This window comes from Lucilia sericata, unplaced genomic scaffold (assembly GCF_015586225.1).
Source record: "Lucilia sericata isolate MDLA Ls3-8-SP2 unplaced genomic scaffold, ASM1558622v1 Contig000540F_arrow, whole genome shotgun sequence".
NCBI classification, from domain to species: Eukaryota; Metazoa; Arthropoda; class Insecta; order Diptera; family Calliphoridae; genus Lucilia; species Lucilia sericata.
Genome location: NW_023994550.1, coordinates 256,434 through 322,046, shown reverse-complemented (window position 1 = coordinate 322,046; position 65,613 = coordinate 256,434). Strand labels below are relative to the sequence as shown.

Sequence of the window (65,613 nt, the reverse complement as noted above, 5' to 3'; positions counted from 1 at the left end):
TAGTTAGTTAGTTAGTTAGTTAGTTAGTTAGTTAGTTAGTTAGTAGTTAGTTAGTTAGTTAGTTAGTTAGTTAGTTAGTTAGTTAGTTAGTTAGTTAGTTAGTTAGTTAGTAGTTAGTTAGTTAGTTAGTTAGTTAGTTAGTTAGTTAGTTAGTTAGTTAGGTTAGTTAGTTAGTTAGTTAGTTAGTTAGTTAGTTAGTTAGTTAGTTAGTTAGTTAGTTAGTTAGTTAGTTAGTTAGTTAGTTAGTTAGTAGTTAGTTAGTTAGTAGTTAGTTAGTTAGTTAGTTAGTTAGTTAGTTAGTTAGTTAGTTAGTTAGTTAGTTAGTAGTTAGTTAGTTAGTTAGTTAGTTAGTTAGTTAGTTAGTTAGTTAGTTAGTTAGTTAGTTAGTTAGTTAGTAGTTAGTTAGTTAGTTAGTTAGTTAGTTAGTTAGTTAGTTAGTTAGTTAGTTAGTTAGTTAGTTAGTTAGTTAGTTAGTTAGTTAGTTAGTTAGTTAGTTAGTTAGTTAGTTAGTTAGTTAGTTAGTTAGTTAGTAGTTAGTTAGTTAGTTAGTTAGTTAGTTAGTTAGTTAGTTAGTTAGTTAGTTAGTAGTTAGTTAGTTAGTTAGTTAGTTAGTTAGTTAGTTAGTTAGTTCGTAGTTAGTTAGTTAGTTAGTTAGTTAGTTAGTTAGTTAGTTAGTTAGTTAGTTAGTTAGTTAGTAGTTAGTTAGTTAGTTAGTTAGTTTAGTTAGTTAGTTAGTTAGTTAGTTAGTTAGTTAGTTAGTTAGTTAGTTAGTAGTTAGTTAGTTAGTTAGTTAGTTAGTTAGTTAGTTAGTTAGTTGTTAGTTAGTTAGTTAGTTAGTTAGTTAGTTAGTTAGTTAGTTAGTTAGTTAGTTAGTTAGTTAGTTAGTAGTTAGTTAGTTAGTAGTTAGTTAGTTAGTTAGTTAGTTAGTTAGTTAGTTAGTTAGTTAGTTAGTTAGTTAGTTAGTTAGTTAGTTAGTTAGTTAGTTAGTTAGTTAGTTAGTTAGTAGTAGTTAGTTAGTTAGTTAGTTAGTTAGTTAGTTAGTTAGTTAGTTAGTTAGTTAGTTAGTTAGTTAGTTAGTTAGTTAGTTAGTTAGTTAGTAGTTAGTTAGTTAGTTAGTTAGTTAGTTAGTTAGTTAGTTAGTTAGTTAGTTAGTTAGTTAGTTAGTTAGTTAGTTAGTTAGTTAGTTAGTTAGTTAGTTAGTTAGTTAGTTAGTTAGTTAGTTAGTTAGTTAGTTAGTTAGTTAGTTAGTTAGTAGTAGTTAGTAGTTAGTTAGTTAGTTAGTTAGTAGTTAGTTAGTTAGTTAGTTAGTTAGTTAGTTAGTTAGTAGTTAGTTAGTTAGTTAGTTAGTTAGTTAGTTAGTTAGTTAGTTAGTTAGTTAGTTAGTTAGTTAGTTAGTTAGTTAGTTAGTTAGTTAGTTAGTTAGTTAGTTAGTGTAGTTAGTTAGTTAGTTAGTTAGTTAGTTAGTTAGTTAGTTAGTTAGTTAGTTAGTTAGTTAGTTAGTTAGTTAGTTAGTTAGTTAGTTAGTTAGTTAGTTAGTTAGTTAGTTAGTTAGTTAGTTAGTTAGTTAGTAGTTAGTTAGTTAGTTAGTTAGTTAGTTAGTTAGTTAGTTAGTTAGTTAGTTAGTTAGTTAGTTAGTTAGTTAGTTAGTTAGTTAGTTAGTTAGTTAGTTAGTTAGTTAGTTAGTTAGTTAGTTAGTTAGTTAGTAGTTAGTTAGTTAGTTAGTTAGTTAGTTAGTTAGTAGTTAGTTAGTTAGTTAGTTAGTTAGTTAGTTAGTTAGTTAGTTAGTTAGTTAGTTAGTTAGTTAGTTAGTTAGTTAGTTAGTTAGTTAGTTAGTTAGTTAGTTAGTTAGTTAGTTAGTTAGTTAGTTAGTTAGTTAGTTAGTTAGTAGTTAGTTAGTTAGTTAGTTAGTTAGTTAGTTAGTTAGTTAGTTAGTTAGTTAGTTAGTTAGTTAGTTAGTTAGTTAGTTAGTTAGTTAGTTAGTTAGTTAGTTAGTTAGTTAGTTAGTTAGTAAGTAAGTAAGTAAGTAGCTTCACTTACAATTACAAGTACATGTAATTGGTAGAGCTTCCAATACAATTACTTCAATTGTAAGTTTGTAATCCTGAATACCTCACGCTTCTAAATATATATAATGGTACATGTAAGTACCTTCGAGCAGCAACAGGTTAAGCTTTCGTGTGCTTACAGAAAATTCTTTAGAAATATTTTCCTTCACCTATATTGAACATTAAAAATACCCGCATTTAAGTGGCTATCAAACGGCCTACTTTAATGGTTCTTTAGCATTGACAAAATAAAACCAACTTCAATAATATTCGATTTTTTAAGTTTATGCAAAAATTGCATTTTATTGAAAGCAACTTTTTTATATGAGACGATTATGAAAAACCCAAAGTATAGGTACCAGTAGAAATTAAAAATTTTAAATTAAACGAAATTTTATAAGCAAAGTATAATGGGAACAAATAGTAGCAGATATAAACTTAAAGGCCTTGGATAAGATATCTTCAAACTTTTAATTAAAATAAATACATATGTACTATGATAATTTTGACGAATACTAGAAATCAAGAAATTATAATTAAATAAACTCTTAGTAATTCACTGTAATTCAAAATTCTTATTATTCAAAGAAACCACATTATTTCCCAACCGGTGCAAACAACCGTTAAAGTGTCAACAAAACTTTTCCCTCTGCAGAAATTAATCAGCAAAAGAAATCATAATTATATATACTTGTTACTAACTACATTATTTATGGCATATTAAATCTTAATATTCAAATTAAAATTTCACTAAAGCATAAAATCAATGACATTAGAATCATCTGCACACTTTACAAGGAAAAAGAATTGAAACAACTGGTCCAAAGTTGACAACAACAACTACCTAACAACAAAGTTTTTCCCCATTTTCTTGCAATTTGATGATGAGTAGTATGATGAACAAAATGAAAAAAAAAATAATAATTTCTATAAAAATTATAAACAAAACAGATTGTCCATCTCTCTATATAGGAAAAGTACTTGCAACAGAACTTCAAGTACAAGTCCATCAAGGATTAAATAATAACTACAACAACAGCAACAACATTATGAAAAATTTTATAAAATAAAAGAATTAACCAGAGGTTTGGATATTTTAGAAAATTCTATATAAAACTTTAGGGGAATCTTACTGCAACTTATGTAAGTTTGCAGCAAAAGAGATTCATTATGATAATTATTTATATAAATTTTAGATTTTTATTTATATTTTTTCGCGATATTTTTAAGTTTAAGTAAATGTGTGTGTGCAAAATAAAAAAACTGCAATGACATTTTTCTTTCTATTATAACCCGCTTCGGTTGGATTTTTCTATGACGTTTTATGTGAAGTGATGATTAAGTGTTCGTCCTTCTTCTTTAGTTAAGAGCAGTAGCGAATAAAAAAAATAAAAATAATTTGAGGGCAAGAAACGTTTAAATGGAGAGAAAAGTATTTTTTTTCTGAGGAGATTAATGAAAATTAAACAGCAGAAAAAGAGATTTTAATTAATAAAGATTAAAGAAAGTTTTCAATTTTGATGGTAATGAAATTAAAATGTTTGATATCATACATTTAAAACTAAATTTTGGAAATGTATGGCAATAAGGATTCATTAATGCGGCCATAACTGATTTTTATTTGGTACTAATTTTTTTATAAAAAAATCATTTTCATAAGTCATCTCGTTGCCAACACAAGACATTTGATACTCAAAGTACATAGTTTTTTGTTTTTTACAAAAAGACATTTAACAACTAAAATACAATCCAAAAAAAGTATATTTTATACTGTATTTTTAATCAATCTTACTGATTGCATTCTTAAATACAAAAGATACAAAAAAAGAATTTAAAGTTGACCACAAGCAACAGCAACGACGACAAAAGCGACAAGAAGATTCAGTTTTATTTTTTGAGGGTTTCCAGCAGACAAGACACATAAACGCCCACAATTTTTATGCTTTCGGTTAAACCAAGAGAAAAAATTAAACAAACCAACAACAAAAAGTGATGATGCATTAAAACCCCAAAAAACAACAAAATTACAAACATTTTATATAAAGAAAACTTAAAAAAGCTTGAAGAAATTGCAATGCCACAAAATATAAAACAAAAAGTACTGAAGAAAAAAAATAATAAAAAATCATAATAATTAAACAACCAGCAGACAAAGACAATTGCTAAAAGAAACAACAACAAATTACAAATTTTTAATATTTGTCCTTTAACGAATTATTAAGGACAAATCAAAGTTTGTTTTGTGTATAAATTTTGGGTAATCGGATTTTAAATCTTCTATTTTCAGCTGTTTTTCTGTTTAATTTTTAAGGTATAAAATGTTTTCTTTTAAAAATAGAATAGTAGAATAACATAGAACAACAACATCACCGCAACAATACAAATTAACCCTTATTAATGGCAAGACATTTCCAAAATAATAATTAGGATGAAAACGAAATTATAATGAGGAATATGCGAGTGAATGGTTTTTTGCGAGTAGAGTTGCCAACTATTTCTAAAACTATTTCTTAACCTTTAACTATGTCCAACCGGAATCTATCACGCCCATGCTGAACTCGCAGCTCTCGCTCTCTATTGGTTGTTTGCCCTTTGAAGCGATTGCATGGTCCACTATCTTATTGTTGACCAGGTCTTCTATTTTACTCTGTTGGTCTATTGGAATTTTGCCTGTCGGATTACCGGCATCGTAAACTGCATAGCAGAGATCGTCCCATGCCTACTTCTGGCAACTTTGGCGTAAGATGGCGGCTCTTTTCCTTTTCCTTCGTCTAGCTTCTCCTTCCTCGTTTTTCGGGGCTTCTTTTGAGATTCCCTTACCTTCGAGGTTGATTTCGCCGACGTGTTCGTCTTCGGAATATCTGGCTTGGCGTTGTCACCCTTACTCGCAGGATTCTCACTTGAGATTCCTTTGAGTGAAGTATGGCTTGGCTTCGACTGTGTATTAGAAGACGGGAAGCTCTTTTTCTTCTTAGGTTTATTCTCAGTTGTCAACTCCTCGGGAGACCTGATCCTTTTTGCCTCAGATCTTGTGAGAGAGTCCGATTTTTCCTTTGGAGTGTCGTGGGATTGACTAACTATGATTTCCTGAAGCATCTTTTTCAACTTCCTCCTCTGTGCTCCAGAAAGTCTTTTCTTAGTAACAGGTAGTTTAGCTATGCTATCACTCACCTCTTTCACCATTTGCTCTACTTCATCCTTTTGGGATTTGCTATAATGGTATTATTATTATTATTATCATCTGAGGATTCAGAGTCGGAACCCTCACCTATATTTAAAGGCTGAGGTAGCTTAGAGCTCTCTCCGAGTACATCCTTCTCTTTCACCCCTATATTTTTGCCAGTGGCATGCTGTACACTCCGTAGTAGTATTTTGCTCACTAACTAACTAACTAACTAACTAACTAACTAACTAACTAACTAACTAACTAACGAACTACTAACTAACTAACTAACTAACTAACTACTACTAACTAACTAACTAACTAACTAACTAACTAACTAACTAACTAACCTAACTAACTACTAACTACCTAACTAACTAACTAACTAACTAACTAACTAACTAACTAACTAACTAACTACTACTAACTAACTACTACTACTAACTACTAACTAACTAACTAACTAACTACTAACTACTACTAACTAACTACTAAATAACTAAACTAACTAACTAACTAACTACTACTAACTAACTACTACTAACTAACTAACTAACTAACTAACTAACTACTACTACTAACTAACTAACTAACTAACTAACTAACTACTAACTAACAACTAACTAACTAACTAACTAACTACTACTAACTAACAACTAACTACTAACTAACTAACTAACTACTACTACTAACTAACTAACTAACTAACTAACTAACTAACTAACTAACTACTACTACTAACTAACTAACTCCTAACTAACTAACTAACTAACTAACTAACTACCTAACTAACTAACTACTACTAACTAACTAACTAACTATAACTACTAACTAACTAACTAACTACTAACTAACTAACTAACTAACTAACATAACTAACTAACTAACTAACTAACTAACTAACTAACTAACTACACTAACTAACTACTAACTACTAACTAACTAACTAACTAACTAACTAACTAACTAACTAACTAACTAACTAACTACTAACTAACTAACTAACTAACTAACTAACTAACTAACTAACTAACTAACTAACTAACTAACTAACTAACTAACTAACTAACCTAACTAACTAACTAACTAACTAACTAACTAACTAACTAACTAACTAACTAACTAACTAACTAACTACTAACTAACTAACTAACTAACTAACTAACTAACTAACTAACTAACTAACTAACTAACTAACTAACTAACTAACTAACTAACTAACTACTAACTAACTAACTAACTAACTAACTAACTAACTAACTAACTAACCTAACTAACTACTAACTAACTAACTAACTAACTAACTAACTAACTAACTAACTAACTAACTAACTAACTAACTAACTAACTAACTAACTAACTACTACTAACTAACTAACTACTAACTAACTAACTAACTAACTAACTAACTAACTAACTAACTAACTAACTAACTAACTAACTAACTAACTAACTAACTAACTAACTACTAACTAACTAACTAACTAACTAACTAACTAACTAACTAACTAACTAACTAACTAACTAACTAACTAACTAACTAACTACTACTAACTAACTAACTAACTAACTAACTAACTAACTAACTAACTAACTAACTACTAACTAACTAACTAACTACTAACTAACTAACTAACTACTAACTAACTAACTAACTAACTAACTACTAACTAACTAACTAACTAACTAACTAACTAACTAACTACTAACTACTAACTAACTAACTAACTAACTAACTACTAACTAACTAACTAACTAACTAACTAACTAACTAACTAACTAACTAACTAACTAACTAACTAACTAACTAACTAACTACTAACTAACTAACTAACTAACTAACTAACTAACTAACTAACTAACTAACTAACTAACTAACTAACTAACTAACTAACTAACTAACTACTAACTAACTAACTAACTAACTACTAACTAACTAACTAACTAACTAACTAACTAACTAACTAACTAAACTAACTAACTAACTAACTAACTAACTAACTAACTAACTAACTAACTAACTAACTAACTAACTAACACTAACTAACTAACTAACGACTAACTAACTAACTAACTAACTAACTAACTAACTAACTACTACTAACTAACTAACTAACTAACTAGACTACTAACTAACTACTAACTAACTAACTAACTAACTAACTAACTAACTAACTAACTAACTAACTACTAACTAACTACTAACTAACTAACTAACTAACTAACTAACTAACTAACTAACTACTAACTAACTAACTACTACTAACTAACTAACTAACTACTAACTAACTACTAAACCTAACTCACTAACTAACTAACTAACTAACTAACTAACTAACTAACTAACTAACTAACTAACTACTAACTAACTAACTAACTACTAACTAACTAACTAACTAACTAACTAACTAACTAACTAACTAACCAACCAACTAACTAACTAACTTACTAACATTAACTTACTAACTAACTTTTAACTTACTAATCTGCTAACTTACGAACTTATTAACTTACTAACTCACTACCTCATAAACAAACTAATTTATTATGTGTCTTACATACTAATTAATTGAATTTTTTTACAAGTATTCAATTATTTTAAATTTCAGCTTTTCGATAAAAATCTTTTATGTTGACAATCCTAAACCACTACAATGATCAAAAACAAACACAAAGAAATCTTAAATAAAATCTGAAACCCCTTTTAAACAAATGTCAAAAAGTAAAGAAATCAAAATGAATAAAGATTTCTTAATATGACAGTGAAGCAAAAAAAAAAAAGATGCATTTTGCATTGTATGCTTATTTTATAAGCAGATGCATTTCTGATCAAATGTCAACAACAATTAAGGACACCAAGTGTCAAATGTGAAGAAAAGTACGTAAAATAAAGGATTTTGCAAAAGAAAGGGTCACTAGGTTATAAATAAAAATAAACCCTTATATGATTTTATAAATCTTAATATAGAAAAAAAGAAAGTGTTTTCTTTTTTTTGCAAAATTAGAACAATAAAACTGCAATTGTTTCTTTCATCTACTTGAATTTGTATGGTCATACAAAAATTTTCTCAGCGTTTATTTATGCGTGTATAATTTTGTATGTGGAAGGATTTTAAACGCATACATACACACACACAACCTAAGTGTCATACTTTTAGCTATTTGCATTATTTTCTTACTCCTTTCTTTGGTGTATTCTTTTATGGCTAATAACTCATTCAGGTGTGTAAAATTCCATTCACAAAAAAGAAATAAACTCCGTTTTTAAGGGATTTTCCCGAAAAAATAACATATATATTGATTTATTGTCCTGGTATTTATGTTAAAGATTATCCTTTTGTTATTGATTGCATATATTTAGTTTAGTTATTTAAATAAGGAAGTGTTGTACGTATAAGGATTTCAAGTTATGTTTAACTACCTGCTGTTGTTGTTCTTTGTTAATATGTAGTTTGGTTGCAGTTTGGTTCTTTAGTTGTTAAGGTAATTTGTTATGCTGGTTTTTCCCTATTTTTGCTATAAACTCATTGATATGTTTTTTTGTTGTTTTCTTTGGTTTAAGGCTACTAATCCTTTGAGTATTGTGTCAAGTTAAGCAGTGAGTAGGCGGTAAATCTTTGAGGATTTAGCAGCAGAAAGAAGAGTTATTTATTTGCAATAAAATTTAAGATCAATGAAATTGTTGCAATGTAAATCTCTGAACTAATATTTGAAAATTAACAAAAATATTTGTTATTGGTTAAAGTTTAAGAAAAACTATCTTACCAGTCTCTGTTACCTTCTATCTTCTTATAAATTTTCTCAATTCCCATGTTTGTCTTTTTTTTTAAGAATTTCATTAAACTATTTTTAATTTAAATAAACTTTTTTATATAATCAAATAAAACTGAACAAAACTACATCTTTTAATTACATTTTTTTTTTTAACCTAAGAAAATTTATTTAGAATTTCTGCATCATCATCTTTAACCAACACCAACATCATCACTTCTAACCACTACTACTACTACTAGAATATTAAATTTACTGTAGAAAATTTCCGGTTTCCTATGCAGCATCATTACCGAAAACACTCTACGCCATAGAAAATCTACTAAAAAAAAGCATGTGTGTCATAAAATAATCACACACACACACATAAATATACATACTAAGCCATTAAAAAGAAAACTCTGCAGATAAATCTTCTTGTTAAGGTGACTTCTTTTAACTTTTTCTACTTTCAAACCATCATGAAATCTAAAACATACAACCATTCCTCACACTTATTTATAAAACGTACATACACCTACCAACATCTATATACTATACTGAAACTGTATTTGTATTTGTTTCAATCAAAATCTACACTTCTTTCTACCTCACACTCACAACTTATTTTTTTTTAGTTTAGTTTTATTTCGTACGTTTTTTTTTTTTCTCTGTTTGTTTTATTTCCAAATGAAGAAAACTTACAAAAGCAAGAAATTTTAATGATGCATACATAAGCAAAAGTTGAAATACATACATATGTATATAAAAAATGCAGCAAAAAAATACTACAAAACCAAAAAAAAGGAAGAAAAATTAGAAAAAAATATATATGGATGGATGTTCTCAAAAGTGCATCATCTGATGCAGTTCTTCATGAGAAATGGTGAAAGAATAAAAAAGATATGAGGATACGCAAAAACTACAAGTAATAAACTTGCTATGCACAATGGGATGAAGATATATTTCGTGCTCAATTGTAGTTCGTACAATTTAAGTATCGTTCTTACTTCTTGAGCAAATTCGTTTTAGCGTTTAGTATTCTGATATTTTTATACTTTCAGAGATCAGTTACAACATCCATCTTCCTTAATCTGATCATATAATACATCTTTAATCTTAGATTTTTTGACGATCATTTTAAGAGTTAATTGTAGATCTTTAGAAAGTATAGTTTAAGTAACAATCATAGATCTTTTCATAGCTCTGTTTCCAGTTGAGAAGTACCCAGAGGGGATATGCACGCCTGTTACCAAATTGACACCAAACTGTTTATAATTGTTCAATACCATCCGTTGTTAATACATACATACGACAACACTATGTAATGTTGACAACATTACAACAATTCGTTGTCGGAATCTAAATTTTATACACATCGATTGTCTAAATGTTGACAAACGTGGTAAGCTCACTATTGACAAACAATCCGTTGCCAATAGTGAGTTTACCACGTTTGTTAACATTTAGACAACGGATGTGTATAAAATTTAGATTTCGAGAACGAATTGTTGCAATGTTGACAACGTTGCGTTGTCAACATTACATAGTGCTGTCGTACATATGTATATACTTTGACAACGGATGTTATTGAAAAATTAGAAACTATTTGGTGTCAATTTGGTACCAGACTTGTATATTTCCTTTTCTCCCTGTGCAGCTTTAAAATAGATATTTTAAGGGGCTAGTTTTAGATCTTTTGTCAGTCTAGTTTTAGCATTAATTGTTAAACTTTTAGCATACTTTATACATCTTTAAGAATCACACTTTTATTGTAATTTACAGAACTTTGGATAATTTAGTTTCACACTGATTTTGTAGAACCATGGATAAGAGATTTTCAGTACCCAAATACAGATTTGAATATCAACCAATTTTGCCAAGAATCATAGAATTTAAGATCAACAACGATCGAAGATCTTTTGATAAATCAGTTTTAGTATAGAATCTTATTAAGTTCTAGAAACGGTGATGTTTTTAAGACAAAGTTTTAGCATCAATCAGTGATCTTAAGATGATCAGTTTCTCCATTAAACTTAAATAGACTTAAGATAGATCAATCTCAGCACTAATTGAATACCTTATAATTGATCAGTTTTGCATCGATCACAGATACTTTGAAAGATCAGCATTGATCAGTTTCAATATTGATCATAGATATTTAGAAAGATCAGTATAAGAATCAACGATCAGTATAAGAATCATTTATAATTGACCTCTAGTTTATTACATTAAGCCAAGTTTTAACACAGATCACAAATCTTTTTATTGATCATCTTCTTTAGTGATTTTAGGAAATATCAATTTTTAAAGAAATTATATTTTTAGACAGACATCAATCAGGGAATTTAACATGATCACATGTGACAGCTTTACCATAAATCGTAGATCTTAAGAGATACCAACACCAGCATAGATCGCAGATCTTTTAATTGATCAGATTCTCTAACGATTATAGATATTTTGAAGGATCGATATGTACGTTTTACAATCAAATACAAATGTTTAACAATTCTTAGCGACACCTATAGATTTGAAGATGATCTGATTAAGCATCATAAGATCGTTTTAGACATCAAAGTAGGTTCTTTTAAAAAGTCATTTTCATACTCAATAGAAGATCATTGTTTAAACCAATCAATTAAAAGTACTTTTATAGACCAATTTCAAATTCAAATGAAGATTTTATTATACTATTCCCTCACGATCGTTATACGCATCAATATCATCATCAATTGTAGGTCTTGAATATGTACATTTTAGAATCAAGTACAATAGAACAAGAACTATTTTCAGCGACAACTATAGATTTGAAGATGGCCTCATTAAGCATCTATATCTATATATAAAAGAAGTCATTTTTATACTCAATAGAAGATTATTGTTTAAACCAATCTATTAAAAGTACTTTTACAGACCAATTTCAAATTCAATTGATGATCTTATTATACTCTACCCTCACGATCGTTATATGCATCTATAGCACTATCAATTGTAGATCTTCTGGTACACAAATTTCATACTCTGCCGAAGATCTTTATATAGATCAAACAATGAGACATAGTCTCTCATAGAGACATGAAGTCGAAGTGCTCTTCGTGAGTACCTGGCGTGTAGCCCTATCTCACGGTGGTACTTTTTCAACCACTGGGTGAGTAACAAGTAAACAACTCACCACTGCCCCTTTGTTTATCTTACACGCAGGTCGCAATTTTGGTACATGGATATGCCGGTCCATGTTCAAGCACTTTGTTCAAGTCCCTCATTGAGATATTGTCTCTCATAGAGACAATGTTAATATTGATCATGTAATCCAATTTCTCGATCAGTCCATAATGAATATAATATATGCTATCTTTTGATAGATCACGTTAAGAATTAATTGTAAAATATTATACAGAACAGTTTTAGTACAATTCTTTGATTTCAAAAAGATCAGTTTAAGATCAATTTAAGCTATTTGCGTAGATCTTTAACATCGATCGGAGATCTTTTGATTGAAAATTTTCATATATAGACAAGTTTAAGAATCAAAACGAAAAGACATGATTACTTTAGGCCCATGATCTTCTATAAATGATCTTCTATCAGATCAGTTGCAAGAGTTATTTGTCATTAATGTATTGTGAATATTTAATGGAATTAACCCACTGTGCTGCATTAGTATATTTGTATGCATTAAGTTACCTATGCATAAATAAGTCATTCTCTATAAAGTCGTTAGACTTATCTTCCAAACAATTTTGCAAATATTCTTTATAATACAAATATGCAGCTCAACCATACAACACCCACATCTTCAAATAAAACTTTTCTTGTGCTCATTTATAAAGAATGCAAAACAAATATTTCTATGTCTGCTTAGAACAATTTTTTTTTGTTTTCTTAATTTACCTACAAGTATAAATAATTTTCAACTGTATAAAGATAAGAATTTTTCTTTTCTTTCTTTTCATATAAATTTTCTCATATTTTCTTTTTTCTTTAATTCTTTCTCATTTATTCAACAAGATGTTGCACTCATACTTCGTATTAGGAAATTCTTAAAGCAGGCAACATTTATTTGCTAAACAAATACTATATTGAGGTTGTTGCCTAACGTTTGTTGCAAAGGAACAAGCTTGAACAACAACAGCAAACTACTACTAACAAATGTTGAAGATAAATCTTGTAGAAATTTCTAAAAAGTTTATATTCATACATATATTTAACGTATATACAATTTGAAATGTTTTTTCTTTCAAAACATCCTTGTGATATCTATTGACCTCATATGTGCAAATAGACTTTATGGTAATGGTACTTCTAAATGTTTTCTTTAATTTTTTTTTTTTTTTGCTAGAGCTACAAGAAGTTGAAGGTGGATGAGTTTTTTCAAGGAAGATAACATTTTCCATATAACATTCTGTATATTCAAGATTTTAAAGTTAAGGATTTAAAAAAGTATTGATTTCAAAGAAAATATGTAATTACTCTCTATAACAGTTCATCATTTTGCTTAAGTGTCACATAATTATCTTACGCTCTCCTGCTTAAGCTTAAATGACAACGTTTAAGCAAGTTTAAATCTTTAATTAGAAATATTTATTTATTTCTTTACTATTTCTAATAAAATTTACCAAACATGGTGATGATCACTTATGGTAAAGAATAGAGCGCTATCTTTAGTGGGAAACGAACCCACTACCTCCATACCAATAGAACTGTCTACTAATGCTGCGCGAAAAGAAGCATACATTCTCTTACCGAATTCACTTATGCCTTCTGTAGCTTAAATTTTCTTCTTGTTTTTCATCTTGAGGAAGTGCACTAGAGCTTTTCTCCTGTCTTCCATTATATCCTTTCATATGTCAATTGTATGCTTAAATAAGTGCAGTTTGTTGTTGTTCTTGTTAACAATGATGATTTCTTTCAGGTATTTATTTTTCTTTGCATTTGAAATATTTCCTAGGAGGAAATAGTGAAGGGTTTTTGTGTTATTTTCTTAATAGAGAAAGATTTATAGAAAATGTTGGCAGTTAAAAATATACACAGTGAAATCTAGAACATAATTTCAGCTAACAGCCGTAGATTTTATCACATCAAACTCACGTTACAGGGTAATTTAGCAAGATCATTATGTATCAGGCGTCAAATTCACTATCATATTTGCATTCATTTGAACATCAATCTATGATCTACCTATACACCGACCTAACTATTTCACCATCAATATGATATCCATATGTATTGATCAATTTTACCAACATTCATAGTTTTTCTTTTAGAGAAATTCCATCACCTATCGTAGATCTTCCTCATAGTCCAATTTTACTCTTGGTTTAAGATCTTTGCCTAGACAAATGTCATTGGCTTTCATCGATCGTTATTTTTAGTAAGTTATTAATAATCGATCTTCTCGTATGATCATTTCACATTCTAACGAAGATCTTTATATTCAGATTCAAGATCAAGATCATCTCTTACTCACATTGAAACTTCAGACCTCGATCAATCGTATTTGTATTCGAAATAGCCATTTCACTGTTTCACTCTAAACAATTTCATTGTTTATCTTTTAATAGTCCATTACTATAAAACATAGATCATATACCAATTTGAACTTTGATCTTTAAACAGTTTAAACAGTTTCGGCTTAAATTGTCATTCTTTAGACTGATAATACCAAAACTCTCAATCGTTGATCTAAGGCAGGTCAATTCAATCCTCAATTACGGATTTTTAAAAGACAATTTTTAGCTTCAATTGTCTCCGATCAATATTTATAACGTACAGCGTCTTTATAAAACATATACAAATTTGAACTTAGATCATTGATCTTTAAACAATCCAGTTTCGACTTAAATTGTAATTCTTTAGACTGACAATACTAGATCTCTAGCCAGACAAATTTGAATTTCAATCATAGATTTAAGGTAAGTCAATTCAATCCTTAATTATGGATCTTTTAAAGGACAATTTTTAGCTTCAATTGTCTTCAATCAATATTTATAACGTACGGCATCTTTATAAAACATATACCAATTTGAACTTAAATCATTGATCTTTAAACAATCCAGTTTCGTCTTAAATTGTCATTCTTTAGACTGACAATACTAGATCTCTAGACAGACAAATTTGAATTTCAATCGTTGATCTAAGGCAGGTCAATTCAATCCTCAATTATGGATATTTTGAAGGAAAATTTTTTAGTACAAATCCAACTTCAATTATCGATCTGTGGCGCTATGGCCCCATATAGATACATGTAGGTCTAAATATCTCCTTGGTCTCCAAAGACCACAACTAGGTAAGCTACTGGCCACTGTAAATATGGAAACCATGCTAGTCGCATTAGTATTCCGTTCAATGATTTCTGTAGGAGTTGTCAAAATGAGGATGAAGAAGAGACTATTTCTCATGTTCTCTGTAATTGTCCTGCTTCGGTAGAGAGCAAAATATATACCCTCGGATCGGTCTACTATAGTGATCTAAACGAATTGTCGAATGTCCAATTGGAACGTCTTTTGGCGTTCATAAATTTGTCAGAATGGGTGTGAATTTCGGTATTCACACTAATCAGGACGTAATCTTGCGGTCTAGTCTTTTTACTCCGTGGTAATTAGGTCTAGTTTTCTTCCTCACATCTCCTCTCCTCTCTTTCCTTTCCTTTTTTCTCCCTTTTCTATTTTTCCCTATCTTTATTTTCTTCTTACAGGTATTTTTACAAAATGATCAACTTAGACCCAAGTTAAGCTGCATTGGCTACCAGTAATAATCGATTTTCCAATAGATTAATTCCAGTTTTAATTGTTGATCTTCCAATAAAACCATTTTAGCTCCTTATACTGATCTCTCACTAGACAAATTCCAGCTTGAATTGCTGATCTTTCAATTAACACATTTTAGCTTCTTTTCATTGGACCAATTTTAGATTTAATCATACATTTTTAGACAGTCGAACTTCAGCTTCAATTGTATATCTTTTATTGGACCAATTTTAGCTTCAATAGAAGATCTTTAGATTGCATAATATAACCTTTAAGAGTAGATCTTCAAACCAACCAAATCCAATCTTAACCGCCGATATTTCAAAAGACTAATTCTATTCAATTGTTGATCTTTTAATGGAACAATTTCAGCATCATATATTTTTCTTTCGAGAAACCATCTTCCAATAAATCAATTTTAACAAAAATGTTCGATCTTTTAAAAGATCAATTACAGCTTTAATTAAGGTTTCACAAAAAATGGTCGAAGTTTAAAAAGATTAATTACTTTAGCTTCAACTGCTAACTCATGCTTCAATTATTGATCTTTCCAAAGGACCAACTTCTCCAATAATCGTAGTTATTCATGCTGACCAGTATCACCTTCAAATGAAGATCGTTAAAGAGATCAGTTCCGCCTTTAGACGTAGATTTCTATATAGACCATTTCTTTGCATTCTAGATGTATTAGATCAATTCACAGATAGATCATTTCACAATTTCCTATCGACCGATCTTTACAATCACTGATCTTTATATAGACCAACCAATGTTATGAGACCAACTTTTGATGTTAATAAAAATATTAAAAGATTGTTGTAAGTCCTTACTCTTTTTTTACAGTGTCCTTCAGATTCACATGTCTTATCATATATTTCTTTTCCATTTGCAAAAAAAAAAGTCTTTATCTTTTATTCTATTTAAGTTAATAACTTGAGACTTAATTGCATTCGTTACTCAAAACAAAAAAAATACCCAAAGGTAGAAGAATCTACAGAAATTTATCTACAACATCTATTATGTACAACCCTGCAGTTCGAAATACCGAGCAGGACCTAATGATTTTGATTGAGTTTACATTATAATTCCTGTTAAAAATGGACTTATATAATTGAAAACATCTGTCTAAATTACTTGGTGACACTAAAGTCATGATTGACGCCCCTTTTTATTCCAAGTTCAATCTTGACTCCACTAAGTAGTTGGCAATTTTGGGAAACTACTATCGAAAAGGGATACATTGACTGCTTGAAAATCTTCTAGGCTAATAACTAAAAACACACATACATATACATACATATTTCAACATTCACATTAATATAATCAACTTCATGTATATAATTTGACGTTACTTAATTTCAAGTACCTTTACCTTAAAATTGTCTTCAGAGAAAACGGCAACAATAAGAAAAAAATGTTGCAAAAAATAACAGCAACAACAACAAAAACAACTATTATAAAAAAACAAAAAGCTCTTATATGTGCATTTATGCACAAATACAAAAACAAAATAAATAAATTTGAAGAGAAATTATTCAAAGAAAGGAAAACAAAAGATTTGTAAAAAGAAAAAGTTCTCTATATAAAAAGATGATGACTGACGACTGACTGTATGCAGGCAGCAGTTAGCTGCAACTGCCACCACATCAGTCAACATGCAAAAAACAAAAAAAAAAGTTATATGAAAGGCTTAAACAGAAGTCGTTATTTGCAATGTTTGTGTCTGAGATTGTATACGATGCGACGTTTGCATCTTGTGTTCAGTTCAGTTTTCTTTATTTTGTTTTTTTTTTTCTTTTTCTATATATATTTTTTGTATGCCAAGTCGTTTGTAAAAGTATACAAAAATCTTGATGCCTTCAATTAAGCTTTGACAACAAGTGCATTGCATACATACAACACTAACAGCAGCAGGATATAAGAAACATACAATCACACACACACAAAAACATACATTTAAACTCACGTGCTTTTAATTTTTAAGCAAGATGTAGCAGTTAGTCAGGCTGATGTTGCTACAAAACAAAAATTTTGAATCTTATTTGCAAAAGGTGCCATACTACATGTGGTTTGTAGCAGAGATTGCAAGCTTTAATGTTAGCAGTTTATATATCACATCGGCGTTACAGTAGTAGTATGCAACCTAGAATTTATGAATAAAATATTTCCTGTCTTTAGCCTTCCCCTCTTCTTGACGTTTGTTGGCCCAGAAAAAAAAATGTATTCTGCTGAATTGAAATGTCTTTCGTTTATGAGGCCTTACAAGGAATATGAACAGAATACAGCAGCAACTACAGCTACAAATACAAAAAGAAATGTGTTTCTAAAGAAATTAATGATAAAGTGAAAAGAATGAGAGATAGAGTAAATTAAATACAGTTAGGGTTATAAAATAGCAAAATTTTCCAAGCTTCAAATTTCAGCGTATATAGTAGATCTTTAAATTGATCAGCTTTAAGCAAAAATCTTAAGAAAAGACAGATTTAAAACTCAAACGTAGATCTTTAGATAAAGCGATTTCAGTCAAGATGAGTTGCAGCTTCAATCATAGTTCAGTGAACTTTCCAGTGAACCAATGATCTGTGAACTCCAATTATAAATCTATAGAAAGATCAATTAAAATTTTAACCATTGATCTTTCAATTTCAGAAATTTCACTTCAAGACAGACTTCTTTCAGTTTCAACCGTAGATATTTTAATTAATCTAAACCAATTATAGCTTCAATCATGGATCTTCATCATCATCAATTAGTTGTTCTTAGCTTGATCCCAGCTTCCACTGTTGATATTTCAATATGCCAACAGTCGGATCAATTTTTGCAACAATTGTTGATCTTGCAATTAAAAATGTTAAGTTCGATCATAAATCAAATTCTTCATCATAGCATATCATTCGAAAGACTTTAATAGATCAATACCAATGGATCATTCGTTGATCGTTGAGTTTCACCTTCAATCGTAGATATTTCACATCTTTCAGTTTCAATCGAAGATATTTTAATGGACTAAACCAATTTTTTTAATCATGGGTCTTAACCTTCATCAATTAGCTGATCTAAGCTTGATCCCATCTTTCACTGTCGACCTTTCAACATATACCATACATATAACAGACCTTCAGTCGGACCAATTTTTTCAACAATCCTTGATCTTGCAATTGAAAAATTTTAAATTCGATCATAAACAAATTCTTCATCAATAGCATATCATTCGAAAGACTTAATAAAGCTTTCAGCTTTGATCTTTAATAGATCAGTACCAATGGATCATTCGTTGATCGTTGAGTTTCACCTTCAATCGTAGATCTTTCAATGCACCACTTTTAGCTTCAATTGTATATCTTTATAAGGCCTAATTTCAGCATCAATCATTGATCTTTACACAGAACAAAATCCAATCTCAATTATGATCATTAAACAGATCAATTTCAGCTTCAATCATTAATATTTAGAGAGACTAATTCCAGCTTCTATCTTGATCTTTCAATGTATAAATTGCAGCTTAAATATTCGATCTTTTTATAGACCAATTTCTGATTCCCTCGTAGAGCTTTAGAAAGATCAATTTCAGCATTAATTGTAATCTAATTTCTAGACCAATTTCAGATTCTATTTTAGATCTTTAAATGGGCCAACTCCGGCTTCATTTGTTGATCTTTCAAAACATGAATTTCAGAATAAGTCGTAAATTTTTAGAAAAACTAATTTCATTTAAGCGTTCATGTTTCAATGAACCAATTGTAGCTTCAATCGTGGATCATTAGACAGATCAATCCGAGCTTGAATCGTTGATCTATAGACAAACCAATTCCATTTTTTATTGTGTATCTTTAGTCTGACCAATTCCAGCTTCTATCATTGATCCTTAAAGATGCCAATTCTAGCTTCTATCGTAATCTTTCAATGGATAGATTCCGCTCTCAATTTTCTACATTTCAATAAACCAATTTCACTTTTAGTCGTAGATCTTTAAAAGATCACTTTCAGCATGAATCGTAAATATTTTATTAGAGCAATTTTAGCTTATAGATCATTAGCTCAATTCCGGCTTCATTTGCTGATCTTTCAAAAGAAGTATTCCAGATTAAGTTATAGATCTTTAGATAATCTAATTTCACCTTTAATCGTAGAGGGTCTTTATACAAATCAACAAAAGCTTTAATCCTTGATATATACATACGATCTTCAATCGTTAATTTAGACATACCACTTCCATCCTTATAAAGTGCAATTATAACTTTGATCTTGATCTTTTCACAAATCTAATTCGGCTTAAATTGTTGATCTTTTAATAGACCAATTCCAGATTCAGCCATAGATCTGTAGACAGATCAATTTCAGCATCAATCGTATATCCTTTATTAGACTAATTTCACCTTTAAAGGAAGACCTTTAGGTAGAATAATTTCAGTCTAATTAGATGATCTTTCAATTGGCCACTTTCAATGTAAATTTTAGATCTTTCAATGAATTACTTTGAGCTTCGATCGTTGATCTTCAGATAGGTCAATATTAACTTCAATCGCAGATCTTTATATAGACGATTAATAGCTTCAATCAACAGATCAATTTCAGCATCAATCCTAGATCTTTTATTGGACCAATTTCACCTTCAATCTAAGACCTTTAGGTAGACTAATTTCAGCTTAATATGTAGACCTTTGAGTGGGATTTCAGAGTAAATTTTAAATCTTTCAATAAATCACTTTGAGCTTCTATCATTGATCTTTAGATATATCAATATTAACTTCAATCGCAGATCTTGATACAGACGAATAATAGCTTTAATCGTCAATCGTTTGATGGACCAATTCCAATCTCAATTGTAGATCTCTGTACAGATCAACTTTTGCTAGTATATAATAATTTAATCGTCCACCATTTGACAGATCAACTTCAGTCTCAATTGTACAAATAAACTTTTACTACAGACTAATTTTAACTTCAGTCCTATTTTTCCTACTACTGCTATTATTCTGCTCCTTACTGTGCATAAACTTTTTGAAATAAATAAAATTTTAGCATTTTCTTTAAATTACAAAGCTTCCTCATGAAGTGAAGTCGAGTCAGTCTTATATATTTGATTTAATATTTTTTTTCTGATGCATTTAATAAAGAGTATAAAAGAAAAGATGTTTATGAATGAGTTACTCCTTTCAATAATTCTGTGCATTACGCGGTTTTTATTTCATCAAATCATTTAATTTCACGTAATTGGAATGAGTAGCAACAATAGAATGCATTAAATCAAGAAATTGTTTAATTAAAATGTTAAATTAAAAGAACTGTAAAAAAGGGCCTTTGAAAAGCATACAAAATTATAAAGAAGGGTCATTTGAAAAGGACAAAAAAAAAGACAGGCGGGATTTTATAAATTCATTAAAGAAGTAAATTTATCAAGAAAGTTTAAGTCTGCTGTAACAGCTATTAGTCGAGATCTAAGGATTTTTTATTTAACCTTTTAACTTATTCCTAATCATTTTCATTTGCTGCACTTAAACAGTCCTCAGAGTACATTTTTAACAACACTTACACAAAATTTCATGTCATAACCACTGTTTATGTAAAATGTTTTCTTTTATCAAAAATTTATTAAAAAAAAAAATTGAAAAAAACACAACATCATAAATAACTCAACACAAAACTCCAGCCTAAATAAAAGTTGCAACTTCCAAGCAAATAAACTTAACTTTCTTCTACTTGATCTTATACCAGCAGTATTTCCTGTTTTATATTATTATTTTTTTCCTTACCACCATCTTGCATAAGTTTAACCAAAACCAAAAAAAAATAACAACGAAAAACAAAAAAAAATTTACTTAAATTTTTGTTACAACTAAAAAGAACCCGGCACCATACCAATTGCCACCAAACACCCAAAAACCCTTACCCCCTCCTCCTTTATCAAACCAAAAAACAACTACCAAACTTGAAAGGTAAATACAGGTACAAAGTTCGTTTCTTCTTTTTTTTATCATTCTCTCAAATATAAATACATTTGCAATAATAACAACAACAGCGAAAAAAAGTACGAAATACTACTTAAATTATGTAAAGAACAAGAAGCAGAGAAAGAGAGCCTATCCAAGAGTTTGTATACGGGTCTACGAGTATGGTACGTGGTACGAAATTAAACTTGTAGAAAACGTACACTTGGTTGTTTTAGAAGAGTTTAAGGGCAGCTTGTTAAAGGAGTGAAATCTTTAGAAACTTTTGGCAATACAAAATTTTCAACATTACTGCAAAATCACAATATATTGCATCACTATTCAGCGATCGCTATTTCACTAACATTAGCAGAAAGATTTCCTCGAAAATCCTAAATCATTATATACACCAATTTCGAGATCAATCCATCTAATCGATGATCTTTATACTAAAAGATATCATTATCATATTTACCATAAATTTCACATCCACTAATGATCATTTCCACTATAAATAGATCATCATATACACAAATTTCATAACTAATCGAAGATCTTTATGTAGATCAATTTTACTTACGATCGCATATGATCTGCGATCAATTCACTATCTGTTCCAATAGAAGACCTTAAACTTATTGATGTTTCCATTTATTTAGAGCAATTTCGTAATCAATCCCTCATCTTTCTATAGATCAAATCTAGCAATAATTGATGATCTTTAAGCTAAAATATATAATTTTCTTCACTATAAATTGTAGGTCTTTAGATATACTGATCAGTTATACTTTCGATCGCAGATTACAGAGATCAATTCACTATCTGTTTCAATTGAAGTCCTTAAACATATACCAACATATATAGCTATAACTTCATTAATCGGCGATATTGATGAAAAATATTTGATCTTTATATAGATCCGAACAAGATCAATCGTAGTTCTTTATTAAAACCAATCATACAACTATATCGTATATCAATTATAGCTTAAAAATATTAACCCCCTTATTCACAAACAAAATTTTTATTTTATAAACAGTTTATATATTAGATTTTGTATGGAAATTTTGTTTTATAAACCTTTTATAAAATAAAGATGTTGTTTGTGAATAAGGGGGTAAAAGTGGATTCCCATAATAACGATCAATTTTAGAAAAATTATAGAATTAAAACTTAGATTTGTGTAAAGATCAGTCAAAGATCCAATTATATAACTTTATAATGATCAGTCGTAAAACCTCATAACAATCAACTGTAGATAGTTTTAGTGATCAATTAAAGACCCATATAAAGGTCAGTAGTAAATTGTAGATCCTTTTAAAGATCATGAAAATATATGTATATGTAGATCAGTTTTATTAATGATCATATATTGAAATTCAACATCTGAGTCTAATTGAAGATATTAAAAGCATTAATTTTTTCATCTGTTGGTGATCTTTGTAATGATCGTATTTTGCCAGTAATCACAGATATTCATATGGACCCATTTGATCTTAAAATAGATCTTTTTATAGATAACTACAACTGAATAACGATCAATCGAAGATCCATATAAAGAAACCTTGTAACATAAAATTAAACGTACATATATCCGCATAACGATCAATCGTAGATCTATTTTACAATCAATTGTGAATCTTTATAATGTTCGAAAGAAAAATTCCAGATCCATCTCAATTGCAAGTTCATATGAAGTTCTTCTTTAAGATCAATTATAATCTTTTAAATCATCAATTGATGATTTTTCAAAAAATGATCGCATCAATGGCAAATATTTATAACGATTATTTGTGAATGAAAATCAATGAATAAAAATCAGTCTTAAATTCAAATCACTGTAAATATCAATCATAGATCATTAAAACATTTAAACCTAAATCATTATAAAGATCAGTCGTGGATTCTTAAACAGTCGTATATTCATATAAAATCCAATTGTAAGAGATCTGTTGGGATCAGTAGAGATCATTATAAGAACATTGTATAAAGATCATTCGAAATTTTTTTATGAAGATCTATTTTAGATCCTTATAAAAAAGCAAAAACTAAATTTTATGATGTTCCTTGTAATAATCAGTTGTATTTTTCTGGATAGACCTTCTAAAGATCATTACATAAGATCATTAAAACATTTAAACCTAGATCGTTATAAAGATCAATTGTAGATTCTTAAACAGTCGTATATTCATATAAAAACCAATTGTAGATCCTTTAGATATCAATAGTGACCATTAAAGAGATCAGCTGGGATCAGTAGAGATCATTATAAGAATATAGTATAAAGATCATTCGAAAAATTTTTATGAAGATCTATTTTAGATCCTTATAAAAAAAAGCAAAAACAAAATTTTATGACATTCCTTGTAATAATTTTATGACATTCCTTTTAAAGATCATTACATAAAATCATTAAAACATCGATCGTTATAAAGGTCAGTCGAACAGTCGTATTTCATATAAAAAACAATTGTAAATCCTTTAGATATCGATAGTGACCATTAAAGCTCCCTTCACACAAGCACACAAGTAATGTGATCTGTCGAAATTTTGTGTAGAAGAGAACGGATTGGATGGGAACGGAACGCAATATGTAATGAAACCATCACACATTGAGAGCAAATACGGATGGAAAATTCATTCTATTCATTTTTGAAAATGATTCAAAAAACAAGCAAGTCGCATTAGATCAGGGATGTATTTTTATGTAAACACATACAAAAAAAGTGAAACAGCTGATTCCATCGTACTTTGTTATTATTTTTTACCAATCGTGTAAACACGAAAAATATAATCAAACGACTTTTATTCTTTTTTTTTGTCATACGGATGGAATTTTATTTTACTTTTTCATTAGACTTGTCGTATGTAAAGTGTGATCGTCTGAAGGGCCCTTAAAGAGATCAGCTGGGATCAGTAGAGATCATTATAAGAATATCGTATGAAGATCATTCGAAAATTTGTTATGAAGATCTATTTCAAGTTCTTATAAAAAAAGTAAAAGCAAAACTTTATGACGTTCCTCGTAATAATCAGTTGTATTTTTCAAGAGAGACCTTCATTCCTGATCCTTATAAAGATTAATAGAAGATACATACAAAATGCAAACATTGATCTTTATAGCCATTAATCGTAGATCCGTATAAAGAATAATCGTAGATTTTTGACAAATTTTAGTCAGTTTTTAAATTATTAAGCTTTTAACTTAATGGCTTTTTGGTTCTCTTCAAAAAAAGTTCTCATTCCTTTAAAGCCGCTTCTTCCAAGAAGTTTTAGCAGAAGAAGCAGCACATTAATTAATTAAAAATAAAACAACAGCAGCAAGCAGCAGTAGTAGCAACAACAACAAAACTGTAGAAAAGTTCAAAGATGACTTCTCTACAGCTTTAAGATGGAAGGGAGAGAACAACTTTTAAACCAGCAGCAGCAGCAACAACCCAAAAATAAAAACTCGGAATAAACTGAAGAGAAAAAGTAGAAAAAAAAACACACAAAAACAAATAAATAAATGCAACGGATGCAAATTGTTTTCAGTAAAACAAAATTTGCCGTTGTTGTAGTTTGTAGTGTTTTTAGACAAAGTATGAGGGAGGAGAAATTGTTGGACAGGCCAACAAGCCAGTATTAAGAAGCAAGAAATAAGGGACCCCAAAAAAAAAATATGAAAAAAAAAATACAAGGAAAGAAATGTATTTAACAAATAGAAAAATATTGGGGAGTTTAATAATGAAAAATAAAACAAATACAGCACAGCAGCAACAACAACAACATTAAAACAAATTGCATTAAAATACAAGGACTTTAAACATCTCTACACTGGGCAGTTGAAAGCGGACATTAAAAAGGAAAAAGTAGAAGGAAATGCTAGGTATGGGGAGTTTGAGAAAACAGCTACATCACGAACTCTATTATTATTATTATTTGCATTTATTTGTTTTTGTTGTTGCTGCCACTGCTTCTCCTCTAGTTGCTGTTGTTGTTTTCATTAGCATCTCTAAGTGATGAGCTGGGGTTTGAGCATCAGTCACAGCATCTAGCATCTAGAGACTGGGCAACGGAAATCCATGGAGTATATTTTCAAAAGTAAATAACAGAATTTTATGAAAGGTCTACCTTCCTTATGCGTTAGAGCAAAAACAAAACAAAGCTAACTTGCAGAAAATAAAACAACAACGAATGAACTTAATCATAATATGAAAAAGAGCTTGAGGTTTTTTTTGTTGTTGTTGCAAATAGAGAGAAATGCACTTGTTATGCAATAAGTCTTCTTCATCCAAACCCACCACCACTAACCTATGAACAAACCAATCCACTATCCACCAGCAACAACAACAACAACAACTTCCATCATCTAACCAAAATGACTTTAATTGTTTATAAGCCTAAAGACTTTGTTTGGCCATTGCCAATGCAATTATTGTTGTATTATCGAACAGTGGTTAGGGAAGAGGGTAAAATGTGAAATCTTCAAGTTGTAAGAATTATTTGGAAAGATGAAAAATAACTGGATATAAAGACTTCAATGGAAAGTTTTGAAATTTTCAAGAAGTTTTCAAGTTAAAAGCTTTTTCTGATATTTTAAAAGATCCACCGTAGATCTCCATTAAGATCGCTTGCTCATCATTATAAAGATCAGTAGTAGATCCTTATTAAGAACCATCATAATATCCTTATAAAGAACAATCATATAATCATAAATAGATCTTTAAAAAGATCAATAGCCGATCATTAAAAGAATTAATCTCAGATTAATTTAAAGAACAGATATTTAACAGGATCACAAATCTCAATCGCAGATCTTTTTAAAGTTCTACCACAAAATTCCATAGAGATTAATCGCAGATCTCTGTAGAAATCAGTTTTGAATCTTCATTCAGATTCAATATTAAATCAGAGATCCTTATAAAGACCAATGGCAAATCTTCGGAAAGATTACGAAGATTAATCTCGCAGATCTTCAGTTTTGAAAATATCAACTATAGATCGTTAAAAAGATTAATAACTAATCTATATAAAGAACAATGACATTTCTTTATAACGATCAATGAGAGCTCATTATAAATATCGATCACAGATCTTTATATAAACTGCAAATCTTATTAAAGATCAATTTGGAATCTTCCTAAAGTTACAATATATATAACTGTTGATCTAAGATCTTTATAGAAATAGAAAGAATGATTAATCACCGATCTTTATTAAAATTAATCTCACAAATTTTCGCAATGATCAGTCGCCGATCGTTTTAAATCTTCGCAGTTCTTTATAATCGTAGATCTTTGTACAAACTTTTATAAATATAGACGACAGATTCTTATAAAGATCAATAGCAGCTCTTTATAAAAATTAGTGGCAGATCCATATAAAGTTCAATAGATCATTAAGAAGATCGTTCGCAAATCTTTATAAAGATCAATTGCAAATGTTGAAAACTATTGGCCAATCGAAGATCTTTATAGAACAGTAATGCATATGTACCTTTGACCTCTCTGACTTCTCATCTAGTTATTAAATTTTATAACACTTTTCAATTTTTTTAACCACTGTTCTCATTGCATATCCGTTTTCTTCTATTGTTTTTAATTTTATTAATTCATTATATTAAGTTTTCTCTTTTAAGGTTTGCTAACAACAATTCACAAAAAAAAAACTATAAATTTACATTATACAGTTTAAAGTTTAATTTCCAAACTAAAACGCACTAAACCTCTGCCCATTTTCCCTCTTAGATCTCTTACAATATTTTTAGCCCAGAGAAAACAGCGTATATGATGTTTAACATTTAAGGAAATATTATCAAGTTGTACTGCTATAATACGTTTAAAATCACTCTCATTATAAAAACCATTCGAATGGTTTACAACAGAAACAAAATCCACCTCGGAAATTTTATAAAAACGCTGAGGATAATACATAAACTTAACTGAAGGTCTGGAGTCGCAGGAAATCCATATGTGCTGTTTAAGTTGTTGTTGGGGTATATTTTCCAAATATTCCAGCAATTCCTGCGGAGCATCCTGAGGCAAATCGTTTATACTCTCTAGCGCTAAAGTTTTAAATCCAATTATACGATTTATCTTAAGAAAAATACAAGGTTTGCCTTGTCTATAGCCGTAATAATTATGATTATGACATTCACCAAAATATTCCTCTGGTATTTGCCCATACTTTCCTAGAGCTTTATTAATATGATCCACCAAACCGCCCACTTCTTTTAGGGTTTTCTCATGATACTCAATTTTCAAATAATTCTCACGAAAAGTTGTTGCTGGTTCAAAACTGAAACCCGGTTGCGTTAGAAGCCATTTAGATCTTTGTGGTGTTAGAGACATCTCAAAAATCCCATAGCATAGAAACCATAAGGCGAATATGCCAGAGAAAAATATTGTATAGAAGATTAAGAGCAACAGCCAATGAAATGGGGTGCGTGTTAGTATGGTGCCGTTTTCCAGATTTAACAACACTTTGGTCCAGCTTGTTCTTGAAGACATTCTTGATGACGAAAACGTTTGTTTAGTTTAAAGGGTTCAACGAACAATGAAATTGAAGCAGATGAAGAGTTTACGTTTTTATAAATTCAAATATTTTGGAAATGGTCAAGAAATTTAATTATTAATTAAAGCAAGAGTTCTAGTTTAGTTCTAGTTCAGTTCTAGTTCAGTTCTAGTTCAGTTCTAGTTCAGTTCTAGTTCAGTTCTAGTTCAGTTCTAGTTCAGTTCTAGTTCAGTTCTAGTTCATTCTAGTTCAGTTTCTAGTTCAGTTCTAGTTCAGTTCTAGTTCAGTTCTAGTTCAGTTCTAGTTCAGTTCTAGTTCAGTTCTAGTTCAGTTCTAGTTCAGTTCTAGTTCAGTTCTATTTCAGTTCTAGTTCAGTTCTAGTTCAGTTCTAGTTCAGTTCTAGTTCAGTTCTAGTTCAGTTCTAGTTCAGTTCTAGTTCAGTTCTAGTTCAGTTCTAGTTCAGTTCTAGTTCAGTTCTAGTTCAGTTCTAGTTCAGTTCTAGTTCAGTTCTAGTTCAGTTCTAGTTCAGTTCTAGTTCAGTTCTAGTTCAGTTCTAGTTCAGTTCTAGTTCAGTTCTAGTTCAGTTCTAGTTCAGTTCTAGTTCAGTTCTAGTTCAGTTCTAGTTCAGTTCTAGTTCAGTTCTAGTTCAGTTCTAGTTCAGTTCTAGTTCAGTTCTAGTTCAGTTCTAGTTCAGTTCTAGTTCAGTTCTAGTTCAGTTCTAGTTCAGTTCTAGTTCAGTTCTAGTTCAGTTCTAGTTCAGTTCTAGTTCAGTTCTAGTTCAGTTCTAGTTCAGTTCTAGTTCAGTTCTAGTTCAGTTCTAGTTCAGTTCTAGTTCAGTTCTAGTTCAGTTCTAGTTCAGTTCTAGTTCAGTTCTAGTTCAGTTCTAGTTCAGTTCTAGTTCAGTTCTAGTTCAGTTCTAGTTCAGTTCTAGTTCAGTTCTAGTTCAGTTCTAGTTCAGTTCTAGTTCAGTTCTAGTTCAGTTCTAGTTCAGTTCTAGTTCAGTTCTAGTTCAGTTCTAGTTCAGTTCTAGTTCAGTTCTAGTTCAGTTCTAGTTCAGTTCTAGTTCAGTTCTAGTTCAGTTCTAGTTCAGTTCTAGTTCAGTTCTAGTTCAGTTCTAGTTCAGTTCTAGTTCAGTTCTAGTTCAGTTCTAGTTCAGTTCTAGTTCAGTTCTAGTTCAGTTCTAGTTCAGTTCTAGTTCAGTTCTAGTTCAGTTCTAGTTCAGTTCTAGTTCAGTTCTAGTTCAGTTCTAGTTCAGTTCTAGTTCAGTTTCTAGTTCAGTTCTAGTTCAGTTCTAGTTCAGTTCTAGTTCAGTTCTAGTTCAGTTCTAGTTCAGTTCTAGTTCAGTTCTAGTTCAGTTCTAGTTCAGTTCTAGTTCAGTTCTAGTTCAGTTCTAGTTCAGTTCTAGTTCAGTTCTAGTTCAGTTCTAGTCAGTTCTAGTTCAGTTCTAGTTCAGTTCTAGTTCAGTTCTAGTTCAGTTCTAGTTCAGTTCTAGTTCAGTTCTAGTTCAGTTCTAGTTTCAGTTCTAGTTCAGTTCTAGTTCAGTTCTAGTTCAGTTCTAGTTGAGTTCTAGTTCAGTAAATTGGAATCGGAATGAAATTTAGCATTAATAAGTTTTATATAAAGTTTAACTCTTTGATCGGGCATGTCCGACTATATTTTCTTACTAAAAAAAAATAATTTATCTTATTAAAATAAAATATTAAATAATATTCTGTTATGCCGAAATTATGGTTACTGCTGATACATATATTAAAATTCTCTTAAAACTAAATTACTTACGAAAATATTTTCATTTGAAATCTCTCATCCCTCCACGCTAACGTCATACTTGCATCTTTTTATCTCCAAAAAATCTTAAGGCTCTTATTGCATTTTAATCTTTTGGGGAATTGTTTCCTTATAAAAAATTAATTTACTTTTTTATATACTACCAAAATAAATGTTACCTCTCCCTCTATATCCCCCATGCCCCTCACCATAAAATAATAGCTGATAGGTCTTCTTTTATATCTAAAAAATAAGTACGAGTAGAGTACTCCAGAGGCAAAATGTAATTATAAACTCAAAAACGAAATGAAATATCAAGCAAACGAAATCCTCATACTACCGCCACAGACGATGACGAGCAAGAAATGCAATCAACAACAAAAATAAGTTTGCATTTTGAAGACTCAAACCCCTCATTCAGAGAAAATACAACTTAAATAACCTCAAAAAAATCAACACAACAGAAAAAAAGCGTTCAAAAAAAAAACAACCAAAAAGAATATATAAATGTCTGAAGTAGAACATTGACAATGCAGTAAATGCAGTTCTTTTTTTATAAAAACAGAACAAACAAGTTAGAGTGCTATATTCGGCTGAGCCGAATCTTAAATACCCTCCACCAGCAACTTTTGTATTAATACATTTCTAATTAATAAAATATTTGTAGAAATAAGTTTTCTCATGTCATAAATAGAAAAAACCCAAGATTTAAACAGCTTAAATCTACTACAATTCCAAGATTTATTGAACATTAGAAACGCCACTTCCTTTTAAATTTTTATAGCGCCCTAAGATATGCTTTAGCGATATCTAGTATTTGCATGTGTGTGAAAGATTTAAGGATTTTCAAAATACATACATATATATAATTTTGTTCTACACAAATTTATAATGCAAATAGTTAAATACGGTTAAAGCGCTTTTAGGGGCAGGACCTAGTATGAGAAATATGACCAAATATAGACCGATCGTAAAAAATTTTTGAAATAACATTAAGTGCTTTTTGCATTACAAAATAGTATTTATGAACAAAAATAGTATTTATTTATATCATTATTTGGTAATGAGTTATGTGCCTTTAAGTGTTTTTCTGAAAGGGACCTTGTATGGGAGCTATGATCAATTATGGATCGATAGGAAAACAATGCATATGGACAATACTTATACTAAATTTTATATGGATATCTTAATTTAGTAATGAGTTATGCGCGTTTAAGTGATTTTCGGGAGGGAAACTTGTATGGGAGCTATGACCAATTATGGACCGATCGGAAAAAATTTCACGGTAATATTTCTATGCATGTGGGCAATACTTGTACCAAATTTTATATGGATATCTTAATTTAGTTATGAGTTATGCGCGTTTAAGTGATTTTCGGGAGGGGACCTTGTATGGGAGCTATGACCAATTATGGACCGATCGGAAAAAAATTTCACGGTAATATTTCTATGCATGTGGGCAATACTTGTACCAAATTTTATATGGATATCTTAATTTAGTTATGAGTTATGCGCGTTTAAGTGATTTTCGGGAGGGGACCTTGTATGGGAGCTATGACCAATTATGGACCGATCGGAAAAAAATTTCACGGTAATATTTCTATGCATGTGAGCAATACTTGTACCAAATTTTATATGGATATCTTAATTTAGTTATGAGTTATGCGCGTTTAAGTGATTTTCGGGAGGGGACCTTGTATGGGAGCTATGACCAATTATGGACCGATCGGAAAAAAAATTTCACGGTAATATTTCTATGCATGTGGGCAATACTTGTACCAAATTTTATATGGATATCTTAATTTAGTTATGAGTTATGCGCGTTTAAGTGATTTTCGGGAGGGAAACTTGTATGGGAGCTATGACCAATTATGGACCGATCGGAAAAAAATTTCACGGTAATATTTCTATGCATGTGAGCAATACTTGTACCAAATTTTATATGGATATCTTAATTTAGTTATGAGTTATGCGCGTTTAAGTGATTTTCGGGAGGGGACCTTGTATGGGAGCTATGACCAATTATGGACCGATCGGAAAAAAAATTTCACGGTAATATTTCTATGCATGTGGGCAATACTTGTACCAAATTTTATATGGATATCTTAATTTAGTTATGAGTTATGCGCGTTTAAGTGATTTTCGGGAGGGGACCTTGTATGGGAGCTATGACCAATTATGGACCGATCGGAAAAAAATTTCACGGTAATATTTCTATGCATGTAGGCAATACTTGTACCAAATTTTATATGGATATCTTAATTTAGTTATGAATTATGCGCGTTTAAGTGATTTTCGGGAGGGGACCTTGTATGGGAGCTATGACCAATTATGGACCGATCGGAAAAAAATTTCACGGTAATATTTCTATGCATGTGGGCAATACTTGTACCAAATTTTATATAGATATCTTAATTTAGTAATGAGTTATGCGCGTTTAAGTGATTTTCGGGAGGGGACCTTGTATGGGAGCTATGTCCAATTATGGACCGATCCATAAAATTTTTCCTCTGGAAGAATTCTACTGACATAAGATTTTAATTTGTGAAATTTTGTGAAGATATCGACATTGTAGCGGAAGTTATTAACAAAAAACCCATTTTCCGGGAATTTGTACTTTTGTATGGGAGGTATATGAAATTGTGGACCGATTCTGGCAATTTTCAGCATGGATCAAGATCTTGTGCAGAAACGAATATATGGTGATTTCCATGAAATTATCTTGCACAGTTTTCGAGAAAATTATATCATAATGTGTAAAAAATGCTTATTTTTTTCCGAGGTTGTTTTAAATTTTGATTCATAACTTTTCCCGGTGTGAACCGATTTTGCCCATTTGCAATACCAAACAACTTAGGAAAATGAAGAACATTTTGGGTGAATTTGGTTAAACTCTATTGCTTCGTTTTATCGTGAGCGTGTTTTACACAGACAGACGGACAGACGGACAGACGGACAGACGGACAGACGGACAGACGGACAGACGGACATAGCTAAATCGACTCAGAATTTGATAAGGACCCAGAATATATATACTTTGTTGGGTCTCAGATGAATATTTCTTGGTGTTACACACGGAATGACAAAGTTATATATACCCTCTATCACCACTGATGGTGGTGGAGGGTATAAAAACAATAAAATGCATTTGGAAAAAAATGCAAAAAAAAAGTTGCAAATACTCGCACATGCAGGCAGTCAGCAGGCAAACAAAAACGCACACAAACTTAAGTAAACAAAAATATTATGAAAATGTCTATATAGAGAAGTTCAGATTCGTACAAGGATAATGGCCAGCAAAAATTGCATATAGTAGAATATATTACCAAGTACCAGGAGTTTGTTGCAACAAAAATACACCCAAAAAAAGTTAAGCAATTCAAAATAAAGGAAGGAGTAGATAAGTAATCCAAACATACACACACACACTCCCAAACTAATGCCGTTTGGATTTTGCAATAAATCTACATATAGACAAAAACAAATTGTAAAAGTATATTTTTGTTTATTTATTGAAATGCACAAGATTGCATGTGCATTACAAAGAAAAAAAGAATCGAAAAACAGCAATACGTCAGCAACCAAATCAAAACGCAGTTTATATGCATTTCACATGTGTGAAATATTCTTAAGTATGAGTATAGGAGTTGTATAGAGAAACAAACACTTTTTCTATGTGTGTATGTATAAAGGATAATAAAACAAAAAAATCAAAAATATTTAAATGTGAAAAAAATTGTTGTTGAAGGATTTGTATTGTTTATGTGTGGAGAAAAAAAACTCAAAAGTTCTTGCATTTTTTCTATATAATTTTTTTTTTTTTTTTTTTTCAATTCCAAATGAGTCTTTTAAATAATGCTGCTACTTTTGCCAACTCTCTACCACTTTCTAGCCTCTATGCACTATTATTGGCATTATTATTATTTATCTGTATTAGCAGACCATAAAAGCAGATTGAAAGTAATGAAACGTTTTAAAGGAACGGCTCCTAAGGGGCCCAATTTATTGTATTTGGAAAGAATCATGAAAAGTGTTTTCTTGCAATATATAGGGTTCACTAAGGAGCCTTTTCAAAAATAACAAGTGTTATAACCACTATCAAATATAAAGCTTTAAAAACAAATAATTGTTGTCCAATTTTTATGAAGGAAGTTCAATTACCGATCGTTATAAAATTTGGTAGATATATAGATACGTCAAATTTTATCTTTATATGGGATCTAGTGGCGGTTATACTAAACTTGCTTTATAATAAACTTCATCGTTATACTCGTATTTTTAAAAGAGTTATGCCTGTACCAAAAAGGCAGACCGTTAGTTGGTTTCTGAGTAGTTAGTTAGTTAGTTAGTTAGTTAGTTAGTTAGTTAGTTAGTTAGTTAGTTAGTTAGTTAGTTAGTTAGTTAGTTAGTTAGTTAGTTAGTAGTAGTTAGTTAGTTAGTAGTTAGTTAGTTAGTAGTTAGTTAGTTAGTTAGTTAGTTAGTTTAGTTAGTTAGTTAGTTAGTTAGTTAGTAGTTAGTTAGTTAGTTAGTTAGTTAGTTAGTTAGTTAGTTAGTTAGTTAGTTAGTTAGTTAGTTAGTTAGTTAGTTAGTAGTTAGTTAGTTAGTTAGTTAGTTAGTTAGTTAGTTAGTTAGTTAGTTAGTTAGTTAGTTAGTTAGTTAGTTAGTTAGTTAGTTAGTTAGTTAGTTAGTTAGTTAGTTAGTTAGAGTTAGTTAGTTAGTTAGTTAGTTAGTTAGTTAGTTAGTTAGTTAGTTAGTTAGTTAGTTAGTAGTTAGTTAGTTAGTTAGTTAGTAGTTAGTTAGTTAGTTAGTTAGTTAGTTAGTTAGTTAGTTAGTTAGTTAGTTAGTTAGTTAGTTAGTTAGTTAGTTAGTAGTTAGTAGTTAGTTAGTTAGTTAGTTAGTTAGTTAGTTAGTTAGTTAGTAGTAGTTAGTTAGTTAGTTAGTTAGTTAGTTAGTTAGTTAGTTAGTTAGTTAGTTAGTTAGTTAGTTAGTTAGTAGTTAGTTAGTAGTTAGTTAGTTAGTTAGTTAGTTAGTTAGTTAGTTAGTTAGTTAGTTAGTTAGTTAGTTAGTTAGTTAGTTAGTTAGTTAGTTAGTTAGTTAGTAGTTAGTTAGTTAGTTAGTTAGTTAGTTAGTTAGTTAGTTAGTTAGTTAGTTAGTTAGTTAGTTAGTTAGTTAGTTAGTTAGTTAGTTAGTTAGTTAGTTAGTAGTTAGTTAGTTAGTTAGTTAGTTAGTTAGTTAGTTAGTTAGTTAGTTAGTTAGTTAGTAGTTAGTTAGTTAGTAGTAGTTAGTAGTTAGTTAGTTAGTTAGTAGTTAGTTAGTAGTTAGTTAGTTAGTTAGTTAGTTAGTTAGTTAGTTAGTTAGTTAGTTAGTTAGTTAGTTAGTTAGTTAGTTAGTAGTTAGTTAGTTAGTTAGTTAGTTAGTAGTTAGTTAGTTAGTTAGTTAGTTAGTTAGTTAGTTAGTTAGTTAGTTAGTTAGTTAGTAGTTAGTTAGTAGTTAGTTAGTTAGTTAGTTAGTTAGTTAGTTAGTTAGTTAGTTAGTTAGTTAGTAGTTAGTTAGTTAGTTAGTTAGTTAGTTAGTTAGTTAGTTAGTAGTTAGTTAGTTAGTTAGTAGTTAGTTAGTTAGTAGTTAGTTAGTTAGTAGTTAGTTAGTTAGTTAGTTAGTTAGTTAGTTAGTTAGTTAGTTAGTTAGTTAGTTAGTTAGTTGTTAGTTAGTTAGTTAGTTAGTAGTTAGTTAGTTAGTTAGTTAGTTAGTTAGTTAGTTAGTTAGTTAGTTAGTTAGTTAGTTAGTTAGTTAGTTAGTTAGTTAGTTAGTTAGTTAGTTAGTTAGTTAGTTAGTTAGTTAGTTAGTTAGTTAGTTAGTTAGTAGTTAGTTAGTTAGTTAGTTAGTTAGTTAGTTAGTTAGTTAGTTAGTTAGTTAGTTAGTTAGTTAGTTAGTTAGTTAGTTAGTTAGTTAGTTAGTTAGTTAGTTAGTAGTTAGTTAGTTAGATAAATTGGTTGTTATACCAGATCCAAAGAAATGCATCTAGGCCTCTACCTCTGGTGTGCTCTCCTTGACCAGATTCCTTTACATCGTTCCCCGTTCTTGATGTTCTATTCAAAAAAGGCCCTCTAGAATCCCTTAGTGAGACCCTTTAAACATTGTCCTGCTTATTGCACTTATTTTAGCACATTTTTGTAAAAGTTCTTCATGTGAAAGCATGTGTATGACTACTTTGACTTTCATATGCTTATTTTTCGTTCATGTGATTTGTGCACAAAACAACAAAACTTTGATTTACAAAACAAAAAGGATATAAATTTTCTACTACTACACATTTTAGTAAAAAAAAACACAACAACAGAATAATAAGTGCAATTGCAATATTGGCTGCAATGCGGATTTAATGCATCTTTTGCTAATAAAATACTATATTTATACAAATAAGCATATATGTATGTATATACCTACACACTTTCAGATTTATGAAACACTTATGGAAAATGAAAAAAAAATATTTATACATATACCAGCAGTTTTAAAAGGAGACAATGTTTCCTTTTTATAAAATTCAGTTCTAGTTCTAGGGTTTTCTCAGTTCTAGATAAGTTGTAGATCACGTTTACTCGAATTTATAATCGCAATTTTTTAACAACTGTTTGCAAACACCCAGTGCTGAAGGGTAGTTCAATACATAAATGTACATACATATGTATGTATAAGTATTTTTGTATAGATATGTATAAATAAAACCTAAAATATTAAACTTTGTCTAAAATATCCTTCTTTTTCGTAGCCCTGTTAAAATGAGTGATTTTGTGCATTGAATGCGTTTTTATTTACATGTTTGTTTCTTTCTAATATTTACTAAAACTGATTTTTTTTAATTTTTTGGGGGGTGTTTTGTTGTTGTTGCTGCTACAAGTCAATCATTAAAAGGCCTAAAGTCCTTATTACAAACGTGTCTATATGGATTAAAATACAAAATCAAATCCGTTTGTTTAGCTGCAGGGGAAGAACCTATAAGGCCTAGATTGTTAGAGACAACAACAACGACCACAATTGCAACACTATAAGTTTGGGTATTTGTAAAGGCAACAACAACAACACCACCAGAAAAAAGTTGCAGTTTTCAACAGTTTTAGTATTTTGTTTTTTTGACTACCAACCACCCACTTGCTCACACATGCTGCAACATACTTAAAAAGTTCGTTGCAACACATTTTTTCATTGTCTGCCTCAATCACTTAATCTTATATGCCTATGAAACTTGCTGTTGCTGGTAAGAGTATGTGTTTGTGCAACCAAATATCTATGTATGATATTTTGAAAGTGCATTTCATTTTCATTAGTGTGTGTGTGCGAGTATGTGTTACCTAACAAAAAAGGATAAAATTTATCCTTTTTTGTTACAGTTGGCAAATTTTTTTTTTGTTGTCTTCACATTTTTTTTTTTTTTTTGTTTCGCATAAGTTTTCAATTAAAGGAATTGCTTTTTACCGCTCTCAGCTTTATGATTTATAATTTCAATATGTCAGGGTTTGAGTCTTTTAACATGTAAGTTTGTTTGTTGAATACGATGTGGTGATGGTTTCCATTTATCAGTATGTGTTTTTGTGTAGTTATATTTATTTTTGGTAGCCTTGTATTTTGTATTTTTCGTTAGGTTTCACTCTTGTATTGTGCTTATTAATCATTTGAGGTTTTTTCTAAATCTAAGGATTAGTGTATCTCAAAAAATTATGACAAACAGCACTTTATGTATTATATAGTCATGCATTTAATAAGCCTTTCTCATGTGACGTATAGATAATTTGGAAGCATTGCTTAAGCAATATTTATAATTACTTGAAGGATTTTTCACAATATATTTCATGAAATATTAAATTACTCGACACTTAGCTTATTTTAAAAAATTCTGTAATATCATGATTTGAAGGCTATAAGTTTCCGTTGACCCTTCGATATCCGTTTATTACTCCTGCATCTGAAAATTCTGAAAATATAATACAGTAGCTAAGACTAAGTTCTAGTTCAGTTCTACTTCAGTTCTAGTTCAGTTCTAGTTCAGTTCTAGTTCAGTTCTAGTTCAGTTCTAGTTCAATTCTAGTTCAGTTCTAGTTCAGTTCTAGTTCAGTTCTAGTTCAATTCTAGTTCAGTTCTAGTTCAGTTCTAGTTCAGTTCTAGTTCAGTTCTAGTTCAGTTCTAGTTCAGTTCTAGTTCAGTTTTAGTTCAGTTCTAGTTCAGTTCTAGTTCAGTTCTAGTTTAGTTCTAGTTCAGTTCTAGTTCAGTTCTAGTTCAGTTCTAGTTCAGTTCTAGTTCAGTTCTAGTTCAGTTCTAGTTCAATTCTAGTTCAATTCTAGTTCAGTTCTAGTTCAGTTCTAGTTCAGTTCTAGTTCAGTTCTAGTTCAGTTCTAGTTCAGTTCTAGTTCAGTTCTAGTTCAGTTCTAGTTCAGTTCTAGTTCAGTTCTAGTTCAGTTCTAGTTCAGTTCTAGTCAGTTCTAGTTCAGTTCTAGTTCAGTTCTAGTTCAGTTCTAGTTCAGTTCTAGTTCACTTCTAGTTCACTTCTAGTTCAGTTCTAGTTCAGTTCTAGTTCAGTTCTAGTTCAGTTCTAGTTCAGTTCTAGTTCAGTTCTAGTTCAGTTCTAGTCAGTTCTAGTTCAGTTCTAGTTCAGTTCTAGTTCAGTTCTAGTTCAGTTCTAGTTCAGTTCTAGTTCAGTTCTAGTTCAGTTCTAGTTCAGTTCTAGTTCAGTTCTAGTTCAGTTCTAGTTCAGTTCTAGTTCAGTTCTAGTTCAGTTCTAGTTCAGTTCTAGTTCAGTTCTAGTTCAGTTCTAGTTCAGTTCTAGTTCAGTTCTAGTTCAGTCAGTTCTAGTTCAGTTCTAGTTCAGTTCTAGTTCAGTTCTAGTTCAGTTCTAGTTCAGTTCTAGTTCAGTTCTAGTTCAGTTCTAGTTCAGTTCTAGTTCAGTTCTAGTTCAGTTCTAGTTCAGTTCTAGTTCAGTTCTAGTTCAGTTCTAGTTCAGTTCTAGTTCAGTTCTAGTTCAGTTCTAGTTCAGTTCTAGTCCAGTTCTAGTTCAGTTCTAGTTCAGTTCTAGTTCAGCTATAGTTCAGTTCTAGTTCAGTTCTGATTCTGTTTTTTTAATCTCAGCTCGCAAAGAAAATCTGTATATTTCAAGAGCCTTTTTAAGACATATTTGGCTATAAAAAACCTAAATTTGAAGTCAGAGGAGGTGGTTAGCTTCTTGCCGCCTGCATTTTAATATTTCTACTTTAATTACAAGTTGCCAAACCCACAACTTTTATTTTCATAAACCAGAAGATGCGTTTTAAGAAACTTGACAAACATTTACTCCTTCCTGCTTTCACAAAAAATAAAACATCTTTTAAGACAGATACTTTGCAAATATAATGCACTTGTCCAACAAAGCGGGGAGGAAACCCAACAGCCTAAGTATTCAACAAATATTAAAATAACCCAAAATAATAAATCTACAAAAGGGGTGGTTGGTTGCCTTAACTTAAGGTTGTAATAAATACTTTTCATTTAGATTTATTTTTTAACAAACCCTTACTCTGAACTGCATCTTAAAGCAAAACTGGATAGAACTGACTACTGCAACACTTGATTTTGCATATTCTGACAAAAATTCGACATGAAGTAAAATAAAATATTATAAACGAAAAAAAAAAAAATATATATTTATTCATCTTAGCCTAGGATGAAATTACAAAGGAAAGGAAAAAAATGCAAAGTTGAGAAAAAAAGTTACTGTAAGGAAGTTGAAATAAAAGAAAAAATCTTAACAAGAAAAAATATTATTTGCAAAAAAAACTTCTTAAAATAGAAATTAAAGGCAAAAGGATAAAAGTGCATAAGAGTTTTAAAATTCTTGCAAAAAAATAATTACAATTAAATGAAAAGACAAAGGCGTCACAAAAATCCAAGAAGTGCAAATTATATCATTTGATGATGAACTGTAGTAAAAGATCAGTTAGTTTGGGATATATGTACTATACCCCCAAACTGCAGAGTTTAACCAATATTTCAGCTACCGCTCTGTGCTAAACAACCCCTTTTTTGTTAACAAGACTATACGAGTGAAAGGCTAAACCCTTTAAGACTTTGTAAAACACTTGGAGATGTTAAATCATTTCTTAAGAGCTTTTGATTTTTTCTTTTGTCTTTTCTTTATTTTTGCAATACAAAATGCAAATATACGGAAAGAAGGAAAAAAAAATGCAAAAATAAAACACAAACAACATATTAAAGGATTAAAATTCTTATTCGGAAAACAAACCGAAACATATTTGTTATAGATACCCAAGTTTTAATATGACTTTAAGAGCCCTTTAAATAAGAAATTCAAATAGAATGATAACTGACAGGAACTGACACACATGTATGTACGAGTTTATGACCTTAATTTGTTTTCATATTTTTTTCTTCTTCTAAAAATAAGACAACTTTTTGCCTTAAAAAAATGTCTATTTAATTATAATATCAAGCAGGCACACGAAATGATTTCTTTTGATGCGGTTTTTTATGCCAACTTTTTTCCTTCACAATTTTATGTTCAACTTTAACTCAGGCAACCATCCAACCATCCATCCATCCACCTTTAACAACCATAGAAAAGTTTGACTGTCTTGTAAAAAACCTCAAACCTTGTCATCATTAACACGTTTTTTTCCTCACAGTTTATATTTCCATGTGCATCTATCTCATCATCACTGCTAAAAGTATTCAGTTCAACCTCATCATTTACATCTTGTTGAGGTTGATTTTTATTTTAATTCTAACGATTTTTATCTTATAAACCGTTATTTTTTCTCTAAATTTTTTTTTTTTGCCTCTACTTTAGCATTATTATTTTTGTTTCCTCCCACCATTATCGACATCTTTTTTCAATCTTTTAGGCAGTTTGTTGTATAAGTATAATATTAAATGATTATGTTCTTCTGAATTGGAAGAAAAAAAGCAAATATAAAATTTAATAAATCGTTGGCGAAATTTTGGTGCTTTTTCTTGTTTTTAAGGAAAAAAGTTAAAAGTCAATAGGAGGTACTAAAAGCATAGTCAGTATATGCAGCAGTTAAATACAATCTCAACACTAAATGTTCTAATTTTATTTCTGTTCTAGTTCTGTTCTAGTTCTGTTCTAGTTCTGTTCTAGTTCTGTTCTAAGTTCTGTTCTAGTTCTGTTCGAGTTCTGTTCTAGTTCTGTTCTAGTTCTAGTTCTAGTTCTAGTTCTAGTTCTAGTTCTGTTCTGTTCTGTCTGTTCTAGTTCTGTTCTAGTTCTGTTCTAGTTCTGTTCTAGTTCTGTTCTAGTTCTGTTCTAGTTCTGTTATCTAGTTCTGTTCTAGTTCTGTTCTAGTTCTGTTCTATTTCTGTTCTAGTTCTGTTCTAGTTCTGTTCTAGTTCTGTTCTAGTCTGTTCTAGTTCTGTTCTAGTTCTGTTCTAGTTCTGTTCTAGTTCTGTTCTAGTTCTGTTCTAGTTCTGTTCTAGTTCTGTTCTAGTTCTGTTTCTAGTTCTGTTCTAGTTCTGTTCTAGTTCTGTTCTAGTTCTGTTCTAGTTCTGTTCTAGTTTGTTCTAGTTCTGTTCTAGTTCTGTCAGTTTGTTCTAGTTCTGTTCTAGTTCTGTTCTAGTTCTGTTCTAGTTCTGTTCTAGTTCTGTTCTAGTTCTGTTCTAGATCTGTTCTAGTTCTGTTCTAGTTCTGTTCTAGTTCTGTTCTAGTTCTGTTCTAGTTCTGTTCTAGTTCTGTTCTAGTTCTGTTCTAGTTCTGTTCTAGTTCTGTTCTAGTTCTGTTCTAGTTCTGTTCTAGTTCTGTTCTAGTTCTGTTCTAGTTCTGTTCTAGTTCTGTTCTAGTTCTGTTCTAGTTCTGTTCTAGTTCTGTTCTAGTTCTGTTCTAGTTCTGTTCTAGTTCTGTTCTAGTTCTGTTCTAGTTCTGTTCTAGTTCTGTTCTAGTCTGTTCTAGTTGTTCTAGATCTGTTCTAGTTCTGTTCTAGTTCTGTTCTAGTTCTGTTCTAGTTCTGTTCTAGTTCTGTTCTAGTTCTGTTCTAGTTCTGTTCTAGTTCTGTTCTAGATCTGTTCTAGTTCTGTTCTAGTTCTGTTCTAGTTCTGTTCTAGTTCTGTTCTAGTTCTGTTCTAGTTCTGTTCTAGTTCTGTTCTAGTTCTGTTCTAGTTCTGTTCTAGTTCTGTTCTAGTTCTGTTCTAGTTCTGTTCTAGTTCTGTTCTAGTTCTGTTCTAGTTCTGTTCTAGTTCTGTTCTAGTTCTGTTCTAGTTCTGTTCTAGTTCTGTTCTAGTTCTGTTCTAGTTCTGTTCTAGTTCTGTTCTAGTTCTGTTCAAGTTCTGTTCTAGTTCTGTTCTCGTTCTGTTCTAGTTCTGTTCTAGTTCTGTTTTAGTTCTGTTTTAGTTCTGTTCTAGTTCTGTTCTAGTTCTGTTCTAGTTCTGTTCTAGTTCTGTTCTAGTTCTGTTCTAGTTCTGTTCTAGTTCTGTTCTAGTTCGGTTCAAGTTCTGTTCTAGGTATGTTTTGTTCTAGTTCTGTTCTAGTTCTGTTCTAGTTCTGTTTTAGTTTCGTTCTAGTTCACTTCTAGTTTTTTTGACTTCAGTTTTAGTTCTTGTCTTATTGGGCCTTATGTAGGGTGAATAAATTTTCCATAGTTAACTTCAAAATCATCTAATAGCAGTCACTTACTTTCTCCAATTCATTTAGCAACTCCTCCCTATTTTAAGTTTAGTTGAGTGGTAAAAGTTCTTAGTTGTTTTGGTCATTACTTGTGATTGGTGGAAATGGAACAAAGTAAAAAACTTGGTGGTCAGCAAGCCAAAACTATTCTTACACAATTATGTAAAATAAAGTTTTTTCTCCTCTTAAAAAGTAGAAAAAAAATCTAAAAGAAAATAATCTTAAAAAACTTTAGTTTTATTACATATCTTTTAGGGTTTATTCAAAGAACTTTATGATTTCTATAGAAAATTTTCGTTAATTTCAAATTATTTATTTTTCTTGAACTTCTCCTAATTAAATAGTTTTATGAAAAAAAGAGGCATATTTAACAAATATTTAAGAAAGGAGTTAATTAAGAAGAAAATATGTAGTTAAAAAAAATATCACGTAAAAATTTTATTTTTATTTTTATGAAATATTCAGATTTAATTTTAAAACTAATGGTATCCATTTTTGTTTTATTTTCAGGTAATTATTACATATTATACATATGTTATGCTAACATTTTCCCGGAATTGCCTCGGAATGAGTTGAGCTGATTTGGTATGAAATTTTAAATTGTGTAGAATCTAAAGAGAAGAATCAAAAGTCACAGCAATAGTCTATTTTATAGATTGGTCTAAATTCGAGCCCAAGTTCTGGACTAAAGTCTAGTCTATAAATCGCACGACAGACTAGAATATAGTCTATGTATAGTCTGGACTATAGTGTAGCCTATAGTCTGCACTATATTCTAGGCTATACTATGTACTACAGTCTAGTCTATATTCTGTACTAAAGCTTAGTCCATAGTCGGGACTATAGTCTAGTCTATAATCTGGACTCTAGGTTGGACTATAGTTTGGACTATAATCTATTCTAATCTAGTCAAGATTTGAATCTTGCAATACTTTTTACTTGTATCATAGAATTTATTTCAAAAACACTCACCCTGTTTTCGAACACAAAGTGTCAAAATCATTTAAATAAACATTATCTGAACATGCAAAAAAAAAAGAGTTATTAACACTTCTATAGTGAGTCAATGTTATAAAATTTGATTATAAAAATAAATTAATATATTATTAAACCGCTTTTTATTTAAATTACACTTGATTTAATAAACTCTACAACAAAAAGTTAATAAAAATACAAAATTTTACTAAACAACCCAGAACATAAAAATAGCACAGCTTTTGAACTAAAGAAACAACTTCAAAATAATAAATTTTAATTGCTTGTTCATGCAACATCACTGTAAAATTTTCATTAACTGTCGGACTGTCATCTGTTTACATCATCATCATCATCATGAAGAACATTGTACTCTTCGTCGTCATTTTCATCATAATTCATATAAATGTCTAAATGTTTAAAAGCGGGTGCTCTGGGCTATAAGTCTACTACTTTCATAATATTGACTTGTTATAGAGAAATATTACAACAACAATAAAAACATATAAATATACAAGCAGGTTGAACAAAGAAGAAATTATTATTAGTTTTATTTTTCAAATACAAACACACACACACACACACATACATACTCCATTTGAAATTTTTATGCATTTGAGTATTTTCAAGGCTTTAATGAGTGCGTCCGGTTGTCAGACTGGGCATTTGGATATTTAAATGCTCTGGTTGATTGCACTTTCTTCATAAATTTTTTTATACTCTTTTTTTTTTGTTTGTTACTATAAAACCCATTAATGTTTAGAAGGGACATTTAGACATACAAACATACATACATATATAGTATTTGCATCTATGTCTGCAGTAGTTTACTAATGTATAGTAAAAAAAAGAAATAAAAATTTCTTTAGATTTTTGTTAATTACTGCATGTGTGTATATTTATCACCCCCTTTTAAATGACTATATGTTGTAGACATATTTAAGTACTAGACAAGTAAAGGAATGATCATAGTTATTAAGGGAGTAGGTATGTATGTAAAATAAATTTTAAAAAGTTTTATTAGAATATGGAATATTCTTCATACTAGGCTATGGACTAGTCTATGGCCTCGTCTATTGACTAATCTATGGACTAGACGATTGATTAGTCTATGTAGTAGTAGTAATAGTCTATTGACTAATCTATATACTCGTCCATTGACTTGTCTATTCATTACTCTATTGACTAGTCTAGGATATGGACTAGTCTATGGACTAGTGTATAGAATAGTCTATAGACTATTCTATGGACTAATTTATGGACTAGTTTATGGACTAGTCTATGGACTAGATTAGTCAATAGAGTAATGAATAGACAAGTTAATGGACTAGTATATAGATTAGTCAATAGACTATTACTACTACTACATAGATTAGTCTATTGACTATGTCAATGGAGTAGTACATTGACTTGTCTATTCATTACTCTATTGACTAGTCTAGTCCATAGACTAGTCCATAAACTAGTCCATAGAATAGTCTATAGACTATTCTATACACTAGTCTATAGACTATTCTATGGACTAGTTTATGGACTAGTCTATGGACTAGTCCATATAAGGGCGATGATATGGATATCGACTAGTCTATTTATTGCCTTTTCTATGGATCTGTTGATAAGTCTATTGAATAGGCTATGGACTAGTCTATTGCCTATTGTATGGATTAGTCTATTGACAACTCTATTGCCTATTCTATGGATTAGCCTATGTACTACTCTATTGACCAGGACTAGGATATGGACTAGTGTATTGACTAGTCTATTGATATTCTATTGATTAGTCAAGGAATTAGTCTATTAACTAGTCTATGGACTAGACTATTGATTAGGCTATATACTATTGTATTTATTAGTCTACGGACTGATTTTATGACTATTCTATTCTCTTGACTACTCTATCAATTAACCTCTTCACAAGTCGAAAGACTTGACTAGCCTACTGAGTAGTCTATGTAATAGACTATTGACTAATCTATACACTAGTCTATTGACTTCTATCTTTATTAGTGGACTAGTCTATGTACTTGTGTACGGACTAGTCTATTTACAAGGCTATGGACTAATGTATAGACTAAGTCTATTCTATGGATTAGTCTATTGACCAGTCTATTAAATAGGACTAGGATATGGACTAGTGTATGGACTAGTCTATAGACTATTCTATGGACTAGTCTATAGACTAGTGTATGGACTAGTATATGGACTAGTCTATAGACTAGTGTATGGACTAGGCTATGGACTAGTGTATGGACTAGGATATGGATATGGACTATGGGCGAGGATATGGATATGGACTAGTGTATTTACTAGTCTATTTATTGCCTATTCTATGGATCTGTTGATTAGTCTATTGAGTAGGCTATTTCCTATTCTATGGATTTGTCTATTGACAACACTATGGACTAGTCTGTTGACTAGGTTATAGACTAGTGTATTAACAAGTCTATTGACTATTCTATTGATTCGTCAAAGGATTAGTCTATTGACTTGTCTATGAACTAGACTATTGATTAGGCTATAGACTAGGGTATTTACTATTCTATGGACTAGTGTATGGACTATTATCTTGACTACTCTATGGATTAATCTCTTGTCTAAACTATAAGAAGACTTGTCTATTGAGTTAGTTATATATATACTTGTCTGTGAATTAGCCTTTTAACTAGTTAATGTACGAATCTATGGACTAGTTTAAATACTAAGGACTAGACGTGTCTATATAGACTATAAGAAATCTATCCCTCTCCCTACGTCAAATATCTCAAACTGAAACCATTATTTTAACTAAAAATTTATTAACTCATTCCTACAAATCATCAAAAGTCAAATCAATTAGTTGATATATATTTAAACTTATACCATTACTCCTTCCGTCCTTTTAAACCATCACAAAAAAAGGTGTCATTGAACACATTTCCTGTTAAATTTCAGTTATTTATTTTTTACTTCACACACAATTTCTTACGCTTTTCATTTGTAACCTGAGACATAATTTAAGATCTAAAGGTTTGTTGTCAGTTTGTTTCAATTGTTGTAATCTTCTTCTTAGTCTTGTGTAGTCTTAGCCAGGGACAATACGAAAAGAAACAATAACTAAAAAAAAGTTGATTTAAGGAAGTGTATTTAACCACTGGAACATTTTGTATTGTTTTGGCTTTTATTTCGATTTCTTAAGGTCTTTTATTAGCTGTTATTGTTCTTGTTGTTGGACTCTTTTCTCCCAAAATGCGTTTTTAAGTGTTTCTTTTGTTTTTACTCTTTTTATTATTTTGTCACATCTTATGGTGACCCTTTTTTAGTTGGCATTACCCGACAGTTTAGGAAAAAATCAACATAACCCCTTTAAATAGTATTTATTCAGTAGTAACTTTATAAGTAGTTATTTTATCTACTAAAAGTAATACATTCCAGAGACAATTGACCATTTGTAACAGAAGGGTGAGAATGATCATTATTTGGATAGTCTCTTGGAATTCTTAGCTAGTTCTCTAACCAGGGGCATCACTAGATTGAAACAACACTTCCGAACTGCTGGGTAGATCTTCGACTTTATTTGTGTGTTATTTACTTTGTTCTATATGTTTGTTTTGCGGTTCATTAAGGTAAAATGATACAGTTTTAAAGACTTTTCCCAAGCATATAAATTAACAATATATACAAGTCTTGAAAGTTACGGAAACTTAAATCATTAAAAGTTTTTCAAGTGACGATTAAATAAGTAGGAAAGTATTAAATAATTTTACTCTGAGAATAGAAGGACCAATATTCTAACCTATATTCTAACCTATAGTCTAGTCTATAGTCTAGTCTATAGTCTAGTCTATAGTCTAGTCTATAGTCTAGTCTATAGTCTAGTCTATAGTCTAGTCTGTAGTCTAGTCTATAGTCTAGTCTATAGTCTAGTCTATAGTCTAGTCTATAGTCTAGTCTATAGTCTAGTCTATAGTCTAGTCTATAGTCTAGTCTATAGTCTAGTCTATAGTCTAGTCTATAGTCTAGTCTATAGTCTAGTCTATAGTCTAGTCTATAGTCTAGTCTATAGTCTAGTCTATAGTCTAGTCTATAGTCTAGTCTATAGTCTAGTCTATAGTCTAGTCTATAGTCTAGTCTATAGTCTAGTCTATAGTCTAGTCTATAGTCTAGTCTATAGTCTAGTCTATAGTCTAGTCTATAGTAGTCTAGTCTATAGTCTAGTCTATAGTCTAGTCTATAGTCTAGTCTATAGTCTAGTCTATAGTCTAGTCTATAGTCTAGTCTATAGTCTAGTCTATAGTCTAGTCTATAGTCTAGTCTATAGTCTAGTCTATAGTCTAGTCTATAGTCTAGTCTATAGTCTAGTCTATAGTCTAGTCTATAGTCTAGTCTATAGTCTAGTCTATAGTCTAGTCTATAGTCTAGTCTATAGTCTAGTCTATAGTCTAGTCTATAGTCTAGTCTAGTCTATAGTCTAGTCTATAGTCTAGTCTATAGTCTATAGTCTAGTCTATAGTCTAGTCTATAGTCTATAGTCTAAGTCTATAGTCTAGTCTATAGTCTAGTCTATAGTCTAGTCTATAGTCTAGTCTATAGTCTAGTCTATAGTCTAGTCTATAGTCTAGTCTATAGTCTAGTCTATAGTCTAGTCTATAGTCTAGTCTATAGTCTAGTATATAGTCTAGTATATAGTCTACTCTATAGTCTAGTCTATAGTCTAGTCTATAATCTAGTCTATTGTCTAGTCTATAGTCTAGTCTATAGTCTAGTCTATAGTCTAGTCTATAGTCTAGTCTAGTCTAGTCTATAGTCTAGTCTATAGTTTAGTCTATAGTCTAGTCTATAGTCTAGTCTATAGTCTAGTCTATAGTCTAGCCTATAGTCTGGTCTATAGTCTAGTCTATAGTCTAGTCTATAATCTAGTCTATAATCTAGTCTATAGTCTAGTCTTGCTTAAAAAATCCTAAAGTTAAACTTCAATTACGCTTATTAATTCAAACCAAATTCTAACAAAAGATTTCTCAAGACAATTAAATCAAAGGGGGCGTTAGAAAACAAACAATTAAAAAGTTCCCAAACAATTTAAAGTAAAACACAAACAACTACACCCATATAAATATAATCTACATATGTAGCTTCTTATCTGTCTATGTCTCAATTAAAGATACCATCTACAGCTCACAAAACAAGCTATGAATCTAGTGCGAGTACTCCTACTATTTGTTTAAACTAATCTTTGTAAATGATAAAAAAAACCAAAAAAAAAAAACCAAACAATCATAATTCTTAGACAAAGATCATACAACAAACAAACAAAAAAAAAATTAGTTGATTTATGGTGGATTATGACAATGACGATTATGATGATGGGTGACAAAAAGAACGATGGACCATCATCAGCAGCACCAACAGCAACAAGCATTATTATTCTGCAGAACCACAACAGACAGTCTGACGCAGTTGTTTTGGGTGTCTTTAATATGCCGGATATGCTAATCAGACCCCAGAGTATTTTTATTCATATGTACAATTGTAGAAATGGACAATAAAAATTTTGTTTGTTTTTTTTAACAAACCAAGAGAAATACTTTGATTTAACACTTCTTGTCAGAAATTGATTGAAATATTAATAATAATCACTAAAAATTAAACTATTTATTTAGTTTTCTACGATAGTAGAAGTAGTAGTGTGTTGGTAACCCTCTTTTGAGCTGGCGCTTTTTTGTAGATGAAAATTGAAATGAAAATGTATTGAAACTAGTAGTTTAAAATAACCCACATAATAGAGAAGAAGTATTAACAGAAACGGGTTAAAGGAAGGGGGTTTAACAAAGTAAGAGGTTAAGTGCAGAAAATTGTTAAAGGGAGTAATTCTTAAAAATCTACTCTTACTATAAGGTATCAGGCTATAGTCTGCAATATAGATCTGGCTATAATCTGAACTATAGGTTAGTATATAGTCTGGACTATAGATCATTCTATAGTCTGAACTATAGATCATAGTCTGGACTATAAATATGTATATATATAGTCTGGACTATAGATACGTCTATATTTTAGACTATAGATCAGTCTATAGTCTGGAATATAGATCAGTCTATAGTCCGGACTATAGATCATTCTAGAACTAGATAAGTCTATAATCTGGACTAAAGATCAGTCTATAGCCTGGAATATAGATCAGTCTATAGTCTGGACTATAGATCAGTCTATAGTCTGAACTATGGATCAGTCTATAGTCTAGACTATAGATCAGTCTATATTCTAGACTATTGATCTGTCTATAGTCTGGACTATAGATGACTCTATAGTCTGGACTATAGATCACTCTATAGTCTGGACTATAGATCAGTCTATAGTCTGGACTATAGATCAGTCTATAGTCTGAACTATAGATCAGTCTATAGTCTGGACTATAGATCAGTCTATAGTCTGGACTATAGATCAGTCTATAGTCTGGACAATAGATCATTCTATAGTCTGAACTATAGATCAGTCTATAGTCTGAACTATAGATCAGTCTATAGTCTGGACTATAGATCAGTCTATAGTCTGGACAATAGATCATTCTATAGTCTGGACTATAGATCAGTCTATAGTCTGGACTATAGATCAGTCTATAGTCTGGACTATAGATCAGTCTATAGTCTGGACTATAGATCAGTCTATAGTTTGGACTATAGATCAGTCTATAGTTTGGACTATAGACCAGTCTATAGTTTGGACTATAGACCAGTCTATAGTCTAGACTAGATCAGTCTATAGTCTAGACTATAGATCAGTCTGGACTAGATCAGTCTATAGTCTAGACTATAGATCAGTCTAGACTAGATCATTCAATAGTCTAGACTATAAATCAGTCTAGACTAGATCAGTCTCTGGTCTAGACTATTGATCATTCTATAGTCTGGACTATAGATCATTTTATATTCTGAACTATAGATCAATCTATCGTCTGGATAATAAGTTAGTCTGTAGTCTGGACTACAAATCATTCTTTAGTCTGAACTATAGATCAGTCTATAGTCTGGACAATAGATCATTCTATAGTCTATAGATCATTCTATAGTCTAAACTATAGATCAGTCTATAGCCTGGAATATAGATCAGTCTATAGTCTGAACTATAGATCAGTCCATAGTCTGGACTATAGATCAGTCTATAGTCTAGACTATAGATCAGTTTATAGTCTAGACTATAGATCAGTCTATAGTTTGGTCTATAGATCAGTCTATTGTATGGACTTTATATCAATCTATAGTCTGGATTATAGATCAAGCTATTGTCTGGACTATAGACTGTGTAGAGTCCTCACTATGGATCATGATATAGTTCAGACTATGTACATATCTGCCTATATAGGTCTGTATATTATCCAATCTATTTGTCAGTATATAGTGTGGACTATAGTCTGATCTGAATTATATATATGATTTGGACTATTAGCCTGGCTATAGTCTGAACTATAGACCTATAGATTTGCAATATCCCTTTTGAAATAAAGTTGCAATCATAACTAGTTAAACATGTGCCTCAGACAACCTTGTCTAATCCACGACTCTGTCATTGTTTTGTGGAAAATCAAATTTATGAATGAAATTTTTCCCATATCTTTCATCTACTACAAATGGTGACCACGGACCACTTAAAAGATTCTATTATGAATATTATGCGTGTAGGAAAAAATAGGGAACTAAATATTATTTTTAACACTCTTTTCCTACTTGTCATATTTGTCTTTTGCGGAACTAGAGTAAATATGTTTAGTCTACATATTATTAAGTAATAGATGTTTTAAAAAATAATACAAGCATATTAGTAATGGTCACCAATTTATACTCTTACATACTTATTTATAAATAACAGTGGGAATATTTTTTTCTAGATATATATCTTTTGCTGGACTTGTCCTAGATAAACATATATAAATATGTAACACAAATTAGTATTTATATTATAATGCAGCAATACCATCTTCTTTGGATCTTAAACTGTTGCAAGTGTTATGTATGCATGCAGCATTTTGTCTATGCTTGCTGCAACACATCTAATATCAAGTAAACCCTGTGTTAGTGGACAAAAGTGTATGGGAATTTTCTTTTTTATTTCAAAATTAAAGAAAGGAAATTATTAAAAATATTGTGCTGCATGGGTTTCTGTTTTTCACAAAGGCTTGAGAATGGAAAATGTTGCATATTGTATGTGGCCGCTAGTAGTAGTATTTTTTATTAGGAAATTAGTTTAAAACGACAATATCAGCAACTACATGTTTCCATAAGGAACCTTACTCTTACACAATCATTTTTGTTATAGTTTTTCTATGTAAGAGCGTGAGAAATAACACCCCATATCTGGTCATGGGTTTGTTTTTTTACAATTTTTCTTTTTATTATGAGTTTTAGTTCTTTTTTTTTTTGTATTTTGACGGAATTATGTAAATGCAGCTTTTGCATTATTGTTTCTTTTCCGTTTACATTTTCCTGTTTTTACCCATAACACTCACTAACTGATCAAGTGGGTGAGGGTGCTTGCATGTTACCTGTTTATGATGTTGCATATTATTGGTTATGCATCAAGGATTTGTTGCTTTTTGTTATAAAACCACCCCCTTCTTTAGTGTATACCAAAGGATAGCTGCTGTATGGGTCAATTGTTGCATGATTTGTTTATTTTTTCTATTTAATATATTATTTAAACGGAAGTTTAGTTTATTTAAATTATTATCAACTTCCTAAATTCTCATGCATAAATTTATATTGCTACAAAGTCCTTAGGAACTGCTTAAATTCCCATACTTTTATTTGATTATTTTTAATTGCTTCTAAGTTAAAGGATTTTTTCATTTATCTCAGGCATGACTTGGTTGAAAGGAAATTTAAATTTTTTAATTGTCGTTGAAATAAAAAGTGTGAGAAAATTTTTGCTTTAAAATAGAGATTTGGAATATTTTAATTTAAGATTATATTGCTTTTAATTTTAAAATTTCTCAGGCATTCAAAATTTTGATAGAGGCTATCTTATAGATATTTCCAACTACAAACAATTCTTATGAAAGCTGTAGGTGGTTTTCAAATAGAATATATATCCCTGCAAAATTATTGTTGTACATGATCCTTTTAGGTAACCCCAGAACTTCTCCCCTAAAAACATTATTGGAGTACATGATCCGTTTAGTAGTAGTATGCAATGCACTCATAGATCATGTGCATATGGATCATATAGAGCAATTGCTTTAGCAATAGAGTAGTTTTGGGATTAGACTGATGTAATGCATATGCGAATTACGTTGTCCTCACCTAGGACAAACAAAGTTGGAGATTTTTAAATATTTGGATTAGGTTTCTGTAAATGCTAGTTTTTACATTCGTGTTCGGAGTAGTTAAATTTTTTTCTGAGAGATTTAATCCTTTTAAAGACCATAAGCTAAAATGGACTTGGAAATAAGGCTCTACCAATGGACTTACATGGAGAATTTAGTTTGGCCTTAATTTGTACGATATATTTTTTATTCATTTGATATACCTAGTTAGTTAGTTAGTTAGTTAGTTAGTTAGTTAGTTAGTTAGTTAGTTAGTTAGTTAATTAGTTAGTTAGTTAGTTAGTTAGTTTGTTAGTCAGTCAGTTAGTTAGTTAGTTAGTTAGTTAGTTAGTTAGTTAGTTAGTTAGTTAGTTAGTTAGTTAGTTAGTTAGTTAGTTAGTTAGTTAGTTAGTTAGTTAGTTAGTTAGTTAGTTAGTTAGTTAGTTAGTTAGTTAGTTAGTTAGTTAGTTAGTTAGTTAGTTAGTTAGTTAGTTAGTTAGTTAGTAGTTAGTTAGTTAGTTAGTTAGTTAGTTAGTTAGTTAGTTAGTTAGTTAGTTAGTTAGTTAGTTAGTTAAATTTATATTGCTACAAAGTCCTTAGGAACTGCTTAAATTCCCATACTTTTATTTGATTATTTTTAATTGCTTCTAAGTTAAAGGATTTTTTCATTTATCTCAGGCATGACTTGGTTGAAAGGAAATTTAAATTTTTTAATTGTCGTTGAAATAAAAAGTGTGAGAAAATTTTTGCTTTAAAATAGAGATTTGGAATATTTTAATTTAAGATTATATTGCTTTTAATTTTAAAATTTCTCAGGCATTCAAAATTTTGATAGAGGCTATCTTATAGATATTTCCAACTACAAACAATTCTTATGAAAGCTGTAGGTGGTTTTCAAATAGAATATATATCCCTGCAAAATTATTGTTGTACATGATCCTTTTAGGTAACCCCAGAACTTCTCCCCTAAAAACATTATTGGAGTACATGATCCGTTTAGTAGTAGTATGCAATGCACTCATAGATCATGTGCATATGGATCATATAGAGCAATTGCTTTAGCAATAGAGTAGTTTTGGGATTAGACTGATGTAATGCATATGCGAATTACGTTGTCCTCACCTAGGACAAACAAAGTTGGAGATTTTTAAATATTTGGATTAGGTTTCTGTAATTGCTAGTTTTTACATTCGTGTTCGAAGTAATTAAAATTTTTTCTGAGAGATTTAATCCTTTTAAAGATCATAAGCCAGAAACAAACAATATATAGACTGTCAAATAAATAATAGACCTCTTATATCAGAAATTAACAAAACCCTTTAGATAGCCGTCAAATATAACCGCAATGTTGTAAATTTCAAATGGACTTGGAATGAGGCTGTACCAATGGACTTGCATGGAGATTTTTTTTGGCTTTATATTGTACGATATTTTTTTTATACTTTTGATATGTTAGTTAGTTAGTTAGTTAGTTAGTAGTTAGTTTAGTTAGTTAGTTAGTTAGTTAGTAGTAGTTAGTTAGTGAGTGCTAGTTGTTAGTTAGTTAGTTAGTTGAGTTAGTTAGTTAGTTAGTTAGTTAGTTAGTTAGTTTAGTTAGTTAGTTAGTTGTTAGTTAGTTAGTTAGTTGTTAGTTAGCTTAGTTAGTTAGTTAGTTAGTTAGTTAGTAGTTTAGTTAGTTAGTTAGTTAGTTTAGTTCGTAGTTAGTTAGTTAGTTAGTTAGTTAGTATTTAGTTAGTTAGTTAGTTCGTTTAGTTCGTTAGTTAGTTAGTTTAGTTAGTTAGTTTAGTATAGTTAGTTAGTTTAGTTTAGTTAGTTCGTTAGTTAGTTTAGTTAGTATTAGTTAGTTAGGTCCGTTAGTTAGTTCGTTAGTTAGTTAGTTAGTTAGTTAGTTAGTTAGTTAGTTAGTTAGTTAGTTAGTTAGTTTCGGTAGTTAGTTAGTGTAGTTAGTTAGTAGTTAGTTATTTAGTTAGTTAGTTAGTTAGTTAGTTAGTTAGTTAGTTAGTTAGTTAGTTAGTTAGTTAGTTAGTTAGTTAGTTAGTTAGTTAGTTAGTTAGTTAGTTAGTTAGTTAGTTAGTTAGTTAGTTAGTTAGTTAGTTAGTTAGTAGTTAGTAGTTAGTTAGTTAGTAGTTAGTTAGTTAGTTAGTTAGTTAGTTAGTTAGTTAGTAGTTAGTTAGTTAGTTAGTTAGTTAGTTAGTTAGTTAGTTAGTTAGTTAGTTAGTTAGTTAGTTAGTTAGTTAGTTAGTTAGTTAGTTAGTTAGTTAGTTAGTTAGTTAGTTAGTTAGTTAGTTAGTAGTTAGTTAGTTAGTTAGTTAGTTAGTTAGTTAGTTAGTTAGTTAGTTAGTTAGTTAGTTAGTTAGTTAGTTAGTTAGTTAGTTAGTTAGTTAGTTAGTTAGTTAGTTAGTTAGTTAGTTAGTTAGTTAGTTAGTTAGTTAGTTAGTTAGTTAGTTAGTTAGTTAGTTAGTTAGTTAGTTAGTAGTTAGTTAGTTAGTTAGTTAGTTAGTTAGTTAGTTAGTTAGTTAGTTAGTTAGTTAGTAGTTAGTTAGTTAGTTAGTTAGTTAGTTAGTTAGTTAGTTAGTTAGTTAGTTAGTTAGTTAGTTAGTTAGTTAGTTAGTTAGTTAGTTAGTTAGTTAGTTAGTTAGTTAGTTAGTTAGTTAGTTAGTTAGTTAGTAGTTAGTTAGTTAGTTAGTTAGTTAGTTAGTAGTTAGTTAGTTAGTTAGTTAGTTAGTTAGTTAGTTAGTTAGTTAGTTAGTTAGTTAGTTAGTTAGTTAGTTAGTTAGTTAGTTAGTTAGTTAGTTAGTTAGTTAGTTAGTTAGTTAGTTAGTTAGTTAGTTAGTAGTTAGTTAGTTAGTTAGTTAGTTAGTTAGTTAGTTAGTTAGTTAGTTAGTTAGTTAGTTAGTTAGTTAGTTAGTTAGTTAGTTAGTAGTTAGTTAGTTAGTTAGTTAGTTAGTTAGTTAGTTAGTTAGTTAGTTAGTTAGTTAGTTAGTTAGTTAGTTAGTAGTTAGTTAGTTAGTTAGTTAGTTAGTTAGTTAGTTAGTTAGTTAGTTAGTAGTTAGTTAGTTAGTTAGTTAGTTAGTTAGTTAGTTAGTTAGTTAGTTAGTTAGTTAGTTAGTTAGTTAGTTAGTTAGTTAGTTAGTTAGTTAGTTAGTTAGTTAGTTAGTTAGTTAGTTAGTTAGTTAGTTAGTTAGTTAGTTAGTTAGTTAGTTAGTTAGTTAGTTAGTTAGTTAGTTAGTTAGTTAGTAGTTAGTTAGTTAGTTAGTTAGTTAGTTAGTTAGTTAGTTAGTTAGTAGTTAGTTAGTTAGTTAGTAGTTAGTTAGTTAGTTAGTTAGTTAGTTAGTTAGTTAGTTAGTTAGTTAGTTAGTTAGTTAGTTAGTTAGTTAGTTAGTTAGTTAGTTAGTTAGTTAGTTAGTTAGTTAGTTAGTTAGTTAGTTAGTTAGTTAGTAGTTAGTTAGTTAGTTAGTTAGTTAGTTAGTTAGTTAGTTAGTTAGTTAGTTAGTTAGTTAGTTAGTTAGTTAGTTAACTAATTACTTCTTACTTCCTCTCTTAAAAATTTTTACTTTCCTAATAAATCAATAAATCAGTTTTTTCCAACAAATATTTCTTTCTCAAATTCAAGTCCTTCTAAATCACTCTATATTTCTCAAAAACTCCTCCTTTGAACATACTCCTTAAGATTTCCCAAATCCCTTAAATCAATTGTAGTTTGCTAATATCACAATACCTAAAACTTCTTAAAATACAATTGCATTTATTAAGTTATTTAATCTTGCTTCTTAGCAATAATATAAATTGTATTGTTAACTAAACTGCAGAAAAATAAACTACAAGGAATTGTCTGTCTTCAATGGTGCAACATAAAACACTTCAATGATTTATTTGCATTTCTAGAATGAAACTTCAAGAATAAAAGAACTCATGCTCAGACTTACACAATTGTAAGTAGTTAAAGCAAAAAAAAAAGGAAAAAAACAAAAAGAATCTTTTAAAATACAATAATAATTGAAATGTTTATGTAGAATACAAGTACGAGACATGACGGCAGCTAACGACTACCCTCTTACCCAGAAAAATGTTTTGTAATGATTTACCTACAAAGGTTACAAAATTATATTATCTATGTTTGCTTATTTTTTTTTTAGTAACTTGCAAAATCTTTATTTATAATTTTTAAAAAAATTTTAAATTTAACCAAAAAGTTTTGCTGGGTTATTACAACTTTTCACATTCGATGTATAATATGTAGTTTGACCATTTACTTTCTACTTCATGCTACTGAGTCACTTCTTGAAATCATCATTTTTACTTACATTGTTCTCCAATGTCCATTCATTCACTCATTTCTATTCAAATTTTTATTCATTATTAGTTTGCATCTAGATGATTGTTTGTATTTTTTTTTATTGAAATCAATTTAATTTAATTGTTCAACTCAATTTGTTTTGTAAAAATGTTATTTTAAATTTATAAGTTTTATAAAGTTGCCACTAAAAATATATGCAAATATAAGTTACAATGCAGAAGTATCTTTAGAATTGCTTTTTTTCACTTTTGTTTTATGATCCTGAAACCCATCTTGTAGCAAGTTTTTTTTTGGGATTATAATAACATCAATAGTTGTGTTTTGTTGCTAACGTTCAAAGGCAATTTCATATAAATTTAAAATTTATAAACGTTAGGAGTTAACGTGTAAATTATACAAGTTAATTTTAACGTCGATAAAAGTGCTACCAATTCAAAAATAAAAATACAAATATTAATGTGTTTATGTCAAACAATAAAAAAATATTTTAAAATAAAATTTAAATCAAAAAAAAAATATCAAATAAAAAAACCTTTTTTAAGAAAATGTAAATAATTTCAAGATTTAGCAGATTTCTTCTGTGGAGTGATGCCAAGTCAGGTAATGTTCGTTTTGTTGCTAACTTTAAGCGTTAACACTCATTGATAGCAACAAAACACAACTAATGTTTTCCTTATTGTTTTATTGTATAAATAAATAAAACAATTTGATTAAACAATTAGTTGTCATCTCATTGTGGTATGACAAATATGCATGACTTTTTTAAATAAAATAAAACAAAAAATATGCAGAAAACTGTTTAGTCATTCACATGTGGAAAGTTTAAATTGAATGTGTGGTAGGGGGATACTTATATACAATACTAGTTATATAAAAAGATAACAAAGGAATAGTTTTTTCCCTAGTCCTCGGTAGGCTATTTGTTGTCTTTTGTCCTTTCAAAAAGTCGGTATAATTTTAGCTAGTCAAATAAAGGACAATAGATACTAGTCAAAGAACTAGCCAAAAGTCCTATCAAACTACTTATGGACTTATCAAAATACTAGTCATAGAAGTTGCCAAAAGACTAATCAACCTATTTGTCAAATACTATTGTATATATTAGTCAACAGACTAGGAAAAACACTAATCATTTGACTAATCAATTAACTGGTCAACACACTTGTTAAAAGACTAGTCAACAGACTATTCAAAATACTGGCTAATATACTGGTCAATAAAACAGTCAATAGACTAATCAAAAGACTAGTCAGTAGACTAATCAATGTACCAATCAATAGATTATTCAAAAGTCTAATTAAAGGACTGGACTAGTCAATAGGCTAGTCAAAAGACTAGTCAATAGAATAGTCAAAAGACTAGTCAATAGACTAGTCAAAAGGCTAGTCAATAGACTAGACAATATACTAGCCAAAAGACTAGTCAATAGACTAGTCAAAAGACTAGTCAAAACTGTAGTCAATAGCGCAGTAAAAACACTAGTAAAACGACAAGTCAATAGTCTAGTCAATAGCCTAGACAAAATGCTGGTCAATAGACCAGTTAACGACTAGTCCATAGACTTGTCATAAGTCTAGTTAGTAGACTAGTCAAAATACTAGTCAATAGACCACTTAATAGACTAGCCAAAAGACAAGTCAATATATTAGTTAATATCTAGTCAAAAGATTAGTCCATAGAGTAGTCAAAAGATTAGCCCATAGACTAGTCAAAAGATTGATCAATAGATCAAACAAATGACTAGACACAAGTCAATCGACTATTCAATAAACCAATCAATAGTATAATCAAAAGATCAGTCAATAGACATGTTAAAAAACTAGTCAATAGAATAGTCAAAACCCTAGTCAATAGACTATTCAACCGACTAGTAAATAATATAGTAAAAACACTATCCAAAATACTAGTCAATATACTAATCAATAGACCTGTTAATAGACTATTCAATAGACTTGTCAAAAGTCCAGCCAATAGACTAGTCAAAAGACTAGCCAATAGATTAATCAATAGACCAGTTAATAACTAGTCAATATATTTGTCAAAAGTCTAGTCAAAAGACTAGTCAACAGACTAGTTAATAGACTGGTCAAAAGACTAGTCCATAGACTAATCAATAGACCAATCAAATGACTAGACAATACACAAGTCAATAGACTAGTCAAAATACTAGTCAATAGACTAATCAATAGATAAGTTAATAGACTATTCAATGGACTTGTGAAAAGTACAGTCAATAGACTAATCATAAGACTACTCAATATACTAATCAAAACATCAGGCAATAAACTAGTTAAAAGACTAGTCTGTAGACTTATCAATAGAACAGTCAATATAATAGTCAAAACTCTAGTCAATAGACCATTCAATCGACTAGTCAATTATATAGTAAAAACACTAGTCAATAGACAAATCAATAGATCAGTTAATAGCCTATTCAATAGACTTGTCAAAAGTGCAGTCTAAAGACTAGTCCACAGGCTAACCTATAGCTATTAAGTATCATATACATAGTTTTAAAATTGAAACCTGGTTGGAGACATAGGCAGACAGTCTATCATATTTATAAAGTTTTCTTTAAAAATTCTCAGTGTTTTACAAAAACTTTTTCACATTTTATTAAAATTTCAAAACTATAAAGTTTTAAAATTTCCCCAAAAAAGTCAAAAGTCAAAGTAATTTAGTTTTTTTTAGATTATTAGAAATAAATTATTTTATTTGGTCCGTATTTTTTTTACCATCTACCTTACCACCATAAAATCATATACCTTAAACTATTGTCTCTAATATTACAGACATATGTTTAGACAATTAACTTTTGACACGATATTACCTTGAGATATTAGAACTTAATACTTAATACAATTACAACTTTAAATGCTTTCCTTTCCACCTTCTAATTCTACTGGCGTTTTTAGGGAAATAAAAATACAAATGTATGAGTAAAATTGATTTCAGAGATAGGATATAGGATATTAATACATAAAAGCAATATTACAACAAAACAAATATATAATCTTAATAAAAATGTCGTCGTATAAGTCTCATATACTTTTGTACTTACTATAATACAAATACAGACAATTAAAAAAAGGACATGTTGTAGCTTTTAACTTAATAACGGCCCAATAATAATTTTTTGTTTTTTGTAAGTATGTGTGGGATTTGTATATGTAGCAGGCTATTTGTAGTTTATGAGCAATACTAAGTTAATAACTGTTTGTTGTTGGTTTTTTCAAATCCTTATTGTATACCAATGTAAGGTATCATGTCAAAAATATTTATATTTATTTATATATTTATATACCTTTGTCCCTTGTAACTAAATTTTCTATATTAGAAGTTTAACGTCGTGACCGTCTAATGTCATTCATTTATGATGGCAAGCGTATGAACGACTGAACATTTTCTCTATAATTGGCCATTACAAACTTTATCTTTTAGCACAGATCTTTTAGTGTAGTTGCAATTTAATAAAAAAACAAAAACAACCAACTACATCAAAAATATTAAAAAAAGAATATTCCAGTCATATGTGCATACAATGATAGTTTATTTTAATAAAAAAAAGCTTATGTGTTTTGGTCATCAAGGACTTTTTTGTCTAGGGGTTTTTCCATCACTTTAATTCTATAATATTTTTTTTTTTTTTATTTTAATGGCATATTTTTAAGTTAAAAGAATATTGCATGCCTTATTAGCTCTGTTTCGTTAGATTAATGCCTTGTAATTTTTCTAACGGAATATGAGAGGTTTGTGTGTCAGCTTTTTTTGAATGCATTTAGATAGTGCCACAAGTTGCACGAAATCAGTAATGAATTTCTTGCAATCATGGCATGTAAATTATAGGTTTAGTAATGATAATAGCAGTAGATATAGAAAATTTCTGAATTACTTATCTTTGGGCAAAAATGTTTACTTTTTGGAAAATAGCCGAATGGAGGTTTATAACCTAAAGTGTTTTAGTGTTAGATTGATACTCGTTGGGTTGGGTTAAGAACACTAAAAGTAAAGCTCTAGAAGAGGCTTCGGTAGGTTAGAGGGTTAGTGTGCTAGTGTGGTAACCGGAGGTAGTGGGTTCGATTTCCACATGAGGCACTTGAAAAGGAGGCGATAGAGCCAAAACAACTACCTAACGAACAACGAACAACGAAATAACGAACGAACAACAACTAACTAACGAACTAAACTAACTAACGAAGAAAAACGAAAATAAACGAACTAAGACACAACGAAACTAACTAAACACAACGAACTAACGAACGAACTAAAGAACGAAACGAACGAAAAACGAACGAACGAACGAACGAAACAACGAACGAACTGAAACGAACGAACGAACTAACGAACGAACGAAATAACGAACGAAACGAACGAACGAACGAACGAACGAAGCGAACGAAACGAAACGAACGAAAAACGAACGTAAAGAAAGAACGAACGAACAACGAACGAACGAACGAAAAAAAACGAACGAAAACGAACGAACGAACGAACGAAACGAACGAACGAAACGAAACGAATAACGAACGAAAACGAACGACTAACGAACGAACGAACGAACGAACGAACGGAAAACTAACGAACGAACGAACGAACGAACAACGAAAAACTAACGAACAAGAAAACGAACAACGAACGAACGAACGAAAAACGAACGAACGAACGAACGAAACAAACGAAAACGAAGCACGACGAAACGAACGAACGAACGAACGAACGAACGAACGAACAAAGAACGAACGAACGAAGAACGAACGAACGAACTACTAAAGAACGAACGAACGAACGAACGAACGAACGAAAGAGAACGAACGAACGAAACGAACTAACGAACGAACGAACGAACGAACGAACTAAGAACGAACGAAACGAACGAACGAACGAACGAACGAGAACGAACGAACTAACGAACGAACGAAAACTAACAACGAAACAAAACGAACTAACGAACGAACTAACTAACGAACAACGAAGAACAACTAACTAACTAACGAAACTAACTAACTAACTAACTAACTAACGAACTAACTAACGAAACGAACTAACGAACTAACTAACGAACTAACGAACTAACTAACTAACTAACGAACTAACTAACTAACTAACGAACTAACGAAACTAACTAACAACTAAAACTAACGAACGAACTAACGAATAAACTAACGACTAACTAACTAACTAACTAACTAACTAACTAACTAACTAACTAACTAACTAACTAACTAACTAACTAACTAACTAACTAACTAACTAACTAACTAACTAACTACTAACTAACTAACTAACTAACTAACTAACGAACTCTAACTACTAACTAACTAAACTAACTAACTAAATTATCCTGAACCCAAGTCCGGGAAAACCTTTTATGCATCAACGATATTTTCTTTAGAAAATTTTTCGATAAATCTATGACTTTTTTTAGAAAAGTTCTTGGTAGATCGATTATATTTTTTATCGAATATTTCTCGATAACACGATAACAATTTCTATAGAATTTTGTATAGAAATTTGTCGATAAAACAATAATATTTTCTATAAAAATGTCTCGATAAATCGATAACATTTTCTTTAGGAAATTTCTCGATAAATCGATAACATTTTCTATAGAAAATTTCTTGATAAATCGATAACATTTTCTATAGAAAATTTCTCGATAAATCGATAACATTTTCTATAGAAAATTTCTCGATAAATCGATAACATTTTCTATAGAAAATTTCTCGATAAATCGATAACATTTTCTATAGAAAATTTCTCGATAAATCGATAACATTTTCCATAGAAAATTTCTCGATAAATCGATAACATTTTCTATAGAAAATTTCTCGATAAATCGATAACATTTTCTATAGAAAATTTCTCAATAAAACGATAATATTTTCTATAGAAAATTTCTCAATATAACGATAATATTTTCTGCAAAAAAATTTCTCAATAAAACGGTAATATTTTCTGGAAATAATTTTTCTATAAATCGATAAAATTTTCTGTAGAAAATTTCTTTATAAATTCAAAACATTTTCTTTAGAAAATTTCTTGATTTTTGATAAATCGATATTATTTTCTACCGAAAATTTCTTGATAATACTATAACACTTTCTATAGAAGATAGATCGATAAAATTATGACATTTACCACAGAAAATTTATTAGAAAATTTGTCTATAGAAAATTTGTGGTTAATATTGTCTTCAAAAGTTTTCTTCGCATATTAACGATATATTTTATAGACAATTTAAACGAATATCAATGATATTTTCTAAAAAAAATTTGTTCTAATAATGAGAAGAAAATTTCTTCGATATCATTCCTAAAAACTTATAAAATTTCTTGTTAAAAATTCCTACCACAAAATTTCCATTAACCATATTGTTTCTAAAAACATTTTCATACAATTAACATAACAATGCATTTCAAATCCTTAATATATTTCTATAAAAAAAAATACCAACAATAATCAATCAATAAAAATTATCATAAATATCAAAAGATAAGATAGCAACAATTAAATTCTAGCAACTAAAGCCCTAAAACTTAAGTTAAGTACTTGGAACCAAAAAAAAGGAATAAAACAGAAAAAGGGGTTGTGACTGCATGAAAATCTTAATAAAACCAAATACAATAGAACTTTATCAGAATTGTATAGAAAAAGTAAATAAGGGAAAAAAATTATTTACATTTAGGACTTTGTATTTAAGATAAATAAACCAACAGGTATTAGGGAATGAAAACTAGAATAGAATAGAAACACAACTGTACTTTATTTTTAATAAATATTTGCATAATAACTTATATAGATATAAGTTCTTTCTAATTTTTTTCCAGTTCTATATAAATAGTATAGATTTTACTTACTGTTGATTAGATAGGAATAATATCATACATATACATATGTATACTGCATATGTATATACTAATTATTGAAATAGTTACTATATACATACATACAACTGCCAAACAATGAGTAGAAGACCAATATTTCTCTATATATGAAGGCGTCCATGAATCGTCATTATAAAAAGTAATCACTCTTCTATGTACTTTTATAGCTTATAATATCTAGAATAATTTTTCTTTTTAGTTTATATCTTTATTAGCTCGACAATACAATAGAAATTATGCCAATATACCTTTTCATACAGTGATCAACAAATCTGCAGTTGAAAATCACAATTTCGCCTAAACTTTCATATAGACTTTATGTTCAAACTACTGTATATGATGTTCAATATCAACTATAAGAACCTAACTTCCATTTAGCAGAATATGTTGCAAGGACACGCCCACCTCCCATATATCCTAAAGCTTAAAAACGATGTAGAAGCTACATTTTCCATCAGAATGTATTCAAAATTAGACTATAAGTGTTTGTTAAGTTAATAAAAAAATCTACTATATTAAAACAAAATTAGGACAAGGACACGCCCACTGATTCATGTTTGCCCTCAAAAGATGATCAGTTCTTTGAGGCGGAATCCATACCCATATTATCAAAAAGATTGGAAAAGCTTATAGCTAACACTGACAATTACTTTCAATAAATACATATTATACAAATATTTTAAAATAAAAACTAAAAAATAAGTTTCAAATTAATGATCTGATACTAGATCTCTGAACTTTTCTCACCCACTGTTTACCCATAAAAATTAGTAAGTACTCTAGTATAGTTTCTTTTTGAATTCGAATTTCTATATCTATGAAAAAACTAAGCAAATGTCTCTGTATGTGTGTGTGTAATATACAATTATTTTGCATATGTCCATAATTTTTTCCATAAGCTCTTAGATTTTAGTTTACCTGTTGTCTATAGAAAAAAATCCTATAAAAGAAATTTATAATGAGTGCATGATATGAGGCCTCGTATGTATTGTCATTATTTATAAACAGTTTTTTTCGCCATTGTTATTGTTGTTATTTAGAAATTTTCGTGCTTCCATTTATTATCTTTTTGTATACATCTATAAGTTGTTGGTGTTCTGTTCGATATCGGTACGTTTGTTTGGTGGGGAGAAAATCGAGGTAATATTGTGAAATATTTTGAAATATGTCTAAGCTTTAGGTATGACGATTAGAATACCGTTTTTTATAACTATATCTATCCTAGATATCTTTCTCCGTGTGTAGGAGAGAGTATGTACTTGGGTGGTAGTATATATAAGGTGTATGGTATGGTTAGTAAAGTGTGTGCTTTTTGTGCTTCTAATTTTCGTGGCATTAGACAAAATAGTGCTTTTTTCACTATTGTAAATCACTTTTTTCATTATAATAATATACGACATTTAATAAAAGATACAGTCACTTAGAAATTGGCTGGAGTGAGAAGTCTTGTAATTTCAAATGTGGATCCTAAAATCAGACATAAACTATCAAAACTCAGGAAAAGACTCTTTCTAGTTTACAGAAAAGCTACACTTCGATATTCATGAAGAAGTTTTGAATAGAAATGCCTATTTCACTAGAACTGAACTAGAACTGAACTAGAACTGAACTAGAACTGAACTAGAACTGAACTAG

At 29.8% G+C, this 65,613-nt stretch overlaps 1 protein-coding gene across 1 annotated transcript; it reads right to left on the bottom strand.

The window, feature by feature from the left end:
- Positions 1 to 27,306: 27,306 nt before the first annotated feature.
- On the bottom strand, positions 27,307 to 28,146 carry LOC119605958 (sodium/potassium-transporting ATPase subunit beta-1-like). The gene has a single exon (XM_037959309.1). The coding sequence runs from the start codon at positions 28,123 to 28,125 to the stop codon at positions 27,307 to 27,309; it is 819 nt and encodes a 272-aa protein (XP_037815237.1). The 5' UTR covers positions 28,126 to 28,146.
- Positions 28,147 to 65,613: the final 37,467 nt, after the last annotated feature.

Excerpts from the sequence above, each read along its gene's own strand:
- LOC119605958 (XM_037959309.1), bottom strand. The coding sequence starts at position 28,125 with ATGTCTTCAAGAACAAGCTGGACCAAAGTGTTGTTAAATCTGGAAAAC.